The sequence below is a fragment of the Hemitrygon akajei genome, chromosome 4 (genome assembly GCF_048418815.1).
Source record: "Hemitrygon akajei chromosome 4, sHemAka1.3, whole genome shotgun sequence".
Taxonomy (NCBI): domain Eukaryota; kingdom Metazoa; phylum Chordata; class Chondrichthyes; order Myliobatiformes; family Dasyatidae; genus Hemitrygon; species Hemitrygon akajei.
In genome coordinates, this window is record NC_133127.1 from 164,520,713 (window position 1) to 164,582,683 (window position 61,971).

General features: G+C 39.8%; 1 protein-coding gene across 1 annotated transcript; it reads right to left on the bottom strand.

Annotated features, from left to right (window-relative positions):
* Positions 1 to 3,551: 3,551 nt before the first annotated feature.
* Positions 3,552 to 37,830, bottom strand: LOC140726896 (NEDD4-binding protein 2-like 2). The gene is made up of 6 exons (XM_073043868.1): positions 37,719 to 37,830; positions 31,789 to 32,777; positions 23,696 to 23,820; positions 11,615 to 11,703; positions 11,127 to 11,203; positions 3,552 to 5,469 (listed from the first exon to the last, which is right to left on the bottom strand). Exons 2-6 carry the CDS (start codon positions 32,775 to 32,777, stop codon positions 5,277 to 5,279), a joined length of 1,473 nt encoding a protein of 490 aa, XP_072899969.1. The 5' UTR covers positions 37,719 to 37,830; the 3' UTR covers positions 3,552 to 5,276.
* Between the last annotated feature and the right edge of the window lie 24,141 nt (positions 37,831 to 61,971).

Below are 61,971 nucleotides of genomic sequence, written 5' to 3' on the forward strand. Positions count from 1 at the left end.
AATCCTACCCTAGTTTGTCCTTCTAAAGAGCAACATTGCATCTGCCACTTCTTCCCAGCTGGTCCAGATCCCGCTACAAACTTATAGCCTTTCTTGCTGACCACTACGCCTACAATCTTCAGGGGTTCAAAAGTTCAAAGTAAATTTATTATCAAAGTACATATATGTTACCATATACTACCTGAGATTCATTTTCTTGTTGATATTCACAGTCAATACAAAGAAACACAATAGAATCAATGAAAAACTGCACGCAACAAAGATGTTCAAATAACCATTGTGCAAAAGAGGACCAACTGTGCAAATGCAAAAAAAAACCCAGTAATTATAAATAAGTAAAAAATATTGAGAACATGGGTTCTGGAGTCCTTGAAAATGGGTCCATAGTTAGTGGAACTAGTTCAGTGTTGGGGTGAGTGAAGTTATGTTCTGGTTCAAGAGCCTAATGGTTGAAGGAAAATAACTACACCTGAAGATGGTGGTGTGGGATCTGAGTGTCCTGTACCCCCTAACTAATGGCAGCAGTGAGAAGAGAGCATGGCCTGGATTGTGGGGATCATTGATGATAGATACTGTTTCCCTCTTGGTGTCAGCTGCAATTTGCTGATCTAGTTCACACATTATCATTCAAATCATTAATAAAGATGATAAACAACAATGAATCCAACACCATTATCCTGTGGCATACTAGTAGTCACCATCCATCAATCAGCAAGACAATCATCTACTACTAATAGTTCCTCAGGCTTCTCCTAGGAACACAGTGCTGAATCCAAATGATTACTTCATCCTGAATGCCTAGCAACTTTACCTCCCAAACTAGCCTCACATGTAGCAATCTGTAAAGGGCTTTGCCAAAGTCCACATAGACAACATCCATCACCTTTCCTTCATCAACCTTCCTTGTAACCACCTCAAAAAAAACTAACACTAGTTAAACGTGACCTACCCTAATCCAGGTTGGCCAACATGTCTGAATTTGTCTTAAAATTAAATAATTTCAACTCTGTTCACTTTCTCCAGATCAAAGAGGTAATTAAGGGTACTGACTGTCTCAATCTATGCATGTCTTTTGTGGGATATGTGGAACAGTCTATTTCAATTCCACTCAAGCCGATTCCCCTTAACTCATTTTTTAGTACATTGACAAGCATTGGTACTGCTTCTTGCTGTGGAAGTCACTATTTGTTGTTTGAAGTGGTACTTGTGCCTTTATTTCCTCAAAATTTCCCCTTAAGGAAAAAAATGCTGATTTTGGCCTATCTTATCATGTGTCTCCAAGTTCCCTGAAACCTCATCCAACATCTTCCCAATTCTAACAGGAGGATGAATAAAGTGAGGATAGAAGAGGAAAAGTATTTGGAGTCAGAGGAAATAGGGGATGTCCATAATGAATATGTTGCCTCAGTATTCACCACTGAGAAAGACCTTGATATTTGTAAGGGCCATGTAAAGCAGGCTAATTGGGTTCTCTATCAAGTTTTAGGAGTTACATGAAAATCTGATCACATTTTAGGTTATACTTATGCAGAAATAAAGACAATTCCATGGGTTCAGAATCTTTCTAGCACCACTGTATTGTGCCTGGAAGTTGGCAATCAGTGGTGTTCTGGGACCCCTGCTCTTTGTGATGTTTATAAATGTCTTAGATGAGGAAGTGAGAAAGGGTGAGTTAGTAAGTTTGCAATTGACACGATGAATAGTGGAGCTGTGGATAGTATAGAAGATTGCTGTAGGTTACAAATGTGACATAGACAGGATGCAGAGCTGGGCTGAGAAATGGCAGACGGAGTTCAAATCCTCCCCATTGGTTCTAACAAATGTAACCACGAGAATATTAGTCCCCGTGTTTTGGTGCAACCTTTCCCTTTTGCAAAGGTCATACTTCCCCTAGAGGAGATCCCAATGATCCAAGAAGCTGAAGCCCTGCCCCCTGCACCAGCTTCTCAGACTCACATTTATCCACCAAATCATCCAGTTTCTACTCTCACAGGCATGTGGCACAGGTAGCAATCCAGAAATTATTACCCTGGAGGTCCTGTTTGTCAGCTTTCTGCCTAGCTCTCTAAATTCTCACTTCTGGACCTCTTCACTTTTCTTTCCCATGTCATTGGTACCAATATATCTGGCTGCTCGCAGTCCCCCTCCAAAGTGCTGTGGACACGATCTGAGATATCCCAGACCCTGGCACCTGGGAGGCAAAATACCATTCGGGTGTTCTGTTCACATCCACAAAATTTCCTGTCTGTTCCTTGGACCATTGAGTCCCCTGTCACCACTGCTCCCCTCTTCTCCCTCTGCACTACAGACACATCCTCAGTGTCAATAACCTGGTCTCTGTGACATTCCCCTGGGAAGTCACCCCCCACAACAGTATCCAAAATGGTATTTTTATTACTGAGGGGAATGGCAACAGGGGTGCTCTGCATGAACTGCCTATTCACCATCCCATTTCTTCTCATGACAGTCACCCAGCTACCCACTTCCTGCAACTCAGGGGTTTCTACTTCCCTGTAACTCTGATCGATGATTTCCTCTATCTCCCGTACAAGCCAATGGTCATCCAGTGGCTGCTCCAGATCCCTAACTTAGTCCTCAAGGAGCTGCAGCTGGATGCACGTCACTCAAATGTAGGTCTCCCAGGATTCCAACATCCAGGATGAAGAGGACACAAGCGCAATTTAAACTATAATAAATATCCCTGACACAGTAAGAAAAAAAGTGAAATTTAACAAAAATTTACCCAACTTACCCAGAGCCAACGCCGCTTCCAAGCCAAAGCCTGACACACCCACTCTCATCACTAGCTCACTCCCAACTATGGCCACTCTGCTGGTCTCCTCTGTACTTTTATTTCTTCCTCCCTGTGCTGTTCCCGCCAATGATTGGGCTGCTAGAATGACACCAAACTCCCACGAAGCTCTCCTTTTAAATGTGCGTCACCAGCCTGCGAGAAACCTCCTCTCTGCCCTGCACTCGCGGCTGACTGGGACGCCAGAATGACACCGAAGGAGGTTGAGAGATCACTTGATAGAGGTGTAGAAAATGGTAAGAGGCATTGATAGAGTGGTAAGAGGCATTGATAGAGTGGACTGCTTGATACTTCTTTTCCAGACCAGAAATGACTACTACAAGGCATAATTTTAAGGTGATTGAAGGAAAGTATAGGGGGAATGTCAGAGGGAAGTTGTTTATTTTTAACACCAGAGAATTGTGGATGTGTGGAATGCCCTGCTGGAGTGGTGGTAAAGAAATACTCTTAAGAGACTCTTGGATAGGCACATGGATGATAGAAAAATGGAAGGCTATGGAGGGAAAAGTTAGATTGATTTTAGAACATTACAGACCCTAAAGCCCACAATGTTGTACCGACCTGCTAACTTACTCTATGTTTTAGTACATTCTCTAAAATGCTAGATTTCTAGCAGAATACTTTGGTACTACTTTAAAAGTGGGTATAGCTTTTCTATTTCAGTCATCTTTTGGTCTTTATATACTAGAATATGTGGAATGCAGGTCATAGGAATTTCTATAGAAAACCTAAAAGCCCATTAAAAGAAAAATACACATTTATTCAGCACTTTTCACATCTTACAACATGCTTAACATGCAATTAAATATACTTTTCAACTGTAGTCACTGTTGAGAGATGGGGCAATATAATGGTTTATTTGCACACAGCAAGGTATATATAGTATCAAATCACATGACAATTATTTTTTATATAATGTTGAAGAAAAAATTGAATGGGTTAACTGCTGTTTCTCAAATTAGATCTTTTACATCCACTTGTATAGGGAAGGGGGAGATTTTTTACTGAAGGTGCAGGCAGATTATTCAAAATAATATCTAGATTCTGAGGATTCATTTGTGAGGAAATATTACACAAACTGTTTTATTCTCTGAGATTAAGAAATGCCAATTCATTTCAAAATATTATAGGAAATCGAAGACAGAAGAGAATGCAGCAAAAACAAACTGCTGGGAAACTTGGAGTCAGACCTCCTTGGATGCTGCATGACCCTGACTTCCTCCTGCACTTTTATACTTCCTACATGTTGAAAAGAAAGGAATTACATCAACTGGGTGGAGAGCACAGAACTGTGGGTGTTTATCTAAAAACTAATGCTGGTGTTTTGGAAAAGACTTAGTAATCACTGACATCCAAATAGCAGATAAAATTGGGAATTCCCCAATAAATAATAATTTTAATTACAATTCTAATTTTATACCAAAATTACAACTCAGAATTAGTAAAAAAAAACATCCTGTATGTAGGCCAAAAAAACTTCAATCTTTGTTACCTATTCAATAGTTAGTATTATTTTTTCAAACTTACCAAGATAGTAATATTAGTTAAGGTACAGTATGGTAATCTTTCTCAGTGATATTACATAGGATTTAAATATTTTTATCTATCAGGTTAGAGAGATGACCATCATTACAATATGTCCAAATCCATCTAAAGTCCAAGTTACATCAATCTGATCACTGGATGGTCAAACCAATTGTGCAGAGTAAAATCTACTGCTTTCAACTGAATGAATATGTTAAATAACATAATTAACACTGCCGTATTTCTCCATTTTAAAATATATTCAATTTACAATCTTAAAACTGTTTCATGCAAATTTAGGGTATCTGAGATATTCCACCAATAAAGGAAATGGGGTTCTTTCCTCCAAATACATGCAAATATCCATAAACACAAAAATTCAAGCTTCTGATCTGACAAGAACTGTAGATAACTTACTGTCTGCTATCCAAAAGTTAAGAATGACTGAATTATCTAGCAAGTTGCTCAGCAGATCAATTGTTTCAAATTATAGATAATATGCTACCTTATTGTGCAATTTTGCGGAAAGCAGTCAAACTAAAATTAACAAGCTGAATGCATTATCAGAATCCCCCAACAGTCCCTCCAATAAAAATAGTTAAGGTGAATTCCAATTCATGTCACAAATTCATGTATAAAATTACAAACTGTGCACAGAATAAATTTAAACAGGTTAAAACAAAATATTTTCCATCTAAATCCTCTATTTTATACCTTCTGGCATGATGCTCGGCCACAGAAAATAAATGGAGCATTATAAGACACATATCTTCCAAATGTTAGTCTACCATCTTTTACAAGTGATCAACATATTCCAATATTCTAAAATATTTATTATAAGCTTTTAAAACTTTGGTCTCCCAGAAACATACATTTTGGGAAGAAATGATCTGCTATATTGATTTACTGAAATGCCAACAGTTCATAAGCATCTCTAATGCTATCTATTAGTTACACCACTGATGGAACTTGAACCAAGTGGTCTCTGGTGAGAATGTGGAAGTAGATTCAGCATAACTTTATGACTATACGAAGGCTCCACTGAACTTAACACTATATCTGAAGACATGGGGTGTTCAAAGCGGGTCATCATTTGAATAATCTTCTCACGTGGAACCCGATGTCTGTTCCTCCTGAAATAAAATAAAATTTAGCAATGTATAATTAGAAAATAATATTAAACAACATTTATTACATTTTAAAATCAGTTTAGTTATTGTCCTGGCAAAAGTAGTGAGAAAGATCATTTCATTGACACTGCATTTAAATGATTTCAAACAAAACCCAACAAAAATGAAGTTATGATTTGACAAGCTTCCACTTTTTCTTTATCATTGCTGAAAGAATCTGATGCATTACATTCTTTTTCTCAGCAATATTTTTATTGTTTTTCTAAATCAAGAAAGCACTGGCTGGAAACGTCGACAGTGCTTCTTCCTATAGATGCTGCCTGGCCTGCTGCGTTCCACCAGCATTTTGTGTGTGTTGCTTGAATTTCCAGCATCTGCAGATTTCCTTGTGAAAGCATAGTACAAAGGAGGTTTGTGCAGTACATAACAAATGTACAACTCACATCTATGAAAGTGATGCACCATTAGTACAACCATGCTTTGGTTGCCTCCCTGCCCTGACCTACCCCTCCCAATCCCCATCTCCAAGCCATCATTGTATTAGCAAAAAGGGTTAAACAGAACCTTTGTCCCTACAGAGCTGCATTGGTATAGAGAAGGTGTATTTTCCTAACACATAAACTGTTGTATGTTAACATGTCTAAGTTTGTAGAATTTTACCGGAAAATGCTGAAAGTCAGGGAGTTATGTGCAGAGGAAAGGAAGAAGGCTTGAACCTTTAGTTTGGCTGGGAATTCTGAAAATATTCATGAAAGGGTCCCCACACCTTTTGGAACTTTATGTCCGAATTGAGAGTTGAAAAATGGATCTTCTCAGGTATAGACTGGACATGATGTCCCTAAGCCACTGAGCATGGGTGGGCGGGGATGCATCCTTCCATCTGAGCAAGACTGCGCGCCTGGCCAAAAGAGAGGCAAAAGACTGTATGTGACGTCTGGTCGGACTTAGGTGCGTGTCTCCCTCACCAGGGGTACCGAAAAGAACAATCAAAGGGTTAGGTTCCAGATTGTAATTAAATATTTGGAATAGAGTTTGGAAAACATCTTTCCAGTATTTTTCCAAGCTAGGGCATGTGAATAAGGGAAGCCTCGCCCCTTTTGCATTTGTCGCAGCAGGGATTAACATCTGGATACATGCGAGATAATTTAGTTTTAGACATATGGGCCCTTTGTATGACCTTGAACTGCAACAGGCAGTGGCAGGCGCTGTGAGGATTACATTCCTTGACTTCTCTAGTGCCTTTAACACCATCCAGCCCAAGATCTTAAAGCACAAACTAACGGAGATGGGAGTAGACTCTCACATGGTGGATTGGATAGTGGACTACTTGACAGATAGACCTCAGTATGTGCGGTTGGGAGACTGTAGGTCTGACACAGTGGTCAGCAGCACAGGAGCGCCACAGGGAACCGTACTCTCTCCGGTCCTGTTCACCCTGTACACATCTGACTTCCAATATAACTCGGAGTCCTGCCATGTGCAGAAGTTCGCTGATGACACGGCCATAGTGGGGTGTGTCAGGAATGGACAGGAGGAGGAGTATAGGAAACTGATACAGGACTTTGTGATATGGTGCAACTCAAACTACCTGCGTCTCAATGTCACCAAGACCAAGGAGATGGTGGTGGACTTTAGGAGATCTAGGCCTCATATGGAGCCAGTGATCATTAATGGAGAATGTGTGGAGCAGGTTAAGACCTACAAGTATCTGGGAGTACAGTTGGACGAGAAGCTAGACTGGACTGCCAACACAGATGCCTTGTGCAGGAAGGCACAGAGTCGACTGTACTTCCTTAGAAGGCTGGCGTCATTCAATGTCTGCAGTGAGATGCTGAAGATGTTCTATAGGTCAGTTGTTGAGAGCGCCCTCTTCTTTGTGGTGGCGTGTTGGGGAGGAAGCATTAAGAAGAAGGACGCCTCACGTCTTAATAAGCTGATAAGGAAGGCGGGCTCTGTCGTGGGCAAAGTACTGGAGAGTTTAACATCGGTAGCTGAGCGAAGGGCGCTGAGTAGGCTACGGTCAATTATGGAAAACCCTGAACATCCTCTACATAGCACCATCCAGAGACAGAGAAGCAGTTTCAGTGACAGGTTACTGTCGATGCAATGCTCCTCAGACAGGATGAAGAGGTCAATACTCCCCAATGCCATTAGGCTTTACAATTCAACTGCCAGGACTTAAGAACTTTTTTTTTTAAAAGCTATTATTAATGCTTTTTGAGTTAGTGATTTAGATGCATATCATATTATTACTGAGTTAAGTATTGTATGTAATGAGTTTTTGCTACAACAAGTGTATGGGACATTGGAAAAAATGTTGAATTTCCCCATGGGGATGAATAAAGTATCTATCTATCTATCTATCTATCTAAAGAGGTTGAGTTAACTAACTTGAAAACAGAATCCCATACATCGTCTAATAGTGAAAAATTTAAATCTTGCTCCCAGGCATTTTTAATTTTGTCAAGGGGGGCTCGCCTCAGAACCACTAGCTTGTCACAAATAGTAGATATTAGACACAATGGGTTCATGCAGAGAAACTTATCACCAACGTTTGTGTCGGGTGACGCATTACATTCTTATAAATATTAGGACTGTTTGGACTGTCAGCTCTCCAATCATTACAGACTGTTTCATTATTCTATTGTTTTACTTTTCCAGGCACCAACCATTAGTATTTGTATTAGTGTATTATGTACCAAGTCACATGTACTGAGATACAGCGAAAAACTTTTGATTGCACACCATACAAACAGATCATCTGGGTAGTAAAACAGAAAGCAGAAGTAGGATATAGTGTTACAGATACAGAGAAAGTGCAGGACAGCAAATAAAGTGCAAGAGCCATGGCTTTATAGATTGGAACATCTTTTAACATATGAAGGATCCATTTATGAATCTAGTAACAGTGGGATAGAAGCTATCCTTGAGCCCCAGCTTTATCTTCTGCTCAGTGGCAGAGGAGAGCATGGCAGGAGAGATCCTTGCCTATATTGGTTGCTATCCCAATGCAGCAGGAAGTATAGATGGAGGGAAGACCAGTTCTCATGATTTATTTGGCTACATTCACAACTCTACAATTTCTTGCAGTGCTCTACAGAGCAGTTGCCATAGTACGCTGTAATTGATCTGAATAGGATAATTTCAACGATGAAACTGCAAAAATTGGTGAGAGTCACTGGGGGCATGCCAAATTTCCTTAGCCTTCTGAGGAAATAGAGGCATTGGTGTGCTTTTTGGAAATGCAATATATGAAGCTGGACCAAGACAAATTGTTCACAATATTTACAATGGAGAACTTGAAATTCCCAACAACCGCCACGTCAGCACCATTGATACAGAGGATTGTGTACTCCACCCTACTGATAACTAAAGACAATATTAAAAAGATATGTTTTAAGGTAGTGGTCGCCAACCCATCGATCGCGATCGACTGGTCGATCTTTGAGACTCTCCCAGTAGATCCCGAAAAAAAAGAAAACTAAATACACAAATACTCTTGAGAGATTGTTTCTGGGTTGCGGGGTTTTAGTTCCAATCTTACACAGTGTAATTCAACACGTACAAACAAGCTGGATGAACTCAGCAGGTTGGGCAGCATCCGTTGAAATGAGCAGTCAACCTGCTGAGTTCATCCAGCTTGTTTGTATGTGTTGATTGACCACTGCATCTGCAGTGTACTTTGTGTTTACACAGTGTACTTCTGTGGTCCCCAACCACCGGGCCACGAGGAAACAATATGAGTCAGCTGCACCTTTCCTCATTCCCTGTCAGCCCACTGTTGAACTTGAACCCATGCAAGGTCATCAGTTGCCTAAACGCAGTGACACACTTGCGCCAGGGATCACTGGTTTGCCTCGTGCGTCCAGCGGGAAGTGCTGATGTTACTGGCCTGGAGCGTGGACAGATGGGCGCCGCCTCTAAACCTGTTTACCACACCGAATGTTTGTGGGGAACCCGGTGCTAAAATATTTGCAGATGACCTAATTCGGGCTCAGGGCTTGGTAAGTATCAGAGCAGCTACCGCACTGCGATCTACTGAAACAAATTTTTGTCAGCCGTTAGATCCTACAAGGGGGCTAGGCATGCGTCCTGTCGCACTCCTCGCTCGGTCGGTCAGTCACTCTCTTCGGACTGCAACCGCCGCAGCCCCAGTACGGGGACCTCCGGCCCTGACCTTGTCTTCTCACCCCACCCATGACCAGCCATACCTGGTCAAGGCGTCTGGAGGTGGGCGGGCAGGAGGCTGGAGTTCGGGCCCGGAGGCTGTCTAATGAGGTAATGAAGCACTCAAAACTGATTCAGTACCCCGAGTCCAAACACCCTGCACTTAAAGACAAACGTGTCGAGTTTTTTCAGTGGAAAAAACGTGAGCAGCTCGGGACAGAAGCTAAGTGCCAAGAGCCGCTAGAACTACATTGCAGAATAGACTGGACATAAGAAATCTGCTTTGAGTATCGCTGTATTCCCATTGTGTTTAACACCACCCCCTCCCCCCCACCATTGGCCAGTCCGCAAGAATATTGTCAATATTAAACCTGTCCGCGCTGCAAAAAAGGGTGGGCACACCTGGTGTTTATACATTATTTCTACTTCCGGGTTGCGGGGTTTTACTTCCGGTTTTTCCTGCCCCGGTGAGCATGCGTGTAACTAATCGATCTTGGGGGGGGGGGGGGTCGATCTTGCCTTTGACTATGGCTAAGGTAGGGGATCTTGGGCTTGAAAAGGTTGGTGACCACTATTTTAAGGCATTTGAAAGGCAGATTCTAAAGTATTGTGCTACAGTGCTATGCTGTCATTGAAGACTAGCACGCAAGATATGAGCACTAATTAGAAAGGAGAATGCAATTAGTACCTGAAGTGCTCAGTCTTAATGACTGGATATGCCATTTATTTAATTGTTGCCATGCAAAATGCATCTCATGGCTCCACTGTCTTATTAGTCTAGAAGTCTGACAGACATGGGCGATAGTACAGTTTAAATTGCAAATAATTTGTCATAAACAGGTAATAAGTCATCTTATATCATCAGTGAAGCCAGCATTTATTCCTGAAACTAAATGCCCTTGGAAAGCTGATGGTAAACTGTTGTCTCGTTAATTGCTGTGGTTCTCAAATGTTATTAGGAAAGTTGGGGGGGGTCCAAGGATTTTGACTCAGCAAAATTTAAGGAACAATAATAAATGTTCAGGTTAGGCAGATTTTTTGTTAGTGGCAACAAAGTAGGAGATGTGGGCTTGGCAACAATAATACCAAAGAAATCAAAATGATTAGCTCCTTCTTTGGTCACTACCTCTCTCAAGCTTCTGAATGTTCTGTCACAATGGCTCAAATCTGAATGTTGCCTAGGACTAAATGCATGAAAGGGAGAACTGTTCCATATTCCAATGTATAATGATCATTAGCAAAAATCTGTTATTTTTAACTTTTTGGTTGACAGAGAAATATAAACTAATCAGTGAGATTGTTGGGTCATAACTATTGGCCTGATGAACTCCTCCAGCATGGCCAGAAATAAGATGGATCAAATCAGACACTGAAGAGCCTTAATGAGATCTCATATACATATTTACAAAATATCAAATCTTTCTAATATCCTTTCTGTAAATGTTCAATATAAGCAATTAATTTAAAAAAGTTAAATTAAGTTTATTTCTTACTTTTCCAGCTCCACAACATTAAACTTCCACCAAGTTTCTGGCTCACGAAAACTCATTCTGTACTGTCTCTGCACAGCCTGTGGATGGTAACAGTAAACAATATCAGGAATTAGCATTTCCTGGCTGATTAATTATGTCAATTTTTCAATTCCACATAAACTTATTTTATATGCTCCATTTGTTTGAATGAAGGTGCATGGATACCAGAATTAAAACTTATTAATGCACAAACTAAATGGCAACACAAACTAAAAATATTATCCAAAATACATAAATTCCAAATGATGCTAATTTGTGATTCTGGCTGCAATTCTGTTACAAGATGCGTGCAATACAGTATATCATAATATTTTTAAACTCTTTAGTGAGTTAAATAAAGTAAAATTGTTTTATTTTTCAGAAGTACTAAAAAGATTTTTTCCTAATATCTGGCAAGTGACTACAGTCACTACTTACGAATTGATCTCCGAAGTACACAAACACCTTACCATTTCTGCATATGGCTTCATTTCCCATGCTTGGATATTTGTATTATCTATAATTATGGGTGACCTGCCTTCATCCATACATCTTTTTGCTATTAATAAAAGAGAATATAGATTACATTCAACTTTGTATTATACTTCTTTTATCTGAAAAATGCTGTGTTTCTATTTGTGTACAGCACCAACAATGCTCCAAAACTCTGATTTGTTCATTTCTATCAATTTCTCGCACGATATCTGTCTGTATTTCTGCGCGCTTGCATTTATTACCTCAATGTATAACTCACACACTTACAAATCCCAATTTTGAGGTAAAGTTTGAGGTATTAACATTTATTAATTCAATGCTCATTTGCTGAACTTTCATTTAAAATGATTTTTATATTGATAATGAAACCCACTATTTCATCCAAATATAGTATTCCACCGTACATTGCAAATTAAAATTGAGTTTGATTATAGCCCTATACAAGTTCTTATGAATTTACTGTGATAAATTTCAATTATCACACTTATATATTGAAACAGTTTTCTGGCTCTGTCATGTAGATGCTTCATTCCATCAGTTTTGGCATGCTTATCGTGCATTTGATACTTATTACTTAGCTTTTAAAATCAAATTTTGCTGATGAGATGCTTGACTTGAAATAAGTGACATATGACAATTTCTAAAGTTATGCTATTCATTTATGTATGTTACAGTATGAAGACTGCATCATCCACTAGTTTGTGATGTAATAATATTTCTTCATATAATAGAAATGCAGATCAACATTATAAAGGTTTTTGCTTTGCAAGTTTATAAAGCTAGAACGTTACATTCCAACCTTAATATTAAAGCTGATTTTTTTCTAAACATTTGCAAAGTGTGCACAATTTAATGCATAAACATGCAGACTGCATTGATAATACTCATAGTGATTCAGAGCATTTGGTAGAAGTTGAGAGATGTTACATCAAAATTAAGTAAACAGGAAGAATGCTTCTGAGCTATAGACAGAAATTTTGTTCCATAAAGACATATGCATATGCAACATATTATCTATCATCATATTAAATATATAGGCCTAGAATTTGCTGGAAAAATAATGTTAAAGGTTTAATTTACATGCTTCATTAGCAATTTAATAAACATAATCTGATATTCTCCTACAAGTGCAGAAGTGCCATAGAAAACTGGACAATTCACAAAATTTGGCACTCACTGCCAATTTTCAAGCAAGTTTCAAGTATTGCATTTCTACTATCTATTGAAAGACAACATAATAACTCAGTTAATAACATGACTAGTTTTGAAATGCCACACAGTGTTGAAAGTTCAGAAAGGTAATAACTAAAATTGGAATCTCCTATCTGAAGATGATAATTTGTTTCTAAGTTTTTAAAATGTTTGTTCATAATATTCCTTTAAGTTTCTTTGTAATTTTTGTCCAGTCTTCCTTTATCTAATTTGACTCTACTTCGTTCTGCTTGTTTTTACCATTCTCTTTATGCTTTACTGTTCTTTAATTGGTCATTCACAAATCTTAATGATGCACCATTGATATCAATGAACACCTTTCCAGCAATATCCACTGCAAACTTTTTTTTTGAGTTAACAGATGAGTAAAGGTAGTTAATAGATACTGCATGGCACCAGATGTCCTCCTCCAGCAAATTCTGGCCCACAATTACACAAAACTAGTAAGAGAAAGAGGATATTTCTGTCCTTACTCTTCAATAAGCCACTTTAATTCTATAAATCCCCCAATCAGATTTCTTCAAAGACATCAATATCCATTTCTTGGTTCACTCACCAGAAGGTATAATTGATCAATATAGGAAGGTAGCCGTCCCTCACCAAAGTTATTTTTCCCCGTGAGATGATCCAGCTAACTATCCCCTCAGGGTAATCTTAAATGCAGTTTTTAAAAGCATATTAAAATTCAAATCTGTGAAAATAGAATTCAAATAATCTGGTTTTGTAAATACTGGACTGATGCAGTATTTATAAATTAACTTTGCCAACCAAAATTACTTAGCTCAATTACAGAGGAGAAATAAATTTGTCTTCACACCAGATTGGCTTCACTGAGTAAAGAGATGAAACTCTAACTAAATAGCAGATATTATTGACAGAATTCTCTCACATCAATTATAAAGGGCACATACTTGGAGGAACACATGTTCCACCTTCCTCCAGCCTAATATTTTTTCTCTGGAAAAGAAAATGCAGATGAACCAAGAACGAATAGAGAATTCTGAACTAAAGCAGTAATCATTTTCAAAGCAACAAATCCAAGAGAAATGATTATGAGTATAAAAGGGCTGCTGAACAAGATTTGATGTCCCATTATAAACAATGCTTAGTCTATAATTGCTAACACTCCTGGTGCAAGGTGAAAACAACATGCACCATTGGCCAAATAACCCTCATAGCCAGTTACCATTTGATTTTTAAGTAAAAGAGATACAACACAGAAACAAGACCTTTGACCATTGATGTGACCAACATTTACATTAATCCTATATCGATCCCAATTTTATTCTCTCCACATTCCAATTAATACTTCTCAGACACATACTTACCCTAACACTCAAGGGGAATTTTCATGGCCAATTAATCTCCCAACCTACATGATTGAACCTGGACCCATCATTGCAAAGCAGCAGCTCTACTAGCTGTGCCACTGGGCTGCATTTCTGACTCACTTAACAGAAGGCCAGCGAGTCTGATCAGTAGAGCTTGCCATTTCCTTCTACATCAACCATTTTAGCCTTTTATCCTCTCACTCAGTTCTTTTCTGAGATACAGTAGATTAAACCGTTGTATGATTTCCATATGCCCCTACTCATTCCATCCAAACATTGCAAGGGTAAAATACAAGTGAATGACTCCATAGTGTTGATCATGACAATGAAAATCCTAAACCAACCTGTTTCCCCCCTTAGTTTGACTGCCTCCGTGGAAGTAGATTGATTCCATCTAGATGGAAAAATCTACGGAGGAATAGAAACATAGAAAATAGGTGCAGGAGTAGGTCATTCCACCCTTTGAGCCTGCACCGCCATTCAGTATGATCATGGCTGATCATCCAACTCAGAACCCTGTACCTGCTTTCTCTCCATACCCCCGGATCCCTTTAGCCACAAGGGCCATATCTAACTTCCTCTTAAATATAGCCAATGAACCGGCCTCAACTGTTTCCTGTGGCAGAGAATTCCAGATTCACCACTCTCTGTGTGAAGAAGTTTTTCCTCATCTCGGTCCTAAAAGGCTTCCCCTTTATCCTTAAACTGTGACCCTTTGTTCTGGAATTCCCCAACATCGGAAACAATCTTCCTGCATCTAGCCTGTCCAATCCCTTCAGAATTTTATACGTTTCAATAAGATCCCCCCTCAATCTTCTAAATTCCAGTGAGTATAAGCCTAGTCGATCCTGTCTTTCTTCATATGAAAGTCCTGCCATTCCAGGAATCAATCTGGTGAACCTTCTCTGTACTCCCTCTATGGCAAGAATGTCTTTCCTCAGATTAGGGGACCAAAACTGCACACAATACTCTAGGTACGGTCTCGCCAAGGCCTTGTACAACTGCAGTAGAACCTCCCTGCTCCTGTACTAAAATCCTTTTGCTATGAATGCCAACATACCATTTGCCTTTTTCACTGCATGCTGTACCTGCATGCCCACCTTCAATGACTGGTGTACAATGACACCCAGGTCTCGTTGCACCTCCCCTTTTCCTAATTGGCCACCATTTAGATAATAATCTGTTTTCCTGTTTTTGCAACCAAAGTGGATAACCTCACATTTATCCACATTAAATTGCATCTGCCATGAATTTGCCCACTCACCTAACCTATCCAAGTCACCCTGCATCCTCTTAGCATCCTCCTCACAGCTAACACCGCCGCCCAGCTTCGTGTTATCTGCAAACTTGGAGATGCTGCATTTAATTCCCTCGTCTAAATCATTAATATATATTATAAACAACTGGGGTCCCAGCACTAAGCCTTGCGGTACCTCACTAGTCACTGCCTGCCATTCTCAAAAGGTCCCGTTTACTCCCACTCTTTGCTTCCTGTCTGCCAACCAATTCTCTATCCACATCAATACCATACCCCCAATACCGTGTGCTTTAAGTTTGCACACTAATCTCCTGTGTGGGACCTTGTCAAAAGCCTTTTGAAAATCTAAATATACCACATTCACTGGCTCTCCCCCGTCCACTCTACTAGTTACATCTTCAAAAAATTCTGTAAGATTCGTCAGACATGATTTTCCTTTCACAAATCCATGCTGACTTTGTCCAATGATTTTGCCTCTTTCCAAATGTGCTGTTATCACATCTTTGATAACCGACTCTAGCATTTTCCCCACCACCGATGTCAGACTAACCGGTCTATAATTCCCTGGTTTCTCTCTCCCTCCTTTTTTAAAAAGTGGGGTTACATTAGCCACCCTCCAATCCTCAGGAACTAATCCAGAATCTAAGGAGTTTTGAAAAATTATCACTAATGCATCCACTATTTCTTGGGCTACTTCCTTAAGCACTCTGGGATGCAGACCATCTGGCCTTGGGGATTTATCTGCCTTTAATCCCTTCAAGTTACCTAACACCACTTCCCTACTAACATGTATTTCCCTCAGTTCCTCCATCTCACTAGACCCTCGGTCCCTTACTATTTCCGGAAGATTATTTATGTCCTCCTTAGTGAAGACAGAACCAAAGTAGTTATTCAATTGGTCTGCCATGTCTTTGTTCCCTATGATCAATTCACCTGTTTCTGACTGTAAAGGACCTACTTTGTCTTGACCAATCTTTTTCTTTTCATGTATCTATAAAAGCTTTTACAGTCAGTTTTTATGTTCCCTGCCAGCTTTCTCTCATAGTCTTTTTTCCCTTTCCTAATTAAGCCCTTTGTCCTCCTCTGCTGGTCTCTGAATTTCTCCCAGTCCTCAGGTGTGCCGCTTTTTTTTGCTAATTTATATGTTTCTTCTTTGGACTTGATACTATCCCTGATTTCCCTTGTCAGCCACGGGTGCACTACCTTCCCTGGTTTATTCTTTTGCCAAACTGGGATGAACAATTGTTGTAGTTCATCCATGCGATCTTTAAATGCTTGCCATTGCATATCCACCGTCAACCCTTTAAGTATCATTTGCCAGTCTATCTTAGCTAATTCACGTCTCATACCTTCAAAGTTACCCTTCTTTAAGTTCAGAACCTTTGTTTCTGAATTAACTATGTCACTCTCCATCTTAATGAAGAATTCCACCATATTATGGTCATTCTTACCCAAGGGGCCTCACACGACAAGACTGCTAACTAACCCTTCCTCATTGCTCAATACCCAATCTAGAATGGCCTGACCCTGAATAAGGCATGCACATGCAGAGTGTGAAATCACAAGCTGAAGATCTAATTCTTTGTCAACTACTAAAAACCTAAACTCAGAGCCCAATAATTCATACTAAGAAAATAACAACATATATTTACAGCTTCTGTACAAGCTTGTTAACACCCCTCCCTAAGTCTGATTAAAAGCTATCCAAGTGTTCTTACAAGCAAAGGAATCTTGCATCTTCCTCAAAGTCTGGATACATCTAGTGATTCCACCACCAACTTTATGTATCTTCTCTCTCCAACCTCATTGGAGTACCAGAATATTTCTCTTGAATTAGTAAAGAAACTTGCATGACAAAATTATTAGTAAATAAATGATCCAAAGTGGGAAAAATCTTTCAGTTAGTTTCATCAAGTAATCATCCAGTAATAAATTTCCAAAGATAAAAGAGCAAGATAAATCTAAAATACAATGATTTATACCCCATTGCACAATCTGCTGACAAAATGCTTCAAGTACCATCCAATCTCACTCTCATCTTAGGCTAAATGCAGCAGCTCCAGCATAAAGAGTGAACAGTCATGACACCATTGTAACAGAAAATGAAGCCCAAGATATTTTTGAAAACCTTTTATCATCACATTACATTCCCCATTTCCAAAATTATTTCCATTAAATTAAGGTTTTCAAAATAATATTTTTTTTCATTCAAGATGCCAAACTGAGATAATTTGTCTCCTTAACAGGATGCTGAAGATACCATGAATTATTCCTGCTATCCTGGCCAATGTTTGATATTTCTTAAATAATAGATTATTCATTCATCACTTTGATATTTGCAGAAACTGTCAAATAGATCATCATATCTCCTTTAATTCAAGTGACTAAAATTCTGATATAAAGGGAATACAAGTAGTATAAAAATTCACCTTTCAATCAATGAACATAAAACAGATTGAGAGGGATAATAACATGATGAAATTGAGCATCAACAATGTTAACAATGTGCTTCTGGCTGTTGGTTAACAAATTAGTGTGTACCTAGGTTACAGAGAGAATAAAGAGCAGGAAGATTAGTTCTACCTAACCTCTACAAAGGAAGGACAGTCCACTTACTGTTAAAGGAAATTGTGCTCAGACCAAGAAACCAACCATGTCAAAGATTACAGACAGGCTGAGAAAGTAGAACTCTATCATTATGTTTGCTTCACACACAATGTCATTTGTGATACAAATTAGACCACAAGACAAAGGGAACTAAGCCATGTGGACCATCGAGTCTACTCTGTTATTTGATCATGGCAGATGTACTATTCCTCTCAACCTCATTCTCCTGCCTTCTCGTTGTAACCTTTGATGTAATTACTAATCAAGAACCCTATCAGCCTCTGCTTTAAATATACTCAATGACTTGACCTTCATAGCTGTCTGTGGCAATGAATTCCACAGACTCTGGCTAAAGAAATTCTGCCTCATCTCTGCTATAAGAGGACATTGCTCTATTGTGAAGCTGCAGCCTCTGGTCCTAGACTCTCCCACTATTAGAAACATTCACTCATTCTACGTCTTTCAATCTGCAGCATGTTTCAATAAAATCCCTCTCTTCTAAACTCCAGTGAGCCATCAAATGCTCTTCACATGTTAACCATTTTATTCTCAGATCATTCACTAAAACCTCCTCTAGACCCTCTCTAATGCCAGTTCAAAGTTCAAAGTAAATTTCTGATCAAAGCACATATGTCACCATATACAACCCTGAGATTCATTTTCTTGTGGGCATACTCCATTTTCCAGTGTGCAAAAGACAACAAACTATGCAAATTAAAAAAAGAAATAATAATAATACATAAGTAATAAATATTGAGAACATGAGATGAAGAATCCTTGAGAGTGAGTACAGAAGTTTTAGGAGTATTTCAGTAATGGGGCAAGTGAAATTGAGTGAAGTTATCCCTTTGGTTCAAGAACCTGATGGCTGAGAGGTAATAACTGTTCCTGAACCTGGTGGTGAGAGTCCTGAGTCTCCTGTGCCTTCTTCCTGATGGTAGTAACAAGAAAACGCCATGAACTTGATGGTAGGGGTCCCCAATAGTGATGGCTGCTTTTCCGTGACAACACTCCATGAAGATGTGCTCAATGGTAGGGAGGATTTCACCCTAATCCACTACTTTTTAATAAGATTTTTCATTCAAGTGCATTGGTGCTTTCATCCTTTCTTAGATATGGGGACCAGAATTTCTCACAATATTCCAGATGTGGTTTGACCAATGCCTTAAAAAGTCTCAGCATAACATTCTTGCTTTCATATTCTGGTCCTCTTGAAATGAATACTAACATTGCATTTGACTTGCTTACTATGACTCAAACTGCAAGTTAACCTTTAGGAGATCCTACACTACTACTTTCAAGCCCCTTTGCACCTCTTATTTCTGAATTTACTCCCCGTTTAGAAAATCGGTTACATCTTCATTCCTTCTATCAAAGTGCATGACCATACACTGTTCCTACACTGTATTCCATTCTGCCACTTCTTTGCCCATTCTCCCAATCTGCCTAAATCCTTCTGCAAACTATTTGCTCCACCCATTTCTTTTTCAATATTTTTATTGATTATTTGCATAGACTAATACAAAATACATTATGAAAACAGAAACAAAGTTGAAATGCCTCATGAGTATAGTAAATTAAACATAATATTGAAAAGGTATATTTTATTCTAATCTAAAACAAATCAAAACGCCGTAACAAAAAAAAGAAAAAGAGAAAAAATACAGCTGTATGGTTAAAAGAAAAGAAAAAAAAATCCCGGACATATAATCGTAAATTCAAACACATAATAGCCATCATCATTGCTGAACAAGTCAAAGATTGTAAAAGTAGTTCCAAAAAGGTCCCCATGATGTGAAAAAATCTCATCTAGGTACAGAAATAGAACAGCTAATCTTCTCTAAATTTAAACATGATATAACATCAATCAACCAATGAGCATGAGTTGGCAGAGCGGCATCTTTCCATTTAAGCAACAAAACTCTTCTGGCTAAAAGAGAAATAAAAGCCAAAATATGCAAATCATTCAGCTTAAGAATAAAATCATTTCCTCCAACAAAGCCAAACAAGGCAGTCAGAGGGTTGGGTTTAAAGTTTATTTTAAAAAGCTCCGAGAAAGTTTGTAATACTTCTTTCCAAAATTTATCAAGCCGCGGGCAAGACCAAAACATATGAATTAGAGAGGCCTCCACCTATAGGCTTCACCTATTTTTGAATCACCTCATTTTGTGATGCAAACTTAGTCACAAAACCATCGATTCCATCATTCAGATCATTAAAATTTAATGTTTAAAAATAGCAGACCCAACACCAAACCCTGTGGAACACTGGTAGTGAACCAGAAGAAAAAAATTTCCTTAAATTAGGGTAAACAATTCATCAAAGGGTCCAGATTTAGATTTGCTAACAGGAGTACATGCAAGAACTTCAATGAAAGGGCATTGGAGATGAGACCAAAGTTGAGAAGGACATAATAGTCATGGCTGTTTTCTGATAAGAAGTGCTAATGGCCGATTTGAAATCAGTGAGGACCCTAACAGAATAATAATTAATACCATCATTTTAGATGGGAAACAGACAGGGAAAGTGGGTGACGGGGTTACAATTGAGCACATGAATTAAAACCCAAGAGATTTAGAGGAAATAGGGGAGAGAAAACTTGAACAAAATAAATTATTAACCACCTCCTGTTTCAATCTAAGACTCCCATCTGCTTAAGTAAGACGACTGTCATTGCAATACTTGAAACAATATAATGTTCTTTAACTACTACTGCCCACTGGCTGTGACATTTATCATTTTCACGAGGCTGTTGATGGCATGCATTAATTGCAGCCTCCTAGGCAACCTTGACTCATTGTAATTCACCTACAGCCAAAACAGTCCAAGGCAGATGCCATTTCCTTCGCCCTACACATGTCTGGAGCATCTGGACAATAAATACAGGCAGTCCCCCGGTTAAGTACGAGTTCCATTCCGGAGTCCATCTTTAAGTCGGATTTGTAGGTAAGTCAGAACAAGTACATCTGATATTATTTAGCATCAGTTCGTCAAATGTTTGTCTTAGTATATAGTATATATTTTACCTTTCTATGCATATAAAACACGTAAGAAATGTATGTATTCCAATAATTAAACCACTGCGTTGCTTAGTAATAATTGTAGCTTTCATCAGGGCAGGGCGTTTCACATGCTCCATTATTCTCACTTTATCCGTTATCCTTTAAAATTGTTCCGATCGTTGACCGACTGTAGCTAACACTTTTCCAATGACCGATGGCATCTTAGCTCTTTCCAAATGCTTTATTATTTCCACTTTATTTTCAATCACAATCGCTTCCCGTCAATGGAACAGAAACACTGCGGGCGGCGGGTCCCGAGGTCTGCTGAGTCCTAAGGACCACCACACTGAGACAGGCTAAGTGGGACATGTGGGGGCTGTGTTGGGTTTGGGTATTTGATCCTCCACAATATTCTGCGTGGGTATTTAAACTGGAGGTGGCAGTGTTTTTTTTTTTACGAGGTCGAGTTGCCAGCTCCACATCAACCCGGCACAGATGGTACAGGAGTCACTGGATCGACATCAACCCGGCACGGGAGCAGTTTGTCACTGGATCGAACTCACTGATCTCACTGTGCCACCAGCCAACCGGAACGGGGGGGGGGGGTGTGAATCTTACTAAGTAAAATTTAAGTCAAGTACAAAGTTAAACACTCAACAGTGTCAATGGCAACAACTTAAAATGGCAGACGGTGTCGCGATCCAACTTAAAATGGCGGACGGCGTTCTCCTTCTTTGGTTCGTAAGTACAAGTTGCCCGTAAGTCGGACGTTTGTAACTCGAGGACTACCTGTACACTTACATTGGACTATTGTTTATTGACTATAGTTCCAACTTCAATACTAAAATTCCAAGCAAACTCATCACCAAGCTTCAAGACTTGGGAGTCAATACCTCCCTCTATATTCTGATAGACTCTCGACCACGTTCTCCACTGCTTGAATATATTGATGAAATCGAAGCTTATTATATCTGTTTTTCTAAAAGTTAATCAAAAACAAAGACCTAATATCTGTGCCCAATATAAGGACAATGTACAGACCCAAAATACTATACAGAAGAGAGATGCAGACACTGGAAATCAGGATCACAACAAAATGTTGGAGGAACTCAGTGGGTCAGGCAGCACTTACGAAGGAAAATTGTCAGCAAACTGCTTAGACACTGCTTGACCTGCTGAATTCCTCCAGTATTTTATACCTGTTGACCCAAACTATCAGATGCTTCTCTCTTCACAGGTGCTCCTGTCCATGTACTTCTAGTATTTAACATTTTTATTTCACACTTTCAGTACTGTTCATCATAATACTTAAGCAATACAGAAACCTCTATGCCCAATTTTGCCAGGTTTCCAACATCCTTCCTGTGTGGTTCTTTCCTTCCATAAAAAAAGCCTGTTAATTTTATAGGATGCCACTGCAATGTTAAACAAGATGAGCAAAAACTATGAATTAAACATTGTGTGGAAAGTCAGATATAATTGGTTACTAAATAAGTTCCAAATAAATTATTATGATTTCCAAAGCCAAAAATTAATTAACAAATTAAGTCTGAGCACAAATTATGCACAGTATAAAATGAAACAAAATGGAATTGAATATACACTAAAAAGCTAACAATTTATTAATATCCATGCAGAGTATGGTCAGAACATAAAAGTTTTAGTGGCTCAAGAGGGGGAATGAAAATTCAAAACAATAGATGCTAGAAATCTTAAATAAAATCAGAAATGCTGGAAACACTCAGCAGGTCAGATAGGACCTGTAGGGGAAAAAAAATCTGTGTTAATGTTTGCTGATTGACAATACTTTTGTACATAGTTAAAAGAAAAAGCTTTAAAAATATTATTTTGTTTTGGAAAGAGACAAACAAGTGAGGAACTTCATGGGGAGAGATAATGAATCAAATGAGAAAGGTTGAAATCTATTTCAAGTTAAACAATATAAAATACAAATTTGCAACTCGGTAGAAAGCAATAAATGTGCATATAGTTATTAAAATTTGCATGTCAATCTGTCAAATTACACTGTCTTTATGTTTTTGTCGCTCCAGTGACAAACTGAATCTACTCATCTCCCACAGTAGCTTGCACAATTAAAATCTCAAAACAACTAATTGTTAACTCAAACAGTTCAAATAATAAGTGCATCTTAAAGGGGTCAACAAAAAGGCCATTATTTAACTTGTAAATTAACAATCAAGCATTGTGATGTGTGAAAGCAGGGTCAAAATCTTATTTTTCAATTGCATAGGAAACATCTTAGGATTCAGAAGCAATTAATGTGTAATTATTCAAGATTATGAATTTTAAGATTCATTTTTCCCTTGGTTGAAGGTTAACTGTGAATTCCTAATGCACTGAAAAATATTTGAAACTTTGAATTACCGTTTTCTTTAATGGTCTAATATTCAACTTTTTATTGTGTTAGAAGGAAATGACAGACTGCTACTTCCAGACATACTCTAATCATACACATTTCCTTATTCTAATTGGTATTTCATAAATAAACCATGAAGATTTATCCTTTTAAGTCAGAAATAGTACAGGTATAATTATCACACAGAGTTATCTGATTGTTTTGGACTGAAAAGTGGTACAAATATGACATAGCAGTATCTAGTGATGTTTAAATAAAGCAAGCTATACCTCTATTCTGGTTCCACTCATGAGCTTCCCCAAGGAGATGGGGCTCAAAGCAGTAGCCTCCCTTTAGACAGAAATAATCATCTGTGCTCAAGACCACACCGTTAGGACACTGATCTATCAGCAACCTGTATGAGGAAACATCAAAAAAAATTATATACTGGCAATTTGATTTCTTCCCCAAATATAATTCAAGGGTCTAACAAGCATAGGTAATTTTACATGTTCAGTAGGTACTTAAAATATGGGCTAATTTACTCTAGCATTATGATTTCTTTTTGTCTTTGAAGAGAGGTATGTTAATGTTAACAGTGATAGACAAAATTTCAAAAGCTGGTAATTATTTTCAAAAGCAGAATGATCATTTTTCCATGAAATATTTTGAAAAAGCAAAATATATTTGTCTCAAAATGTAATTTCAATTTGTCCTGATAGGTAGCAACTGATGTGGAGTCACTCAAAATCTGTAATCAATTACATTTTTCTGGATTTCCTCCCCAACTATACATACAACTAAATGTAATATAAAGTATATAACATGCAAATTGAATGAAAAGCTGTATTAAAAAAGATGTTTTTATTGTTTATGGTGATAAATTAATAGTATTAATGCCAACACCAATTACCAACTTCAATTGCTTACCTGGTGCTTTTAGCTTATTCATTCCAACACAAATAACTTTAAATGAATAGACTACCCCTGTCAGAAACAACACCGAATGACTATTCAGCCTCAAAGCATCCCTTTACTTTACCAGTGTGCTATTAACAATAAATCAGGAGACATGAAGATATGAAAGCAACACAGTAATACTATGTTATGAAAATTCCATTTTCCAAAATGTTGAAATAATCAGTTACAACACCACAGATTGATCAAGGAATTTTACAGATCGGAATGTGCTAATTAATTCCAGACCAGAGGCTGAAAATTCAAGTGAAAAGAATTCTATAACATTTTGGTTCTGCAGTTAATAGATAAATCTGGAAATAACAGTTGCAAGAAGAAGTTCGTGAACCCCTTTCAGTTTCCTGGTTTTCTGCATTAATAACTCAATAAAATGTGGTCTGATCTTCATCTAAGTCACAATAATGGACAAACACAGTCTGCTTAAACAAATAACACACTAACTATTGTATTTCTTCCCGTTAATACTGAGTACAATATTTAAACACACACAGTCTAGGTTCAAAAAAGTATGTGAACCTCTGGGGTAATGCCTTCTACAAAAGCTATTTGGATAGGGATGTTCGGGGGGAGGGGTTACGGGGAGGGGGGATGGGTAACACATATTTTCTTTTTCACACACTTTTATTCTGTAACTATTTGAAAACACAATAAAAAAAGTTTTTTAAAAAAAGAAAGATCTATCTATATGCACCTTGCCTTGATCAAAACAATTTTCAGAGCACCTTAGAAGATTTGGAGAGATGCATGAAACTGGAAAAGGCTACAAAAGCATTTCTAAAGACCTGAGTGTTCACCAGTCGACAGTAAGAGAAATTGCCTGCAAATGTTGCTACTGTGGTAAACCATGTATACCTGTGTGGACACGCCCCTCTGCTGACTGCTCTTGTGGCTCCTCCCACAGACCCCTGGATAAAGGCGATTGAGTCACTGCTCCTCCCACAGTCCAGGGCAGTCATCCGGCATGGACGTGGTCCGTTTTGCTGCTAATAAAAGCCTTTCAGTATTTACTCTACTTCCAGTCTTTTGGAGTTATTGATAGTGCATCAGCCACTCTCCCTAGGAGTTGGCACCTTCCAAAGATCACACCAAGAGCACAATGTGCACTGCCGAAGGTCGTGATAAAAACCCCAAAGGTAACAGGAAAAGATCTATAGAAATCTCTAGTACTTGCTAAAGTCTCTGTCATGTCTCCACTATAAGAAAAACACTGAACAAGAATGGTGTTCATGAAAAGACTCCACAGAGGAACCACTACTCTCCAAATACAAAATATTGCTGCATGTCTTAAGTTTGCAAAAGACCACCTGGATGTTCCACAATGTTCTGTGAACTTTTTGGCAGAAATGCACACTGCTATGTTTGGAGGAAAAAGGGCATTGCACACAAACACCAAAACCTCATCCCAAATGTGAAGCACGGTGGAAGGAGCATCATCGTTTGGGGTTGCTTTGCTGTCACCAGGCCTGGAAAGCTTGCAATCATTGAGGGAATAATGAATTCAAAATTGCATTAAGACATTTTACAGGAGAATATCATGGTGGTGGCCTGTCAGCTGAAGCTTAATAGAAGTTGGATGATGCAACAAGACAATGATTCAAAATGCAAGAGTAAATCAAAAGCAGAATGGTTTAAAAAGAAAAAGAATCATGTTTAGAAATGGCCAAGTCAGAGTCCAGACCTTAACCCAATTGAGATGCTGTGGCATGACCTGAAGAGGGCTGTTCATGCAAGGCATCCCATAAACACTGTTGAACTGGAACAGTTTTTTGAAAATGGAGGAATGATCTAAAACTCCTCTTCACCATTGCACATGTCCGAGAAGCAGCTACAGGAAACATTTGGTAAAGGTTATTGTTGCTAAAAGAGCTTCTACCAGTTATTACATACAAAGGTTCACATACTTTTTCCAACCTAAACTGTGAATGATTAAACAATGTGTTCAATAAAGTCATGAAAAGTACAATTGTTCTGTGTGTTATTAGTTCAGGCAGATTGTATTAATTGTGACTACATTTTATGAGTAATTAATGCAGAAAGGGTTCACAAACCTTTTCTTGCAACAGTATAACAAATATTCGTGAGAGAAATTCCCAAATCTGTTTTGAATGCAATAAATGACTGAATCTTAGTTCTCAAAAAAAATTCTAAAGAATCACTGGCCCATTTAAAGAAATTCCTCCAGAATATCTGCCTGAAGTCACTTGGCTTGATTTTGAAACCATTATTCCCAATTCTGGACAAGGGAAAACATCCTCTTTCTATCTAGCTATCCTGTAAAGTAGTGGTCACCAACCTTTTTAAGCCCAAAATCCCCTACCTTGGCCTTAGTGAAAGGCAAGATCGACCTACTAAATCATTTAGTCACACGCATGCACACTGGGCAGAAAAGACCGGAAGTAAACCCCACAACCCGGAAGTAGAAATAATGTATGTACACAAGGGGTCACCACCCTTTTTTGCACCGTGGACCGGTTAAATATTGACAATATTCTTGCGGACCTCCCGACGTGGGGGAGGGGGTGTAAACATGACCGGAATACTCGAAGGGGTTCCCTATGTCCAGTCTATTCCGCAATTTTGTTTACGTGGCTATCAGCACTTGGTTCTGTCCCACTTGCTCACGTTTATTTTCACTCAAAAAACTCAGTGGGTTTGTCTTTAAGTGCACGGTGCCTGGACTCAAGGTACCGAAGCAGTTTTGAGGGCTTCACTGCCTCACTAGGCAGCCTCCAGGCTCGAACTCCAGCCTCCCGCCCGCCCGCCGCCTTGGCCAGGTGTGGCTGGTCATGGGTGGGGTGAGAGGACAAGGTAAGGGCCGGAGGTCCCCGTGCCAGGGCTGCGGTGATCGCAGTCCGGAGAGAGCGACCGACCAAGTGAGGAGTGTGACAGGGCACATGCCCGCCCTCCTTGTAGGTAGGTAGGATCCATCGGCCAACAAAAGTTTGTTTCAGTAGATCGCAGCAAGGTAGCTGCTCTGTTACTTATGAAACCCTGAGCCTGAATTAGGTCGTCTGCGAATATGTTAGCACCAGGTTCCCCACGAACATTCGGTGTGCAGAACAAGTTCAGAGGCAGCGCCCATCTGTCTGCGGTCCAGGCCAGTACCAACTGCACTTCCCGCCGGCCGCACGAGGCCAACCAGTGATCCCTGGTGCGAGGGTGTCACTGTGTTTAGGCGACTGATGACCTTGCGTGCGTTCAAGTTCAACAGTGGGCATGACAGGGAACAAGGAAAGGTGCAGCTGACTCAGATCGTTCCATATCGACAAATCATACCGTTTCCTCGCAGCCCGGTGGTTGGGGAACACTGAAGTACACTGCGTAGTGCGTGGTGGGGGAGCTACACTCATGCGCATTGAGCAGAAAGAACGGAACTAAAACCCCGCAACCAGAAAACAATCTCTTAACAGTATATGTGTATTTATTTTTCTTTTTTTTTGGGATCTACTGGGAAAGTCTCAAAAATCAACCGGTTGGCGACCACTACCATACAGTAATTCAAGTGCGTTGTATATCTCATTGCAGTCATCTTTCTCACTTTTAAGCCCTACTGAAGGGGCCTGGTATCTTAAACTTCCCTCATTTGAGAGACCTGTCATCCACAGGAACCAATCTGGTAGTATTTATCTGCACTCCCTCTACTGCAATTATATTCTTTACAATTATGGTCTACATAATTACAGTAATATATTACTGCCACTCTTTCCTAAGGGCCACTTTACAAAAATATATCCCTTTTTCAAGGCACACTATAAATCCATCTATTGAATTCCCAATCAATATTGATGTTTCATTCTTCCTCCATCTCTCCTATGCAGATGTGTCGTGCTCCCAATTCTGCTTGCACTCTCGTGAAGAGCCATCACCTTTACCAATATCCAAAAGGGAATTTTTTTTTAAAACTGCAGTCTGAAATAAAAACAGAAAATGCTGGAACAGCCAGCAGATCAGGAAGCATCTGTGAAAAGAGAAACAGAGTTAATATACCAGGTCAGAGCATCTTCATTAGAAACAGGAAGAAAGATTAATAAGAACAACTTTAAGTTACAAAGGTGGCAAGGGAAATAGACTGACCAAAGGGAATATTTTTATAGTGTAAATCAAGGTCAAAGGCATATTAGGGCAGTAAAAGAGTAATTATGTTTCTTTGTGTTACATGTTACCAAAAAGTAGGGTAAGACTTGCCCAAGATCAGGTTGCAATTAATGGACAGAACTAAAATCACATATAGCAGCAGCAGCCAGTTCTTAATACAGGCGAACTGTCTTGGGCCCCATACACTAATAGAATCACGAGGAAGGCATGACTCTTCATGAGTTTGGTATGTCACCACAGACTCTACAAATTTCTACTGTATGCTGAATCGCATTCTGACTGGTTGCGTCACAGACTGGTACAGAGGCTCCAATGCATAAGATTACAAGAAACTGCAGAGTTTCATCACAGGCACAAGCCTCCCCACCAAAGGATATCTTCAAGGGGCAGCATCCATTATTAAGGAACCTCACCATCCAGGATCTGTCCTCTTCTCATTCTCTACATGTCCTCTGCTGTCGATGAAGAGGTACGGGAACTTCAAGACCCAAATTAATGATTTAGGAACAGCTTCTTCCACTCACTCCATCATTAGATTTCTAAACAGTCTCTTTGTTCTTTTTCTTGTGTCATTTATTTTGTAATTGATAGTACTTTACACTTCTGCCATGAAACATATTTCACAACACAAGACAGTGATAATAAACCTGATTCTGACCACATTAGCTAAAGCTGGAACAACTGACAGTCTGGAGGACTTCAGCATGTTTATACAGAAGGTGGGGTGTTCAGTGGGCTTGCAGTGAACACTCTATAACAGTGCAAGTAACACAGACAGAAATTTCAGATTGGGAGTGGAATGAAAAGTTAAAAATGGTAGGTAACTATAGCTTGGGATCACTCCTATGAACAGACATTATGCATTTTGCAGAGTGATTAACTAGCATGTGTTTGGTTTCTCCAACAGAGGGGGCAACATTGTGAATGGCAAATGCAGAACACTAGACTGGAAGAAGTGTAAGTGCAAATACTGTTTGGGAAGGGAAGAGATAAAAGTGCAAGTATTGTATCTCATATGGCTAATCAGGTCAGGTCCTCATGACCTGACCTGAAGTACAATTGGACACTTACAGCACAGAAGTGTGATCAGCTTGGACCAGAATTTTTAAAATTATTATTATTCATTCAATGAATGTGAGTTTTGCAGGCTGAGCCACCATTCAAAGGTCCACCTCTAATTTCCCTTGAGAAGGAGGTGATGAGCTGGCTCCTCGAACCACTACAATCCTTGACGTGCCTATGCCCAAAATGCAGTTGGGAAGGCAGTTCCAAGATTTTGCCCAGTAACGGAGAAGATACAGTCATATACATTTCCAAGTCAGATGTGGCTTAGAGGGCAACTTCTGATAGGATTCCCTCTGATAGGATTCCCTTTTGCTGTTCTTGACTTTCTTGCTGGTATTAGGTTGTGGGTTTGGAAGGCAGTGTTTAAGAAGTCTTGGTGAGTTTTTGCAGTGCATCCTGAAATCAGTAGACACTGCTGCTACTGTGGATTGGTGGTGAAGTAAGTGAACAGTTGCGGATGAGATGCTATATCCTGTACGATGTCAAGCTGCTTGAGAGTTGCTGAAGCTGCACTCATCCAGGTTAGTGCAATTCCATCACACTCATGACTTGAGCCTTGTTGATGGTTAACAAGGCTTTGGGGAATTAGGAGATGACTTATTCGATGAATGTTTCTTGGCTTCTGACCATCTTTGTAACCACATTTTGCATATGATTACTCCAGTTCAGCTTTTGACCAATGGTGACTGCCAGGGAACTGACAGTAAGGGATTCAGTGAGAGCAATGTCACTGAATGACAGAGGATGAAAGCTGAATCCTTTCTTGTTGGATATAGTTATTGCCTTGTATTTGACAAGAGTATCATACATGTATCATTATGGATACACATCCAAAAATAAGAAATTTGGATGAGAATCTGTTATTGGATATTTGTATCCTACAGAGAATATTAGAATCAGTAACCATAAATTTTGGAAACAATTCTGGCATTACAGTGCACAAGTTTGAAACTATAAACTTGCATCAAGCTTTCAGGAAAAATCCAATCATTAATAAATTTAAACCTTTCGGCCTAATCATCAAAAAACTTCAGTTATCTTTAAGATAATTAAATATATATTTCAAAATATTCTACATAAACAAATTAATACTCTGGTATTATCTTAAGCATGGTTGAAATAAAGTTTCATTCTGATGTTATACTATATTGAAAATTCATTTGAACATATTTATGTCAACAAAAACAAAATTTAAATGTCCAGGATGAAAACATAGATAGATGAGTTAGTAAGTTCACAATGATACAAAGATTAGTGGCGTTATGGATACAGCCAGATATAAATCAGCTCCAGATATGGGCAGAGAAATGGCAGATAGAGTTTAATTTGCTCTATTATGAGGTGTTGCACTTTGGGAAATCAAATATATAGGGACAGTGTACTGTAAATAGAAAGATCCTTAACAGTGTTGATGTACAGAGGGATGTTAGGGTTAAAGTCCGTAACTCCTTGAAAGTGCATGCACAGGTTGATTGAGTGGTAAAGAAGGAATAGGGTGGGCTTGCCTTTACTAGATGGGGCATTAAGTTCTAGAATCAAGAAGTTATGTTGCAGCTTTGTTAAGTTTCAACTGCAGTATTGCATTTAATTCTGGTCATCCCACTATAGGAAGGATGTGGAGGCTTTGGACAGCACACAGAGAGGTTTACCATGATACTGTCTAGATCAGAGGTTGCACAAAACTGTTTTGTCTGAAGCAGCAGAGGGAGGCTGAGGAGATATCTGATGGAGTATAATAACATTATAAAATGCATAGATTATCAGTTGATATCTTTCTCACCCTAGAGCCCAAAAGTCTAATACTTAAATGAGACGGGTAACTTCAAAGAACATATACAAGGCAAGTCTCCCCCCCCCCCCCCGCCCCCCCCACACAGACACACAAAATGGTGGGTGCCCGGATAGTGCTACCAGAGGCTAATATAGGCTCTTAAATAGACACATGAATGTGAGGGAAAAGAGGGATATGGGCATTTTGTAGGCAGAAGGGATTAGCTTTAGGCATAAATAATTAGTTTAGTTCAGTACAATATTGCAGGCTGAAGGGTTGTTCCTATACTGCGCTGTTCTACGTTCTAATACTAAAGTTTATCCAGACCAAAATACTCTTTCAGATAATAACAGATTACACACCCTATTCAATAAATGCAGATTTCTCTAAGTGCAAGCAGTTAAACCAATAAAACAATCAATATGATTTTTTTAAAATCAACGAATGCATTTCAAACAATTGAAACAAACTTACCGTGATAGTGTAGATTTTCCAGAGCCTGGAGGACCACGCATAAATATAAGCAGTTTATCTCCAACAACTGGATTTGTAAGTTGCTCTGCCTGTTGATATTGCTGACACAAACTGGGCTTTAACATAACCTGCTGGTGCGTGATATTTTCGTGTGGGCCATAGTTGTGAAAATATCTAGCCTGTATCATACAGTTAATAGGCTGTGTCTGCAAAATATTACTCTCATTTTTTCTCGAAAATGCTATAATGTTAGCATCATCAATGTAACTATTACTTAGTAGCATTTGGTCATATGAAAAAGGAGGTAGCCCATGTGGTAAGACATTGCATCTTTGATCAGCAAGTGGTGTATTGAACCTTGACAAGGGAGGTCCTAGAGGCCCTATGAAAGTCTGTGGTTGGTTCCACTGAGATCTTGCCTGGGCTAGCGTGTCATTCCAATGTACTGAATAGGGGTATTCAGTTGCTAAAATTTGTGAATGTGGGTCATTTAATATTCTAGATGTATGCTGCACATCTGCAATTCTTCTGCAAGCCTTAATAGTTGTATTTAATCTATTATTCATCATATCTTCATTTTCTCCTGAACCCTGTGGATAATCCACAGATCCATTTGCAAGCAAGTCAGTCTCGCTTTCAATCTTTTCCAATTCTTGATAAAATAACTTTAATTCATCTTCAATTTCAGATGAGTTTCCAGGCACAGTAATACTCTTCTTCTCTTTATATGGTGTTGTGTCCTCATTGAATATAGAAGCAACTGACAGTTCTTTCTCTTTGTTATCTCCCTGAAAATTCTGATTGCTGTGTGGTGTAGGACCATCAGTTTCAGTTTGTTGGTCAGCACCATCTGCTTTTTCCTTCACAGTCAGTTCAGAGTTGCTTTCAATTTCCGTATTAGTGTTCTCTGTTTTTTGTCTTTTAGAACTTGGACTACTTTCTCCATCACTCAATTCGAAAGACTCTGTATTAACCTCAGAACCAGGCATCTACAAACATGATGAATGATGGTTAAAAAGTGGAAACAAGTTTCTACTGAGTATTATCTTATAAGATGTAACTTATAAACTGTATATTTAAAAGCTTATAATTACTCACTGCCCAACAAAAAAGGAAGAACTTTCTAAATGTGAAAAATTAGTGCTATTTCAGTTTAAATCAATCATTTGCACAAAAAAATGCCAAAGGAACAGTTTGAATGCTTGAATGCACAAAGCCAAACTCTTCAAATTTTTATTTTTCAAATTTGAAATTATTCAGATTTCAAGATAATTTATTCTCCTTTCATTCCTTAATTGTGTAAAAAGGATATATTTTTTCAATTCTTAAATTTCTAACTCATGGGCAATTTGTTCATGTTTCAAACTGTCAAGAAATATGCATTTGATTTTTGAATCAGATTACCATTTCAAAGTTCAAAGTAAATTTATTCTCAAAATATATATATGTCAACATGTACAACCCTGAGAGTAATTTTCTTGTGGGTAATCAAAGTACAAGCAGCACAATAGAATCAATGAAAGGTTGCACACAACAGGGTGGACAACAATCAATGTGTGAAAATAAACCCCAACAAATTGCAAACACAAAGAGGAGGAGAAAAGAAATAATGATAAATAAGTAAAAAATATTGAGAATGTGAGATAAAGAGTCCTTGAAAATAAGTCCACAGGCTGTGGGAACAGTTCGGTGATGGAAGAGTGAAGTTGAGTGAAGTTATCCCGATTCAAGAGCCTGATGGTTGAGGGGTAGTAACTGTTTCTGAACCTAGTAGTGAATGTTCTTCCTGATGGCAGCAGAGAGAGTATGGCCTCGATGGTGGGCATCCTCACCAATGTATGTTGCTTTCCTGTGATAGCATTCCATTTAGATGTGCTCAGCAGTGGGGAGGGCTTCAGCTGCGATGGACTGGGCTGTATCCGTATTTTGTAGGCTTTGCCATACAAGAGCACTGGTGTGTCAATGATTTGATGCAAACTTATCTTCACAAACTTATCAGAAAGTAGAGGCAAAGTCGTGCCTTCTTCATAATAGCACTTATGTGCTGGACCCAGGACAGATCCTCTGAAATAACAACACTGAGCAACTTAAAATTGCTGACCCGCTTCAGCTCTGATTCCCCAATGAGGACTGGCTCATGGGCCTCCAGTTTCCTCCTCTTGGAGTCAATAATCATCCCCCTGGTCTTTGCTGACATTGAGTGAGAGATTGTGTTGTGGCACTACGCAGCTAGATTTTCAATCTCTCTGATATATACTGATTTGTCACCACCTTAGATTTGTCAAAAAACAGCGGTGTCATCTGCAAATTTAAATATGGTATTGGAGCTGTGTTAACCTCATAGTCATAAGTAGAAAGCAAGTAGAGTGGGGGGTGGGGGGTTAGTACACAGCCTTGTGGTGTACTCAAGCTGAGAGAGATTTTGGAGGTGATGTTGTTGCTAATTCGAACTGACTGTGGTCTGTAAGTAAGGAAATCCAGGATCCAGTTAGACAAGGAGGTACTGAGGCCTAGGACCTGAAGCTTATTGATTAACTTCAAAGGATTTCAAAAAGTAAATATTTCTTGCTCTGCTATAAATTCTGCATCTGCTCTGCAATTGAAAGTCAGGTAAGTACAAGACAGGTTATTAGTTTAGCAATTTATTTTTGATTATTAGGAGTAAGTTAGAATAAATGTTAGAATACAGGTAACCAGATATGTTTAAAAACAGTAGTTAAACTAGCCAGAGATAAAATAGAATTGCTTCTTTCCATCATGTATGTTGCGGACACCAGCCCTGATGACTTATTAATTCATCTACATGTGGAGTGAATAGAAGTATCATCTTCAAAATTAAAAAAAGCAGAAATGCAAAGCTTCCTTTTACCAAACATGTTCTGCTATTCAATGAAACAAAATTCTACATTAATTAGGTCAGACAATATCTATAGAGGGAGGGAAAAAGAGTTTAGGTTCTATTGTTCCTTAACTTTTAAGGCTAGAAATAGCCAGAATTATGCTAGTTAAAAAGGGTTAAAGATTGTAAAGAAAGTGAGGGGAGTGAAGGAGATAACAAAAGGCAAGGTCTGTGATCTTGGAGGCTGGAGAAAATAAATCACAAAAGGGATAGTAAATCAAGCAAATGCGGTAGGTGCAGTTTAAATAATAAGAAACATTTACTTAGAGTATTCCAATCACAAATAAGAGAAAATCTGCAGATGCTGGAAATCCAAGCAACACACACAAAATGCTGGAGGAACTTAGCAGGCCAGACAGCATCTATGGAAAAGAGTACAGTCAATGTTTTAGGCTGAGACCCTTCAGCAGGAAGACCCTCCTGCTGAGTTCTTCCAGCATTTTGTGTGTTATTTGTAGTAATGGTAACTTGATTCAAATCAAAAATCATATTTCTTGTCAGTTTGAAACATGCCAAAATTACCCATGAGTTTAAAATTCAGAAAATATGCATTTTTTCATTTTTACACAATCAAGGAATTAAAGAAGAATAAATTATTGAATAACTTCCAAATTTGAAAAGTTTGGTTAGACATGATCTATCTGAGGTCTACATTCATGCAAATTTACTTAAATTGCCAAATATGCAATGATGTTAGAAAGCTGAATTAAAAATTGCAGAAACACTGTCAGGATTTAATCAACGCAATGTTGGGTCTTGTAGTTCACATGGTTAGAAGAGGCATTATCTTAATGTAGAGATGTAAAGGGAAAATGTAGTGTTTTGGAAGTTTTTAAATAGAGGAAACTGAAACACAAGAGATTCTGCACATGCTGGAAGACTAAATAACACACAAAATGCTGTGGGAGCTAAGCAGGATAGGCAACATCTATGGAGAGAAATTAACCTTGATGAATGCTGCCTGATCAGCTCAGTTCTCCCAGTATTCTATTATAGGAAATTGAAAACTAAGTTATGCTGAGGGCACAAATGTCTGCAAAGACACATATGCGTACAAACTGGCAAAAGAGTGGCAGGTGGAATATAGAGAGGAAATTCAAGGTTTGTAGTTGAATGAAAGGATCCCAAAAAGAGGTTGGAGTAGGTGCTGTTGTACATCAGACAAAGACAGTTTGAACACAGAGTAATAGATTTTTAGATAATAAAAGGGGAAGCAAGAAATATAGTATTAGTGCAGGAAAGCTGTGCCAAGGTAAAAGGTCAATAATAATCTCACTGCATGGCAGTGCAGGCATGACAGACTTAATGAGTGGTTGTTTATTTATGCATCATTGTGTAATCTGAACAGTTCTGAATTTTTCACTCAAGGATACTCTTGCTAGCAGCAGTCCAGGAAGGTTCCTGTGATGAGGTGTTTGTCCTCAAACTTGTGAGGAGGGAAAACTCAGCAGAATTGGTTGATGCGTCCATGAGTTTAGTAAAATAAAGAGGCAATATCATTGGAATACGGAGTTTGACAGGAAATATAGCCTTGGTGGAAGAGTATAGGACAGGTTGAGAACCCTTTATCCAAAATGCTTGGAATGAAGTGTTTTGTATTTCAGTATAACAAGATAGTTTCGGGTCTCCTTCATTCCAACTCTGAATTTATGTGCTTCTGGTAGGCAGTCTTTGTCTTACACTTGTTCATCACATGTACTGATGGAGCCATTCAGCATGTTAGATTTTCATCAGTGACAATCTTGGCAAACTCATCAATGAATTTTTCTGCTGCGTCATGATCAGCAAATGCTTTAATCTTTAAAATTTAAAGCAGTGCCTTTTCTTAAATTTCTGCAACCAGCCAGATGAATATTCACACCTTCAATTTTCAGTTCATCGTACAGATCTTTGCATGTTTCCTGATCAGCATACCGATTAAATGGCAATGGTTCACTCCAACACAGACAAATCCAGTCTTTCAATACAGATCCAGATCTTCACTCATTTTTCATTAACTCCTGTTCATTACATAAGAGGTCACTTCTCAGAAGTGTGTGGCGCGCAAAGACCTGCGCAGCGCCTGGGAACCTTCCAAGCACCATGTGGAATTTACCATTTGTGACATAATGTCAGAACTCAGAAAAATTTGAATTTTGGAAGTTTGAGAATTTTCAAAATTCAGATAAGGGGTACTCAACCTATATTTATGGTCTAAAGATATAAAGCTTAACATTTGTGAATAACAAGGTTAGCACATATTGTTGAACCATAGACAAAGATTAAAGCTCATGGGCAATACTGCACATAGAAAATGGAACATTCTCATAAACAGTTCCAACAAAACTCAACATTAGCTCCAAGCTCAAAAGAACTGAGACCAATGATCAGGCTAGCAAACCAAAAGGAAAAACAAAGCGATCTGCTTATCCCAACACAGGTGCATTCTGACTTGCTGAGTGAGGATTTCAACAACTTTCTGATCAGCCCTGATACTATACTGGTGGTAGGCTGTTAGAATGTACTTACTGTATCTTTTATGTATTAGATCTAAAGAGGAGGCAGAGAACTGAAGTGATAATCTACTGAACAGTGCACTTTATAAACAACGAGTGTAGTTTTCGATTACCAATTAATGACAAATAAAGCTCTTTTGAAGTGTGAAAACCACAGCGAAAAAGACGTCTCAAACAAACAAAAGGCATATATTTTCTTCACGGACAATCTATGAAAGACATAGACTTCGACATCTGATACAAGGAACTTTGAGGCTGTGGCCCAACTAAAACAGAAGAAACGTAATATTCCGGGACTTCGTTTCCTCAAAGCAGATTCAGCTTTTCCAGTCAGTTTCTCTGTAAAGCAATGCGAACGAGAACCACAATCACAAATGACAAAATTCATAGCTAATTCTGGAGTACGTGTGTTTATAATCCTCGAGCACTGGGGCGTCGTAACAAGGCCAAAGCTTCATCCTTTCACATCAATATTTCCAACTAAATAAGCTAAAACAACAACAACAGAATACCGACGGAGTCAAAGGTAAACTCACCGTTACTAAGACAAGTTTATGCGTGAAAATCCTTTTTTTAAAAAACAGCCTTTTATAACATTGCTCAAATTCGACGTATCTCAGCGGAAAATGGCCGACCTGTCAGCGTCATTCGTCAACAGCATGCTGGGAGTTGTAGTTCATTTCACCACTGTGTCAATGTATTAAGATGCTAATCAACCATGCTGCTAAACCCTACAGACGTAAGAGCCTGCAGGTGCTGGAATCTGGATCAACAATCTACTGGAGGAACCCAGCAGGTCAAGCATCATCAGTGGGGAAAATTAACTGTTGATGTTTCAGGTCAAAACCCTGCATTAATCTTGAGTTTTTCCAATAGATTTAAATTTAAAGTTAAAAGTAAAATTTATTATCGGAGTCACCCCATACAGTCCCCAGATTCTTTTAATATTTAGCAAATCTGTAGAACAGTAACTGTGAACAGGATCAATGGACAACAAACTGTGCAAATGGAAATATAAATAAATAGCAATAATGACGAGAGCATGAAATAACAAGATAAGGAGTCCTTAAAGTGAAACCATAGGTTGTGGGAACACCAGAAGAAGAATGTGTGTAGTTATCCCCATCCACTTAATGGTGGAGGGGCAGCAACTGTTTTTGAACCTGGTGGTGCTAATCCTGAGGCACTTGTACCTTATACTTGATGGCAACAGCGAGAAAAGAACATGGCCTTGGTGTTGAGGATCTTTGATGACAGATACTGCATTTCTATGGCAACATTTCATGTAGATGTGGTCAATGTTTGGGAGGGATTTACCCATGAAGTACTGCGCTGAATCCAGTACTTTTTTGTAGGATCTTCTGTTCAAAGGCAGTGGTGTTCCCATACCAGGCCGCCATGCTATCTGGTAGTGACCACAACTCTAGCTCCTTTACCATAGAGCTGGATAGGGATAGGAGCAGACAATTTGGGAAAACATTTAATTAGGGTAGGAGGAAATATGACGCTATTAGGTAGGAACTTGGGAGCATAAATTGACACCAGATGTTTTCAAGGAAATGCACTGCAGAAATGTGGCAAATGTTCAGGGAACATTTGCATGGAGTTCTGCATAAGTATGTTCCATTGTGGCAGGGAAAGGATGGTAAAGTTAAAGAACCAAGGTATACAAAGTATGTAAAAAATCTAGCTAAGAAGAAAAGAAAAGCTTACAAAAGGTTCAAGAAACTAGGTACTGCTAGAACTCTAGAAAATTACAAGGTTGCTAGGAAGGAGCTTAAGAATGGAATTAGGAGAGCCGGAAGGGGCCATGAGAAAGTCTTGGTGGGCAGGATTAAGGAAAACCTCAAGGCATTCTACAAGTATGTGAAGATCAAGAGGATGGGTTGTGTGAGAATAGGACCAATCAGGTGCGATAGCAGAAACCTGTGCACGGAGTTGGAAGAGGTAGCGAAGGTACATAATGAATACTTTGCTTCAGTATTCACCAGGGAAAAAGACCTTGGCAATTGTGGGGATGACTTACAACGGACTGAAATGTTTGAGTATATAGACATTAAGAAAGAGGATGTGCTGGAGCTTTTGAAAAGCATTAAGTTAGATATATCACCAGGACCGGATGAGGTACAGCTACTGTAGGAAGCAAAGGAGGAGATTGCTGAGTCTTTTGCGATGATCTTTGTATCATCAATAGGGAAGGAAGAAGTACCAGAGGATTGGAGGATTGCGAATTTTGTTCCCTTGTTCAAGGAAGTGAGTAGAGATAATCCAGGGAATTATAGCCCAGTGAGACTGACGTCAGTGGTGGGCAGGTTGTTGGAGAAGATCCTGAGAGGCAGGATTTATGAGTATTTGGAGAGACATAATCTGATTAGGGATAGACAGCATGGCTTTGTCAAGGGAAGGTCGTGCCTTATGAGTCTGATTGAATACATTGAGGATGTAACAGAACACATTGATGAAGGTAGGGCAGTGGATGTACTGTATATGGATTTCAGTAATGCATTTGACAAGGTTCCCTATGCAAGGCTCCTTCAAAGAATAAGGAGGCATGGGACCCAAGGAGACCTTGCTTACTAGATCCAGAATTGGCTTGCCCACAGAAGGCAAAGGGTGGTTGTAGATGGTTCCTATTCTGCATGCAGGATGGTGACCATAGGTGTTCCATAGGTTCTGGGACCCCTCCTCTTTGAGATTTTTATAAATGACCTGGATGAAGAAGTAGAAGGGCGGGGTAGTGAGTTGGCTGATGACACAAAGGTTGGGGGTGTCGTGGATAGTCTGGAGGGTTGTCAGAAGTTACAGTGGGACATCGATAGGATGCAGGACTGATCTGAGAAGTGGCGGATAGACCAGCACAGATAGGTGTGAAGTGGTTCATTCTGGTAGGTCAAATTTGAATACAGAATCTTGTATTAATGGTAAGATTCTTGGCAGCGTGGAGGATCTGAGAGATCTTGTGGTCTGTGTCGACAGGACACTCAAAGCTGCTGTGCAGGTTGACAGTGTTGTTCAGAAGGCGTATGGTGTGTTGGCATTCATTAGCCATGTGATTAAGTTCAAGAGCTGTGAGGTAATGTTACAGTTATAAGAACTTAGTTAGACCCCACTTGGAGTACTGTGTTCAGTTCTGGTCACCTCATTACAGGAAGGATGCGAATACTATAGAAAGAGTGCAGAGGAGATTTACAAAGATGTTGCCTGGATTGGAGAGTGTGCCTTATGAGAATAGATTAAGTGAACATGGCCTTTTCTCCTTGAAGCGACAGAGGATGTGAGGTAGCTTGATAGAGGTGTATAAGGTGATGAGATGCGTTGATCATGTGGATAGCCAGAGGCTTTTTCCCAGGGTTGAAATGGCTAACACAATAGGGCATAGTTTTAAGGTGCTTAGAAACTGGTACAGAGGAGATGTCAGGGGTAAATTTTTCACACAGAGAATGGTGGGTCCATGGAATGAACTGCCAGTGGTAGTGGTGGAAGCGGATAAAATAGGGTCTTTTAAGAGCCTCTTAGATAGGTACATGGAGCTTGTATATGGTGTTGAAGCTGCATTTAGCCATACACAGGTGTAAAGTGTGTAGAGGCGGGAGCGAAGCACACATCCCTGTGGTGCTTCTGTGCTGATGGAGATTGTGGAGGAGATGTTTTTTCCAATCCAAACTGACTGGGTTGGGGGTCTATAAGTGAGGAAATCCTAGATCCAATTGTACAAAGGGTATTGAGGCCCACGTATTGGAGTTCACTGATTAGTTTTGAGGGAATGATGTTATTAAATACTGAGCTGTAATCAATAAAGAGAATCCTGATGTATGCATCTTTGCTGTCCGGATGTTCCAGGGTTCTGTGAAGGGCCAGTGAGATGGCATCCGCTGTAGATCTGTTGCTTCTGTAGGCAAGTTGCAGGGTTCCAAGTTGAGGACCCTCTCAAAACACTTCATCATTGTGGATGTAAGCACCACTGGGTGATAGTCATTGACACAATTTTCTTGGGCACTGGTACGGTCGCAGCCTGCTTGAAGGAGGTGGGTAACACACACTGCTAGAGCAAGAGGTTGAAGATATCCATAAATACACCAACAAGTCAGTCAGCACAAATCTTCATTACTCAACCAGGTACTCCATCCCGACTGCTTTCCTTGGATTCACTCTCTTGAAGGCACATCATCTTCAGATACTGAGACCAAAGGATCATTGGGAGAGATGGGGTGGCAATGGTTCTTCCCTGTTCTGGTGATCAAAATGAAGGTTTAGATTCATTTATTTATCACATATATATCGAAAAGTACATTGAAATATGTCATTTGTGTGAACAACCAACACAACCCAAGGCAGCCAGCAAGTGTCACCACACATTCTGGTGCCAACCTATCATGCTCCACAATCCTCAGCACAACATAGAAACATAGAAAATAGGTGCAGGAGTAGGCCATTCGGCCCTTCGAGCCTGCACCGCCATTCAGTATGATCATGGCTGATCATCCAACTCAGAACCCTGTACCTGTTTTCTCTCCATACCCTCTGATCCCTTTAGCCACAAGGGCCATATCTAACTTCCTCTTAAATATAGCCAATGAACTGGCCTCAACTGTTTCCTGTGGCAGAGAATTCCACAGATTCACCACTCTCTGTGTGAAGAAGTTTTTCCTCATCTCAGTCCTAAAAGGCTTCCCCTTTATCCTTAAACTGTGACCCCTCGTTCTGGACTTCCCCAACATCGGAAACAATCTTCCTGCATCTAGCCTGTCCAATCCCTTTAGAATTTTATACGTTTCAATAAGATCCCCCCTCAATCTTCTAAATTCCAGTGAGTATAAGCCTAGTCGATCCAGTCTTTCTTCATATGAAAGTCCTGCCATCCCAGGAATCAATCTGGTGAACCTTCTTTGTACTCCCTCTATGGCAAGAATGTCCTTCCTCAGATTAGGGGACCAAAACTGCACACAATATTCCAAGTGCGGTCTCACCAAGGCCTTGTACAACTGCAATAGAACCGCCCTGCTCCTGTACTCAAATCCTTTTGCTATGAATGCCAACATACCATTTGCCTTTTTCACCGCCTGCTGTACCTGCATGCCCACCTTCAATGACTGGTGTACAATGACACCCAGGTCTCGTTGCATCTCTCCTTTTCCTAATCGGCCACCGTTCAGATAATAATCTGTTTTCCTGTTTTTGCAACCAAAGTGGATAACCTCACATTTATCCACATTAAATTGCATATGCCATGAATTTGCCCACTCACCTAACCTATCCAAGTCACCCTGCATCCTCTTAGCATCCTCCTCACAGCTAACACCGCCGCCCAGCTTCGTGTCATCCGCAAACTTGGAGATGCTGCATTTAATTCCCTCGTCTAAATCATTAATATATATTGTAAACAACTGGGGTCCCAGCACTGAGCCTTGCGGTACCCCACTAGTCACTGCCTGCCACTCTGAAAAGGTCCCGTTTACTCCCACTCTTTGCTTCCTGTCTGCCGACCAATTCTCTATCCACATCAATACCATACCCCCAATACCATGTGCTTTAAGTTTGCACACTAATCTCCTGTGTGAGACCTTGTCAAAAGCCTTTTGAAAATCTAAATATACCACATCCACTGGCTCTCCCCTATCCACTCTACTAGTTACATCTTCAAAAAATTCTATAAGATTCGTCAGACATGATTTTCCTTTCACAAATCCATGCTGACTTTGTCCGATGATTTCAGCTCTTTCCAAATGTGCTGTTATCACATCTTTAATAACCGACTCTAGCATTTTCCCCACCACCAATGTCAGACTAACCGGTCTATAATTCCCCGGTTTCTCTCTCCCTCCTTTTTTAAAAAGTGGGGTTACATTAGCCACCCTCCAATCCTCAGGAACTAATCCAGAATCTAAGGAGTTTTGAAAGAGAACAACACAACAGCAACAGAACTGAACAACAATGAAGCAAACACCTATACACACACAAAAAGGCCTCCTACCACAGGCCTCCAACCAACAATCCCAGGCTTTTGCATGCACTTTTTTTCTTGGTCTATACAACTTAAAATCATTTCCAGCAGATACATAAACTTCTGATAACCTGCACGGGGGTTGGTGGGGGAGAATGGGGAGGACATTAGTAGTACAAAAATATCATGATTTCCAGACTGTTGGATGCTATATTTGAAAATTCAGATCCTGCCAAACCAAAACTCCAACTGTCCATTTCCATGAATTGTTGTTCCACACCATGCCTCGTGGCACATTGGGAGCAACCTTGCTGTTCCTTTAGCATTTGTCTGTTTTTTTAGCAAGTTGCTAGCTCGATGCTCATCCCAGCATGGGTGGAAAGTATACAAGGAGCCAGCCGGATTCAAACCTGGGACCACTCACCACAAAGTCCAGTGCGGGTGCCACTACATCACCAGCCAGCTTATTTCTGTAAATAGGTGCTGGTTAATTCATTGATTTCCTTCAGAATTTTGTGCATTGCTCCAGATTCAAGCATCTGAAACCTAGAAATGCAGGGTGAACATGAGGCTGCAGCTGAAAACTCAGAGTAAAGACTCAAGGTCAGTCAAATTTCTGGAGCCCACTTAGTGTTGAAGCCAGGTCTTAAGGACCCCTATGCCAGATCAGCTCATTGAGGCCCATGTAATGTAAGGTTTGAGAACTGCAAAATTCTGGTCCTGGACACCAATATTCAGCATGGCCATGGCAGATCTCTCATGGGCTCAAAATGACTTTTGAAATGTTTCTTATAAAGAGTTGATATATGCCTAAGGAAATCTCCTCCAGCGCATGCTCTGAGTTCAAAAGGTTCCCAGGTAAAGCAGGTAGCAAGAACAATAAGGAAATACATCCCAGCTGAGAGACATGGAAAAATGCTTGCACTCTTGAGATTAAAGTATAAACAAATAGTGTTTTGAATATACATAGGTTTCACATATTTTACTGAATTGCTCATATTGCTGATTTCAGACAAATTTTGTATAATGTTTTTACTTCCCTATTTCACTTGATTGATGCCTGCTTGAAGCAGGTGGGTACCTCAGAATGCCGAAGTGAGAGGTTGAAGATGTCGATAACACTCTGGCCGGTTGATTAGTATAGGTCTCCAGAACTTGGCTACGTATGCCATCTGGGACAGATGCTTTCTATGGATTCATCATCCTGAAGACACAGATCACAGGGTAGTCGGGGGCTGTGGGGCTTCATGAAGGTGCTACCATGTTTTGTCAGTCAATATGAGCATAAAAGGTATTGTGCTCATCTGGGAGTGAAACCTTGTTGCTGTTTATGCTCAATCACAAACAGGAGAAAATCTCCAGATGCTGGAAATCCAAGCAACGCACATAAAATGCTGGAGGAACTCAGCAGGCTAGACAGCATCAATGGAAAAGAAGTATAGTCGACAGTTCAGGCTAAGACCCTTAGTCAGGACTACAAAAAAAAGATGAGAAGTCAGAGTAACAAAGTAGGAGGAAAGGAAGAAAACCCACAAAGTGATAGGTGAAACTGGGATGTGGGGGGAGGGGGATTAAGTAAAGAGCTGAGAAGTTGATTAGTGAAAGAGATAAAGGGCTGGAGAAGGGGTAATCTGATAGGAGAGGACAGAAGGCCATGGAAGAATGAAAAGAAAAGGGGAAGGAGCACCAGTGGGAGGTGATAAGCAGGTAAGGAGATGAGCTGAGAGAGGGAAATGGGAATGGGGAATGGTGAAGAGTAGGGGGCATTACCGGAAGTTCGAGAAATCAATGTTCATGCCATCAGGTTGGGGGCTGTCCAGATGGAATATAAGGTGTTGTTCATCCAACCTGAATGTGAACTCATCAGAGGAGGCCATGGACTGACATGTCGGAATGGGAATGGGAAGTGGAATTAAAATGGATGGCCACTGGGAAATCCCACTTTTTCTGGCCGATGGAGCGGTATCCCAATCTGCGTTGGGTCTCACTGACATACAGGAGGCCGCACCAGGAGCACCAGACACAATATATGAACCCAACAGACTCACAGGTGAAGTGTTACCTCACCTGGAAGGACTGTTTGAGGCCCTGAATGGTAGTGAGGGAGGAGGTGCAGCACTTGTTCCACTTGCAGGGATAAGCACAAGGAGGGAGATCAGCCCGAAACGTTGACTGTACACTTTTCCATAGATGCTATCTGGCCTGCTGAGTCCCTCTAACATTTTGTGTATGTTGCTGTTTATGTGGTGAGTTTTACTATGTAGGAGCAGATGCTATTTAAACCCTGATAAGTTGTTGAGCGTTTCTCTGTGATTAAAGTTTAGTCCAGAATTGCCACTTTGCACGTGAGATAGCCTTCCAGAGGTCATACCTGAATCTCTTGTACTTCCCTGAATTGTTATCCCTAAATGCCACTGATCTAGCCCTCAGCAGACTGCAAATAACTTGGTTCAATTCAGAGCTTCTGGCAAGGGAAGACTCCAAATTATTTTGTGGTGAGACTCTTGTCCATGTGTGACTTTATAAAATCCATGACAACAGTGACATATTCATTCAGGTCTTCTGATGAATCCTTGAACATGAATGACCCAGTCCACCTGCTCAAAGCAGTCCCAGAGCCACTCCTCTGCATCTCGTGACCACCCATTTGTTGTCCTTACTCTGCTGCCCATATGCAGGTAAGAGAAGGAGATCCAGATGGTTATATTTTCTCAGATGTGGTCGAGGGATGGATTATAGTTATTCTTGATGGTAGTGTAGCAATGGTTGAGTGTGTTGGGTCTTCTGGTGCTGCAAGTGATGTGCTGGCAGAAGCTGGGCAGACATTTCTTCGAGCTAGCCTGAACATTCCTCCTGAACTTTCCTCAACTTATTAAAATGGATTGGGCACTGGCACCTTGAGAAAAAGGCTCTGGCTGTCCACTCTGGTTATGCCTCCCATAATCTTATAAACCTTTTCAAGTCACATCTTATCTTCCCTCGGGCCACAGAGAAAAGCACTAGCTCGTGCAACCTTTATTACCCCTTAGCCATCAGGCTCTTGAACCAGAGGGAATAATTTCATGCACATCAAGACTGAACTGTTCCCACAACCTACGGACTCATTCTCAAGGTCTCTCCATCTCATGTTCTTGATATTTATTGCTTATTTATTATTATTTATTTTTTCTTCTTTTAGTATTTGCACAGTGTGTTGACTTTTGCAATTGGTTGTTTGTGTGTCCAATTGGGTGTGGTATTTCATTGATTCTATTCTGTTTCTTGTATTTACTGTGAATGCTGGCAAGAAAATGAATCTCAGGGTTGTATATGGTGACATATATGTACTTTGATAATAGATTTACTTTGAACTTTCATCTTTCCTTGTAAGACATGTTCTACAATTCAGGCAGCATCCTGATAAATCTCCTCTGCATCTTTTGTGAAGTGAAGAAGTCATAGTTTAATTAGTGGATGAATGATCCAGATACCCGAATTCAAATCCAACCCTAGTGGCTGTGCAATTTAAATTTAGTTAATAATATGGACTTAAAATGGTACTCCCCAAAAATAAGAGATTGTTGTAAAATCTCAACTGGGCTACTACAAGTGATTAAATATGCCGTTCTTCCCCAGTCTGACCAATGAGTGTTTGCCTTTTAAACACATGAAAAACAAAGGATTTCAGCACCTCAGTTCATGAGTAAATAGGAATGTACAATGGTAGTTGGCCTTTGCAAATGAACAATACAAAAAAGAAACAATTGTTGCTTTCAAAGAGGAATTGGATAAGCATGAGAAAGAGTAATTTGTGAGGCTGAGGAAACAGCAGGGATGGTTCTCATGGGATTGCTGGCCAGTCATGTATTTATCACTGTCAAAGTTATCACAGTCACAAATCATATCCTATATGAATGTAACAGAAATAAACTATCTGCCCTTCTTCATTTGTGATCAATTTTTGAAAGAGTGACCACATCATTCTTCTCTAATATTTCTCTATTATCATCCAAATGTATCTCACATGTTTTATCTATTCTGTCATATCCAGAGATTCACCTGCAATAGATTCTTTCTACTTTGGTATTGAAACTTGTGGTGCTTTCCAAGGATCCAGCTTTGATTTCTTGTTTTTCATCTACTGAATCACAGTTTCAGATTCCTGAAATCATCTACCGTAGATGTCGGATTATAAGCCGCTACTTTTTTCCCACATTTTGAACAGCTTTGAACACTGCGGCCTTTAATACGGTGTGGCTAATACATGATTTTTTTCATGCCGCCAAAAACATTTTGCCTCGTAACAGTAGACCAATAAAATTGATGAGTAGTTCACAGAGGTCCAATGAAATTGTACGATAAATCAAGCGCACTTTCACAATTAAATTATTGTAAATCAGTCATTTGTACTCACCCTCATCAACATGGAAAACACTCGAAGAAAAGCATTGTGCTGCCTTTATGGCAGTTATTTAGTTTATAATATTTTCGCTTAGTAATTCATTTTCTAGTTAAAGTTAGAAGTGTTTTAACTATATTTGTTTTCTGTACTACATCGCGGGATGCTATGACGTCACACCCGGTTTCGCCGTGTCTTGTGGGAAAAATGCCAGTTTGCGATAAACGGGAAGGAGGGGGGGCGAGCGGCATTACGCGAGCGGCATTGGATCTGAGCGAACGCTGCTTTTAAGTTAAAGGCGATCAATAACTTTTCCTGGTAGGCTGCAGTATATATATATTTTACCAGTCGTTAGGAGATATTGGAATGTTGTTCAGTAAAAAAGTATACGCAACGTATATTTAAAAGTAGCCGCGTTACAGGCACGGTTCGAAAAAAAGCATTTGCAATATGTATTTGTTTATGTTACCATATGGATTTAATTAAAAGTTAAAAAATCCTCACGTGTAATATCTTTCTGTGTAAATATCTCATATTACAACGTGGGACACCTGCAGCCGAAAATCCGGTGCGGCCTAAAATCCGGTGCGGCCTGTACAAGTAAAAAATTGATTTTCTTTCTAAAATTAGAGCCAGCGGCTTTTAATCAGGTGCGCTCTGTAGTCCGGAATCTACGGTACTCAACTTTGGTACAAACTTGCTTCAACCCTCCTCTCTAAACCATCAAATTCTTCATCCAACATTCATTAACATTGCAGATATCACAGCAGCCATAGATGTTCTGCTATTAAAATCACCATCAATGCCCTTATTGCCACTCATTGACCAAATATAAACATATACAATTATGAACTTTATAGGGTAGGTAGTCAAGTGACTTTTTCCCATTGGTGGAAATGTCAGGTACTAGAAGGCACAGCTTGAAGTTCAGATGGGAAAAGTTTAAAGGAGATGTGTTTATTTTTATTACAGGGAGAATAATAATTGCTCAGAACATGCTGCCATGGAAGATAGTAGAAACAGATATTTTTGAAATATTCAAGAGGAATTTAGACTTACAAAAGAACAGGCAGGGAATAGAGATGTAGGGACCATATGAAGGCAAATGAGATTTGTCAGATTGGCATCAAGATCCGCATTGAGATAATGGATGGAGTGCCTGACTGTGTGATACTATGTTCCAATACACTGTTGGCTTACCTCCAGCAATATACTCTTCTTAAACATGAGGTCATCCAAAGTCCATATCTTGGTGTCCTTACTTCCATTATTTTTTTAGAGTTGCACTTACTAATTTGTATTAGTTACCAGATAAATAAAGACAATTTTAAATTTCTTGCAAAACATTTATGACTTCACATGTGCTTGTCTCTGCAGCATCCATCAGAAATATAGTGCTCTGAGATATGGTGTTTTGATTTTGGCCGTTTAAACATCTTTGATCTCAGTTAATCCACTATTGCAGCTTTCCTCAACTTTTTTGCCCTGGAGGAAGCCTTGTAACAATTTTCAGGTCTCAAGGAAACCCTGCATAAAAAAATTATTATATCTGCAACTCACAGTACGTTAGCGTTATCAGTAAGCTGTATATATAATAATCCAAAAGTAATTGTCAATGCTTTTTTGAGTAGAGAATGAATTTTTAGCCAACCTTTCTTGAAAAAAAGATAGTTATGTTTAGCTTACCGTTCTTGAAATTACTCTTTCTTTCTCTTCCATAAATTTTAAAAACTCATATGATAAACATAATAGGTTTCTCAATTCTGGGCTGAGCTTGAGATACGCACACAGGATTTCACCTTCAACTGAAATGAGACAATTTCTATCCTCGATCTTGATGCTTGTTAAACAAGAAAAAGTTTGCTCACATGTGAGAAGTTGAAAACTGCAGCCAAATTCTCATTGCTTTCCTATGAATGGCAGGATACTCTTTTTTTCATAGCAATACAGAACTTGTCCAGGGGCATCTTGAGTGCATGATCAGAGTGCAGCTCACAAAGATCTTCCTTTTCTCTCAAAGTCAAGTTCTCAGGCTAAGCAGACGATTCACAGAAAGGGTCCCTCATCCAGTCAGTATTGAAAGGGAGGAAAAACACAGTTCAATTTTGTTCTGCAGTTCTTCCAGGTAGTTTTCAATAAGACTCGAGACTTTGTGATATCCTTCCTCACTCTCAAGCCCAAGTAGCAGTGGAAACATTTCAAGATTTCCTTTTGCAGTGTGATTTTTCCAAAGACTCAGTTTCCTTTTAAATCCAGGAATCTTGTCACTTGAAGTCAAACATTTTCTCCAGGGCCTTGCAGAGACTTGTTCAACTGGTTTATATGATGAAAAATGTTCGTTAAGTTGGCTAGTTTCTGCAGCCATTCTTCATCTTCAAAGTACTTACCAATATCAGACCTACTATTTTCTTAAAAGTACTCCTGCAATTCACCTTTCACCTCAAACACCCTGTTGAAAGCTCTTGCTCTGCTAAGACACCAGATTTCTGTATGTAGCAGGAGACTGGTGTACTCTTTGTCCAGGTTTTCACAGTGTTTTAACATTCTCAAATAAACTAGTCTTAAAGCTACTAAATATCTTGCTTCCTGAATCCTTTTACTGACTGTGACTTTATTTTCAAAAGTTTTAATCTGTTTATTTTGAGATTCCAATAGCCATTCAAAATAATCAGCACTTTTACATGTCCTTTGGCTGTGATTTGTAGGTAAGTGTCTTTTCAATTTCGCCGGAGCTGTTGCTACATTTGTACCTTATTTGCAATAAAGCAGGCACAATGGAATAGGACAACTTGGATCATCAGTCCATGTTAAAACTCACTGATAAGTAGCTTTCATTGTAAAGATATGGTACTGGCTAATTACTTTAGTCCCATTCACTGCTTTTGCCTCCAGGACCCAGAAGAGGCTGGTGGACTTCTTCTGGGGCAACAGGAGGCATTGGGTCTCTGGTGTGGTCCTGAGTCTTTCGATCCTGGAGGATGGTCAGTCATTGGTGTGAGCGCACACCCAGCTGACGACTCTCTGCCTCAGGACCCTGCAGAGATATCTGTATACTGACTGTATTTTGAAATGGCATGTGCGGCTCTGTCCTGCTGGGGACACTGCCTGCAGGAGGACACTGGACTTCAAGCAGACAGCATTAGCTGTGCTGCTTTGCATGAACTACCTCACCTTTACTGAGAGCTGTTGAGGGTATGGGGTCTAGTCTTATCCAGATAGGGTGGGGGACTGTACTCTGGCTGCGAGGGGGTTGGTTACGAGGGGGCTCGGGAAAGTGGTGGGGTTCCGGCTGCACCATAACCTGATGGGCCGGAAGTGCTGTTTGGATCCAGGCCTCGGGATACCACGCGGGAGAGGGTCCCGCGCGCCATGAGCCGTCTCACAGGGATGCCCACCAGGCCCTTCCATGACACTCAGAAATGTTTCTTGTACGGGCTGCCCTTGCACACCTTTCCCTTCCTTGCCTTCGTCTCTGCGCCAGACCCGCCTTGGTGGTCTGTGTTAACATCTGGCAGCGGAGGAGGTCCTCAGTGGAAATCTCTTTATGCTGGGGTCCTTCCCCTGTACATTGGGGACATGGGGTGGAAGGTATTGCACAGGGCAGTACCGTGCGACAGGTCTTTAAGCAGGTTTACTGATATCCCATCCAGCTGTCCGTTCTGTGGACAGGAGGAGTCAAAGTACTACACCTATATGGAGTGTGAGAGGTTGCAGCCCCTGTTTGAGTATCTGAAGGGACTGCTGCTTGGGTTCTGGTTTCACTTAAGCTCTGCATTCCTTATATATGGACAGTATAAAAGGGGGTGGGTTGTGAGGAAGATCTACTGGTGGGCTTGCTCCTGGGTTTGGCCAAGTTGGCCATGCACTGGTCTAGGCGGCTGAAAGTAAGGGCTCTACCAGGGCTGAATGCCTGCCCCTCTTCCAAGGATTCGTGCCCGGCTGTCCTTGTAGAGGGAGCATGTGGTCACAATGGGTACAGTGGGGCTTCCAGGGAATTGACTGTTTTATAGGCAGTAATAATCATATTTTAATTTGAATTTATTTCCTGTCTTGTAAATACTTAATGTTTGTACTTTATGTATTTGTTGTGTAAATAAACTTTCATAGGTTTGTAAAAAAACTGATGTTTTTATGTCCGTTTTTGCACTAGTGCAGTGAAATGACTCAGAAGATTGTAATTCTTCATCATTAATTTTATTGGAATTGTCCATAGGCCTCAGCCTAGAATCCTCCTCTTCCATCTCACACCTCCTCTTCAAATATTGCCAAACTGGACAGTCTTTAGAATGAGAATTTCCCTCCAATTTTCTACTACACTCCCTTAACTCCACATAAAGATAATTCGGGAGGGAGGGAGAGGCCGATGTCACAGCCCAAGTTGGGTGAGTCCATTCAATGCTCGGAAAACATACTTTATGCTCCTCATCAGCATACCGTCCTCCCCTCCGTGCCATACAGAGCTCACCAATTATCAACGGTTTCCCCTATCTCATCTTAAAAACTGAAGATGGGCTTCAGCAAATAATCATGGTCCTACTGCACTGCCATACTGGACTGAGAGATCTCTAACGAGATTGCTAACTGGTCTGCTTGGTCACTGCCCACCACTGTGAGTGCTAGCATTGCGCGTTGTGCGAAGTACAAATAACGATGCTTATTTTTTTAAATCACAATCCCTCGTCGAATCCCAGTTGAGAAACCCTGTATTATTGGTTGGTGATTCAGAGGGGATCTAAAAAATAGTTTTTTTTCTGGAAGGTGTTGGAAATCTAGAATGCACATACTGAGGGAGATATTCTCATAACATGTAAGAAGTACTTGGATGAACAAAGAAATGTCATGGCATAGAATAGCATGGGCCAAGTGTTGGAATATGTGAACTGGTAAATAGGTACTTGATGACTGGCAGGAACATAATGGGCCAAAGGATCTATCTCCACGCTTTATAACCCTCTGACTCGATCAGGCATTCCTTCACCTGAATTCCTTCCTCATAACAATGTGACATAGTTGGCTTTGCCAAATTTTTTTGGGATAATTCATCACATCGCATTTTTACCAGCCCATCCTTAAAAGGTACAACATAGACCAGATTTCCTGTACAAAGTACATACCTAGATTTTCGTATTTATTGTATTTCGAGATACAGCGCAGAGCAGGACAGTCTGGCCCACCGAGCTGACCGCCCAACAATCCACCAATTTAACCCTAACCTAATCATAGGACAAGGACCAATTAACCTACTAATCAGTACATCTTCGGACTGTGGGAGGAAACTAGAGCACCTGGAGGAAACCCACACACACATGGGAAGGACATGTAGACTTTCTTACAGAGAACACTGGAACTGAACACTGATTCCCCCAAAATGTAATAGTGTCACGCTAATAGCTACGTAACCATGGTTGTCTAGTTATCAAAGCACAATGCTCAAAATTCTCTGCTTCTATGCCTGCTCCTCCACTGCTCTCCATTAAACCCATCTCTTTGGCTAAGCTTTTAGTCATCCCTCAAATACCTCTTAGATTATTGTCAGGCCAATAAAGTCAAAGGGATACATTTCTATGTATACTGAAGGTGCTATAGAAATTCATCTTGTTGTTTCAAATGGTGAAAAATAGAATAAAAATAATTTTACAGTAGAATACATTAGAAAATGTAATGAAGTAAAGCAGTGAAAACACGAAACAAGATGAATTAAAAACTGGCAGCAAAACACTGTTTAAACCAAAGTGACAATTAAACATAAAAATGATTAACAAATAAATAAATTTATATTGGCTCCAATTAAATTAATTAAAATCAGTGTGTTGTTGCTTGCACTCCTTCAAGATGTGCTAGAAAGAGATCCAAAAGGTGCAACAGGATCATTTAGTCATAGAACACTACACACAGAAACAAGCCCTTCAGCCCATCTCATCCATGCCTAACGATTATTTTGCCTTGTCCCATTGACTTGCACCCCAGACCACAGTCCTCCATACCAGATATGTTTTGTAACTTCAAAACATTAAACTAATTCAAAAGAAGACACAGCAGTCTGAAATGTGAGCCTAACTTCATGTTTTCTTTAAGCGAGGAGTGCACGTATCACGTGGTAGTGTGCTGACATGTGAAATTCATGTATTTATACGTACAACTCATAATGAATTATTTAAATGAACAAAAATGCTTCATCAACCTCTATATATATATATATATATATATATATATATATATATATATGTATATATATAGGGGTGTGTGTGTGTGTGTGTATACACACACACACACACAAGATTGCTCAAGTATTAAATACAGAACACTTCTTACTTCAGTGGTGGGCAAGTTGTTGGAGAAGATCCTGAGATGCATGATTTATGAGCATTTGGAGAGACGTACTCTAATTAGGGATAGTCAGCATGGCTTTGTCAAGGGCAGGTCGTACCTTACGAGCCTGATTGAATTCTTTGAGGATGTAACAAAACACATTGAGGAAGGTAGGGCAGTGGATGTAGTGTATATGGATTTCAGTAAGGCTTCCCATGCAAGGCTCATTCAGAAAGTAAGGAGGCATGGGATCCAAGGAGACCTGCTTTGTGGATCCAGAATTTGTTTGCCCACAGAAGACAAAGGATGGTTGTAGATGGTTCATAGTCTGCCTGGAGGTTGGTGACCAGTGGTGTTCTGCAGGGATCTGTTCTGGGACCCCTCCTTTTTGTGATTTTTATAAATGAACTGGATGAGGAAGTAGAAGGATGGGTTAGTAAGTTTGCTGATGACACAAATGTTAGGGGTGTTGTGGATAGTCTGGAGGGTTGTCAGAGGTTACAGAGGGACATCAATAGGATGCAGAACTGGACTGAGAAGTGGCAGATGGAGTTCAACCTAGATAAGTGTGAAGTGGTTAATTTTGGTAGGTCAAATTTGAAGGCAGAATATAATATTAATGTCAAGACTCGGCAGTGTGGAGAATAAGAGAGATCTTGGGATCCATGTGTATAGGACACTCACAAGCTGCTGCGCAGGTTGACAGTGTTGTTCAGAAGGTTAATGGTGTGTTGGCATTCATCAACCATGTGATTGAGTTCAAGAGCCGAGAGGTAATGTTACAGTTATATAAAAACTTAGTTAAACCCCATTTGAAGTACTGTGTTCAGTTCTGGTCACCTCACTACAGGAAGGATGTGGATATTATAGAAAGTAGAGGAGATCTACAAAGATGTTGCCTGGATTGGAGAGTGTGCCTGATAAAAATAGGTTGAGTGAACTTGGCCTTTTCTCCTTGGAGTGACAGATGATAAGAGGTGACTTGATAGAGGTGTATAAGATGATGAGAGGCATTGATCATGTGGATAGCCGGAGACTTTTTCCCAGGGCTAAAATGGCTAACATGAGAGGGCATAGTCTTAAGGTACTTGGAAGTAGGTACCGAGGCAATATCAGGGGTAGGTTTTTCACACAGAGAGTGGTGGGTATATGGAATGCACTGCTGGCAATGGTGGTAGAAGCAGATACAATAGGGTCTTTAAAGAGCCTATTAGATAGGTACATGGAGCTTAGAAAAACAGAGAGCTATGTGGTAACGAATTTCTAGGCAGCTTCTAGAGTAGCTTACATGATCGGCTCAAAATTGTGGGCCGAAGGGCCGTAATGTGCTGTGGATTTCCATGTTTACCCTCCTCCCTACCTAGCTGTAAGATCTAACTCAATAGAGAATGCATCTCATCGATATATACAGAATACTATATACACACATCCACAGCATAATAAATTTTAAATTGTCCCATTCAGGTTTAAATATTTAATCATTGTGGAGGATTCTTGCTGTTGTGGGATAACGTCTTTCCTGACAAGAGGGATCGGTCTGGCAAGGTGGCTGTGAAAACAATCTTAGTATCTAGGGCCTCCTCCGTGATGGTTGTAGGAATTGGCTCTGAGACGGCAAGAAGTGGGTATGACAGTTCTGGACACCTTTTCCCAGCTTTTCTCTCTGGATCTGCAATGATCTTTGCTTCTCCCTGGGTCCTGCCTTCTTAAATACACAACAATACCCTTCCAGATTACTCTTAAATGTTGAAATCCAACCGGCATCCGCAACTTCTGCTGGCAGGTGTTCCACACACTCACTATCCTCTGAGTGAAAAAAATTCTCCCTCATGTTCCCCTTTAAGTATTTCACCTTTCACCCTTAAACCATGACCTCTTGTTTTAATCTCACCCTACCTCAGTGGAAAAAGCCTGCTTGCATTTACCCTATCTATACCCCACATAATTTTATATACCTAAATCAAATCTCTTCTCATTCTCCAATACTCTAGAGAATCAAGTCCTATTCTACCTTTCCCTATAACTCAGCTCCTCAAGTCCAAGCAACATTCTTGTAAATTATCTCTGCACTTTTTCAATCTTTCCTGCATGTAGCTGATCAGAACAGCAACACAACACTCCTAATTCGGCCTCACCAACATTTTATACAACTTCGACATAATATCCCAACCCCTGTACTTTGATTTATGAAGGCCAAAGTGCCAAAAACCTTCTTTTTGTTCCTCTCTAACTGTGATGCCACTTTCAAGAATTATGGATCTGTATTCCCAAATTCCTCAGTTCTATCGCACTCTGCAGTGCCCTACCACTCATTGTGCAAGACTTACTCTAGTTTGTCCTCTCAAAGAGCAACATCTCACATTTTTCTGCATTAAATTCCATCTGCCATTTTTCAGTTGGTGCAGGTCCCTTTGCAAACTTTTATAGCCTTCCTCGCTATCCACTACACCCCCAATCTTGATGTCACCTGCAAATTTGCTGTTCCAATTTACAACATAATCACCCAGAACATTGATATATTGTAGATGACAAAAGACAACAGACCTAGGAATGGAAGCTATGGATGATAATGCCCAGTAACCACAATGGTCATCCTAGACGCCTTAGAATTCCGTATATTTATATAAAAATATAAATAGGCATTTATTTCAAATGCTACCAATTGCCTCAAGTTGTGATAAAATTATCACGTAATTAACATAATAGGAATGTGTACAGCTAATGTTTGCTGCTTAACTTGTAGTAATTCTTGAGAGCACGTGTCTCTACTTTCCATTATGTTAATTTTAATTACTTGAATTACAAGGATCAGAAAAAAAGTGACCCATGATTCTCTCACATCATTATATTGCTTTTAAAAAATCATGGCAGCTATACCCTTTTGCCTTCCAGTATAGGACTTCAGTCCAACATACCATCACTGCAGATGATTCTTTGCCAGTTCACAAAACCATCCCAATGTTGTACAACTACTAACAATGAATGTCTGTCATACAAATAATGATCACATACAAATTCATAGGAAGAGAAAGAAAATGATAATTGATTGTGAATTTCTTACTGCCTTGTTCAGTATCATTTGATGTAAATTGTATGTTGTTTTACTCTGTTGTGATAGGCATGAAGAACTGAGTACCATGTTCAAGGAGGTGAAATCCAGTTTACTTCCTAAGATAGCGGTTTTACCACCACCTCTGGAAGCAATAAAAACAGTATGTGTATGTTCTGCGTAAAGGTCAAAGTTCATTGTATAACAGCACTATCAGTACTTAGAAAAACTTATAGCATGTGTTGAAATATCACCTAGAAAATAACAATTGAGGATTGCAATTGATTACTGTTGCTCAGGAACTTAAGATACATGATTTTTTCTCCTTGAAATATCACCATTGTTGCCATGTAAATTCCTTGCTTCCTACATCCATGCTCAAACTTTGACACAACTCTGAACTTGAATTCCTCAAAATGGGTTTGTAGATTAGTTCTAAAACAACTCTTATCCAGTCAAGTACTTGCGATACAATTGATCATACCATCTCCACCCTCTTGCCCAGGGATCTTACAGCTACTTTTAGAACCACCCAAGAATATACCCTTGCCCACACTATTTTAAGATTATTGTGTCCAGTTTAAAATGAACACCATATAACTCTCATCTGCTATTTGTAATTTGTCAACCTACTTGTTTAACTTCTCTAACAAACTATTAAAAAGATAAATTAACTAAGTCCTTGTCACGAACTGTACTTGCTTTTCACCAGCTTTCCCCCCTCCATAGTAAATGCATGAGGCCATCCAAAGTGTGTAAATAAATGCAGCTTCTACATCATTAAAACCTATTTCTTCCATCTGCACAACATCAACTCTTTTCTCGGCCTTGGTTCATCTGTCACTGGAATCCTGATCCTTGCATTTAATACAACCAGACACTTTGGATGCGCTCCAGTGAAGTCCACAGGTTAGAGCCCTAAACTGCAGCAAGGCTAATTTGGGGGAATTATATTGGATCTAGCAGAGGTCAATTGGGTGAATCTGTTTCAAGGGAAAGGAACAAATGGAAAGTGGGAGGCTTTTAAGAGTTGGTATCAAGAGTCCAGGAGCAGCATATTCCTGTTAGGCTGAAGGGTAGACCTGGCTAGTTTAGGGAACTTTAGCTGACAGCAGATATTGAAGCTCTGGTCAACGAAAAGAAGGAAGCATACATTGCGTTTAGGAGCTGGGGATTAAACAAATTCCTTGAAGATTAAGAATATTTTTAAAAGGGAAATCAGGAGGACAAAGAGAGAGTATGAGGTGGATCTGGCAGGTAAGTTTAAGAAAAATCACAAGGATAGTTAGGGAGGTGGTAGTCTCCTTAGAGATCAGTTTATATCTTGAGCTGCAGGAGATGGTAAGTATGTTTAACAAGTATTTCTCCTCATTGTTTACTGAGGAGAAAATTATGGTTGCTTATGTGATAAGAGAAACACATAGAGATGTTTTGGAGGACATTCATATTACCAGGGAGGAGGTTTTTGCAGCCTTACAGCACAATAAGGAAGATACATCTCCAGGACCCGACCGAGCACATCTATGGATTTTCTTTTGGGATGCCAGAGAGAAAACGGCAAAGGCCCATTTGGAGACATTTGCTTCTTCATTTGCCTCTGTTGAAGTTCCCAAAGACTAGAAGGTGGCTAATTTGTTCTGTTTTTTAATAAGGGTAACAAGAACAAATACAGGCCGGTCTGCCTGACATCAGTAGTAGGGAAGTTACTTGAGGGAATTCTGAGGGGCAGGATCTACCAGCATTTGGTTAGACAGAGTCCAATTTTAAGGAGTCAATTTCAGTTTGTGCATGAGAAGTCACATTTGATGAATCTTTTTTGAAAAGGTAACCAAAAAGGTAGATGATGGTAGGGTAGTGCTTGCTGTCTATTTGGACTTTAGTTTGGCTTTTGACAAGGTCCTACTTGATAGGCTGGTCTGGAAGTCTAGGTCCCATAGAATCCAAGAAAACTATTAAGGAGGTTTCAAAATTTGCTCAGAGATAGGAAGTAATAGGGTTCTAGTTGAAATTTGTTTCTTGCAAAGGAGGTCAGTAATTTGCCATATGCCTCAGGGGTCAGTATTGAGCCTTTGTTGTTCATTATTTACATAAATGATTTGAATATCAATGCTCAAGGCTTGATCAGCAAGTTTACAGATGACACTAAATTTGGAGGTGTTGTGACAATGAGAAGCGGTTATTATAGATTACAAGGGGAATCTTGATCAGATAGAGAAGTGGGCTGAGCAATGACAAATGGATTTCAATATAGATAGGCGTGAGGTGATGCATTTTGGAAAGTCAAACCAGTGTAGGACTTGCACTATGAATGGTAGGGCACTAGAGAGTGTAATGGAACAGAGGGATTTAGGAGTACAAGTGCATGGTTCATTGAAGACAGATTAAGAGATAAAGATTAGTTTTATTTGTCACATGTACATCGAAACACACAGTGGAATGCTTCGTTTACATCAACGACAAACACAATCCGAGGATTGTGCTGGGGGCAGCCCTCAGATGTCGTCACGCTCTGATGCTGACATAGCATGTCCACAACTTACTAACCATAATCATGCGTCTTTGGAATGTGGGAGGAAACCAGAGCACCTGGAGGAAACCCCACACGGTCATGGGGAGAATATACAGACAGCAGCAGAAATTGAAACCTGATTGGTGATCGCTGGCACTGTAAAGTGTTTTACTAACCGCCTCCCACAGCACAACATCACAGGTAGAAAGGGTGATTAATAAAAAAGGTGTTTAGCATGTTGGTCTTCAGCAATCGGGGGTTTGAATACAGGAGTTGGAACTTTATGTTGCAGCTGTATAAGTCATTGATGAGGTCACCATTGGAGTACTATGTACAGATTTGGTCACCCAGTTATAGAAAAGAAGTGGTTAAATTGTGAAGAGTGCAGAAAAGATTTATGGCCCTGACTAAAAGCCCTGAGTTACAGGTAGAGGTGGGTTGTTCAGTCTATGTTTTTAATTCCTTGGAACATTGGAGAATGAGGAGTGACTGTAGGGAAATAGTCAAAATTATAACAGGCATGGATAACGTGAATGATAACGGTTTTTTCCTCAGGGTAGAGGAGATGAAAGTTGAGTGGCATGGATTTACGGTGAGAGAGGAAAGACCTGAGGGGCAACTTTTTCATGCAGAGTGTGGTGAGTGTGAGCTGCCAGAGTAAGTAGTTGAGGTAAGTATAGTAGTATTATTTAAGAATTACTTCAATAGGTACAATTGAAACATATAAGATTATTAAGGGATTGGACAAGATAGAGGCAGGAAATATGTTCCAGATGCTGGGAGAGTCCAGTACCAGAGGGCATGGTTTGAGAATAAGGGGTAGGTCATTTAGGACAGAGTTAAGGAAAAACTTCTTCTCCCAGAGAGTTGTGGGGGTCTGGAATGCACTGCCTCGGAAGGTAGTGGAGGCCAATTCTCTGGATGCTTTCAAGAAGGAGCTAGATAGGTATCTTATGGATAGGGGAATCAAGGGATATGGGGGACAAGGCAGGAACCGGGTATTGATAGTAATTGATCAGCCATGATCTCAAAATGGTGGTGCAGTCTCGAAGGGCCAAATGGTCTACTTCTGCACCTATTGTCTATTGTCTAATATGAGGTAGGACCTAGAGGGATATCGACCAAAGTCAGGAAATTGGGAGGAGCTGGGTGGGCATGATGTTAGCATGGACATGTTGGGCCTATATTCATGCTTATTGCCCCTATGACTATAACTCTAAACCAGGGGTGTCAAACTCATTTTAGGTCATGGGCCGCATTGAGCAAAATGCAGCTTCATTGCAGCAATCAGTCGGACGCGTGCGAATGCAGCTTTCGTTGCCTCCGTTTTTTCAGCCTGCTCTCATGTGTCTCAGCCTCTGCTACAACTACAAAGTGTTTCACTTTACAAATTCCATTTCTTATGAAGAAGACTGCCGAGCAAGACTGCCGAATAAACACTAAAAACCCTGAAAACCTGGTACCTGAATAAACTCAGCATTATCCATATCATACGCCATAGGTGCTTCGATTACTGGGGCCAGCTTTAATAGTAATTAGATATTATCTCGCAGGCCAAAGATAATTCCACCGCGGGCCAGATTTGGCCCGCGGGCCTTGAGTTTGACATATATGCTCTAAACTAACCTTGCATCCTACACCATCTAAAAACATAAGCTAATCCCAAACTCTGCAATTTGCTGGCACACTGGCTTCTGATCCAGCAAAGCTTCATTTTAGGACTGTCACCTTTGCTTTCAAATTTCCCTTCGGCCCTGCATCTGCATGTCTCGGGAAACCTTCCAATCGTTTAATAATCCTTTGAAATCAATCAGATGAACTGTTTCATCCAAAACAACTATACATTTCTCTCCATAGATGCTGTATAACCCTTTTTTGTGCTCCCCATTCCTGCATCTAGTCTCTTGTGTCTCCACTATCTGATACCTTGGTCCAAAGTCATGCCTCACTCTTCTCAATCATGAAATATACATGTACTGTTACAGTTAAAATTTTCTTATGTGATTTATAGGATTGTTATCACATTTACTCTGATGTTCCAAAGAGGTGTTTTGGGATGTTTTCTTAGTTTAAGGAGGTGACGTAATGCAAGCTGTTGTTAATTATTATTGACATTAAATTTTAAGCATTCCCCCATCATTGATACTAATGGTACAAACTGGAACAATAGAAAACGTCCATGACAAAAAGTCAATAGGAAAATTTTTTAATGATTAGAGATAGAATTCTGAAGACACACTCCTTTAAACAATGGAACCAACATTCCACCACTGTCAACAAATTACTTGTATACGATTTCGGAACTCTTCCCTTTACAAAATTATAAGTTCTGTCGAAATACGTTCGCACAATCATGTTGTAACGAATAATAGTTGTAAACTGTGAACATTTCGTATGGCAAAATGCAGTGGGTCAACTTCGAAACTCCATCTCCAATCTCGCGAAATACTTTTCTGTTACTTTGTTTTTCTAAGGTTGCAATACCTTTCTTCCGACGTTTGGAGATGCTCTTGCTTCACTTTTCCAGCAAAGTGGCACGAATCATAAAGTTCCTACGGCTAAACTTTTATTAATGTCGTATAATAAAAAAAAGGCATGCACAG

Bases quoted from the DNA above. Each gene is read 5' to 3' on its own strand.
- LOC140726896 (XM_073043868.1), bottom strand. From the start codon at position 32,777: ATGCCTGGTTCTGAGGTTAATACAGAGTCTTTCGAATTGAGTGATGGA. The intron at 11,704-23,695 runs GTATAGCTTGCT...TTTTATTAATAG, and splicing joins TGAGTGGAACCAGAATAGAG to CAAAAAGATGTATGGATGAA. The intron at 11,204-11,614 runs GTAAGGTGTTTG...TACCATCCACAG, and splicing joins TGAAGCCATATGCAGAAATG to GCTGTGCAGAGACAGTACAG.